This window comes from Protopterus annectens, chromosome 2.part0, assembly GCF_019279795.1.
Source record: "Protopterus annectens isolate FY-2018-M chromosome 2.part0, PAN1.0, whole genome shotgun sequence".
In the NCBI taxonomy this organism is placed as follows: domain Eukaryota; kingdom Metazoa; phylum Chordata; order Ceratodontiformes; family Protopteridae; genus Protopterus; species Protopterus annectens.
The window spans coordinates 1,372,800,625-1,372,872,713 of record NC_056728.1 but is presented as its reverse complement, the minus strand read 5'-3'; positions in this window follow the sequence as shown (position 1 = coordinate 1,372,872,713).

Sequence of the window (72,089 nt, the reverse complement as noted above, 5' to 3'; positions counted from 1 at the left end):
AAAGACAAAATTACCCCTTTCAGCACATTTCAATCAACACCGATGATTAAGTGAGCAGTCTGGTTGTTGATGTAGAGGAGTAAGACTGTTGCCATCTGTAGCCACGGTACAGGGTTTGAGCCTGCTAATTAAGTAACCTGCCATTCCTAACTAGGGCATTACACACAAGCACACACTCCTGAATACCTGATGAAGGAATGCTCATTTATCACACACACACACACACACACACACACACACACACACACACACACACACACACACACACACACACACACACACACACACACATGCACACACACACTTATGAGTACTTGCTGAAGGAATGCTCTTGCATGGCAATAGTTTGAGAAATATTCATGAAGGATGGAAGCAAGCAGTCAAGTTCTGTGCATATGTGTGTAGTTCTAAAGATCTACGATGCATGCACAGATGCAGAGTTCATCCCTAAAAAAATATAAAATGAAGTTATTTTGTGCTTAATTTAAAATTAAATGTTGTGGTAGCCCCAAGCACCCCCCCAACCAGTGGGACATAGGCAACTGCCTAGGTCACCTAGTGCTTGATCTGGCTCTAAGTGAGGCCTTGCTAAGTTTAATTCTGGGGGCTGCCAAAAAAGCAGTTACCAGAAAATGGAAATCAGATGCTTAACCAACTATATTTGAAATGGTGCATATTGTAACACAGATAAAAGAACTGGAAGTGAGAACTTTAGAAAAGGGTAGGAGCAAATTTATAAAAAAATTGAAATTGTGGGAACTGTATATGCAGAGTAATATTTTGGAAGAGGAGTGAAATTTAAGGGAAGCCAGGAATTCAAAAATATATATGATGTATAATGTTTGGAACTTGGAATATGTTAATATGGTTTGGTTTATTTTATATAAAGGTATGTGATAGTTCAGTAAAGGTATTAAAAGGGTGAAACATAAGTGAAAATATATGCAAAAGACAAATTTTTTTGTTAAATGATATTTACTATTAGTTTCTAATTGGGATTAAAAATCAAAAACTATTGAACAAAGGTAAACTAGTTCTATCATTAATACTGTCAAAATAATTGTTTAACTTAAACCCTGTTTTCATTTGTTAAAGTCATAAATGTATTCAGTTTTTTAGTGTGGATGTTCCGATGAGATTTTAATTAGCGTATGTTAATATTTTAAATAGCAATTTGCTTTAAGTTTGTCTTTTTAAAGTTCATATAACATAAAAAATCACTAACTTTATTAGTTGTACTATTGTTTGTTTGTGTCTTTCGGCTTTTCCCAGTTAGGGGTCGCCACAGCAGAACTCCGGTCCGCTAATGATTGGCAGTTGATTTTTACTTACCGGCTTGCCAGGCCTGATGCACAACCTTCAACGAAGGTACGCCCATTCACGCATGTCTCCATGCAGAAGACGCTTTAGCTGAGAATCGAACCGGACAGCGTCTTTATTAGTTGTACTATTTTTAAGTTAATTTAAGTTAATGTAAGCTTTGGATATGAAACTTTTACAGCCTGTAGTATAACATTTGTTCACTTGATAAGGTTCTTCAGCTTGTAAAACACTGTTTTCAAGCAGAATATATCTTCACGTCAAACTTCTGGCTTCGGTACAATCAGGATATCATAAACACGATTTTAAGTTTAAAAATTTGCACAAATCAGCTGTGTTTAAAATTAGTTGTTAAAGAAACAAATTGAAGAGATTGTACATGTGATAAAAATAATGCAAAAGTGGATAGTAGAGTGAAGGCATCATACTAGACTTGCAGTGAATCAGCTGTTATGGTAAGAAAGCTGATAAATTATTTTTACATCAGGGTTCCATTTCTAGTGTATTGTAGTTTTATGTTGAGAAATGTATGAAAATATGTTCTGTGTATACTTTAATATTTAAATAAGCAGTGAACTTTGTGCAATAAATATTTTCTATTCTGGCATGTTTGTTTATTATAGCGTTTTTCCAGTTCCATTCTTGCTGTGGAAAGTCAGAAAAAATAAGAAAGAAAACATTCATTTATAAACTGCAGTGACTGAACACAGCCTATTAGATGCCTCTAATTTTCATATAGACTAACACATGAACAACTTTGTTTCTTCTGCTTAGAGCCCTGCTGTACAATTTTGTAAGATGTAAGCAAGCTCTAATGTAGCATTTGGTGTCCAAAATTTGTATCTTATCGATTTATATAATTATTGGATGTATTCTGTTCAGGATGAAAAACATAGTGAATAGCCAGCATATATCTGAATTTATGTGAGCATAACATGATAGAATTTATATTTACATCTAATTCTAAAACTAGTGCTTTAAAAAATATTGACACTTTTCATATGAATTACTGAAAACATTTTAACGTATTTAACATGTCTATATGCTTACCCCCCTAAACAATTTCTTTCAAAAGTAATTCATATTTTGTTTGCACTTATATTTCAGTTTAGCAGTTGCTAGTCTCTGTGATAAGGGACTTTACTTGAATGTGGCAAGATTTTCAAATTTCTTTTAGTAATGACTTTTAAACACCCACCATAGCCTAGACCTAATTTCTGTAACTGTTCATGCCTTATGACTTAGTAACATTTTAGGCAGGGCATGAAAGAGTGTTCAGTCTGTACTGGTCTTTCAGACCAATAACAGTGATTCAGAAATCAGCTTATTGTTTTTGAGTCATCTTGCTACTGAATCAGTCTATTAGCAATGGTGGTGTAGTGGTAAACATAACACAGTATAATGACAAATAAAATAAAATAAAAATAAAATAAATATGGATTAGACTATGAAACTGGAACACTGTGCTGAAAGGAGAGCAATTAGAAGGTATGCTTTTATCAAGGAGGATTCTTCCTGATTCCTCACCGAAGGCAATGACCGGTTTGGGCAAGTTTGTTAGATTACTAGATGCTGCCAGTCTAACTGTAATGGACTTGCAGAATTTGTTTCTTGGATGATATTTAATTTTATTGTTATTTAATATGAAATACATAATCGGACAGATTCAATAACCCCTACACAGTCCGTTTACACCATGTGCACATCGTAGCGTGACACATGCACAGTAGCGCACTGTTTTGGATTCAGTAAGTGACTGTACATGGTGTGTAGAGCCACACAAACAAGGTAAACACAGCGACAGCAAAAGCTGCTGAATTGTATGATATCAACCAATCCAAGATGGAGAAGCTATTTATCAAGCTATAAAGCAACAGTGTAGACTCAGTGCTGGTTTTCCCTGAGAATTCCAAAACCTACTGGAATACAGCCAGAGAAAGAAGTCTAAACATAAAGAAATGTTAGGGGCTGCTGTTCCTTTAATTCATGTGTATGTGCAACAGGCTAAAGTGTATATTGCTGCTGCTAATAGACCAAGGCCAAGAAGGAGAACAGTTTTCAGACCCCGGGTAACTTATCACAATCTACATGATGTGGAAACTGTAGAGCACTACAGGGTAGATAGGGACACACTACAAAAACTCTGCAACCTCTGTCATCCTCAACGCAAACCCAGGGCAAACCAAGGGGAACCCATACTAGTGGAGACAAAGGTATGTGTAGCGATTAAAAGTTTAGCTAAAGAAACCTTTCTGAGACCAACAGGGGACATGCAGAGGGTGTCACAGGCATCAGCATCCAGGATCCTCCATCAGTTCCTGAATGCTATGCTCCAGCATGCCAGTGACCACATATATTTTCCACATACACCTGAGGACAGGGCCACAAATATGCAAGAGTTCTACCCTATAGCACACTACCTTGAAGTACTGGATGCCACAGATTGTACATATATAGAAATTAAGGCACTACCCAGGGAACAGGGAAGGCTCTACATAAATAGAAAGGGCTTCCACTCTAGTAACTGCCAAGTCATATATAATACCAAGGGACTTATCTTGAACATGTGTGCTGGTAACCCAGGCAATTGCCACTACTCATATATCTGACAGAACCATCCAAATGTATCAGAGGTTCACTAGGGGAGATATCTCACAGGGTCATTTTCTGGGGGATGCAGGTTATGCACTGGAATTGTGGATGATGACGCCCATCAGAAATGCAAACACACCCGCTGAAGAACATCATAATGAGGCACATGCTCAAAACAGAAATATCATAGAGCATGTGTTTGGGCTGCTGAAGTCGTGCTTCTGGTGCCTAGATACATCTGGGGGAGTCCTGCAGTACAATCCATGTGCATGTACTAAAATATTCACCGTATGTGCCATGCTACACAACATCATCCTAAGAAAGCAGCTCCAGCAGTATCAACAGGGAGAAGGGGCACACATTCAATCACCAATGGCAAGGTCACCACAGCCACACACAGGTGAGGAGTCAGAGGGGGAACCACCAGCTGCTATGGGTGTAGGTGGATGCAGATATGCTCAATATGCCCTTGCATTGCCTAAGAGACAATGCATAGCACACTCACTCACCACCTATGGGCCTAAAGCTTTCCTGCTATGCACATGCATATAGTAACATTCATGCCAAACAGCTGTCACAACCTTTACCTTCCCATGTATTGGCTGTGTACTGCTTGCATCAGACAGAGTCAGCCCTGAACTAAAACTGCTGCAACTGCTGGATTTACAAGGTAAGTGTTGAACCTGGAGTGTATTGTATAATAATTTGAATGAATTGCATATTCTTCCATGTTGTTACTTGATAATGTAAGCAAGTAAAAGGCGAGTGATTTGCACAGAAATGACTTTAACATGTGACAGCAGAGACTTATGTGACTATATGTGTCCTGTATCAAGTAGTAAGCTTCAGGCATCAAAGATTCACACAGTCATATCTCTCAAAAGTACTGATGGTCACCAAATGCCCTCAGTTTAGCAACATACGTTTGTACTGGAAAATCATTAACGAGAGAAGTTAGAAAGTAATGAGACACATTTCAGTTTTGCACTTCACAGCCCTCACAAGATTATTAACAATACTGATACAAAAATATTTGATTCTATCAACTGTCTAACTTTCTAAGATGAAAATATGCCAAAACTACCATTAGCAAAACAACAACACAAATGCAGATATACTAAGGTTAAGTCAGATATGCACCCTGACCATCAGACACAAATGTTATGTATCCCTGAATCTAAAATATAGAAAACAAGATATGGCACAGTTATCATCACTTGCACAGGGTGCTGTGTGGGGGGGGCAGGAAGCCTAGGCTGACACAAAAGATCAGTGAGTGTGTGTAACTAAGAAAGAGAAGCAGGCAGACATTTCTGATTAAAGTAACAAACAGCCAATGAGACAAAATGAGCTTTAAGCTTCACAGCTGTACCATGTAACTGTTGTGCGTGTGTCTGTATGGGTCCTCCAGGTGAAATTGGTGTGTGAGTGTCTACATGAACACAGCCAAGCTCTGTGCTAGCTTTACATCTTGGTATATCGGACAGGTGTGAGCCGTGCATGGTAGAGGTGGCAGTTCATCATTGTTCTACCTGACCACAAGAACTGGCTCTGCCATGAGTTGCACTGGCATGTCCATGCCCATGGTCAGATGCACTGCTGCTACCTGAACATGACTGATGTCTGCTAAACGAGCTTCCCTCATGAGGACACCCAGGACCATGACCCCATGGCCTGCCACATCAGATCTATATTAGATCATCGAAAATTCAGTTCAGCAAATGGCATTTTCGGTACACTTGCATCAAACATGCTGTTTGTTGAACTGTTCATACTGAGATTGTGGTACAGTGAAGATCAGAAAATTTGCCCTTTCCTCACTGTAGTGCGATCTCAGAGTTGGTATACATAATTAATGGGGGGGGGGGAGCGGAATTCGATGAATGGCATTTCCTATGAAATGGTGTTCACTGAAGGGGGTTTTCGCTGATTTAGTATAGACCAGCAACACCTGGGTGTGGACACTTCAACCACTGAAAGAGCAGTGGAAGTAGTGCCACTATGGGAGCATGATTGGGCACAGCCACATCAGCTAACAGCAGATGATGTGGCTGATCTGTGTCCACAAGGATGCTGTCCCCCTCCCAGCAGACATTTCATCACAGACACTGCTCATTCCAATGTGTCATTCATCACCTTGACTGAATTGGCAACATGATGGAGGCAGTCATGCATGTCAGCCTGTGTCACATCTACAACCGTAAGTATTTCTGTGGAGGACCTATGGGAACATGCCTGTGCCTCCGTGACAGCCCTAAACATACTTCAAGTGGCACAAGAAGACACACCTGAATCAGGTAGAGGATGGACAGCAGGTGTTCTCCGAGCATTCTGCATGGCACCTTGTCTACATTTTGACTATGGCTAAAGTCAACAGGTACTGAAGCCACAGTAACCACACTTCCCTGATTGAGTGCCTCACCGTCCACCTGTCCAATATCTCAGGGCCCACTGGAATGGGTTGGCATAGGTCTACTGGCTGTGTCCAATGGAATTACAGGGGATGGCTGAATGTCAACCTCAGTGTCAGATTCAACCTCTGCACCCTGACTGTACCTCTGTTTGGCTACCATCATCATCAGAGTCTGCCGATACTCTGACATCAGGTGGTAAGAATCCTGCACTTCCACTGTCAGAATCACCTGTAATAATAGGCAACAAACACTGGAAAAATGAATAGCTGCACTACTGTAGTCAAATGTATGCTAACAAAATAACAGTGGTGGCACTACTACAGACAGTACAGCAACAAACACAACAGTCCTGACACCCACATCACAAATATGGATAAAGTTATATATATGTTTTTAAATGCTCATCACCACTGACAAAGAAATTTGGCTTACCATGTGCAGTTGATGCTATGCTTCCCATGGACAATGGTCCTGGAAGAAGTTAAGCAAAAGTTAAGGATAACATCATCACAATTAACAGTAACACAGGGGGTTAAAACTTTTTGCCCTTTATATGTCCATTAACCATACTTTCAATGAGAACTTGGATAACAAGTCCTACCTAAGCCCATGTGTAATAAATCAGAATGGGTTACTTATTGTATTCTCGAAAGCCGACAATGTTGAATCCGACATTGTCGACACAAGAACAGCGAAAATGCAGAACATCGAACGGGTAAATGGAAATCTCCATAAGGGGAGATTTCCATTTACTTCAATGTAGTGCAGTCTCAGAGTTGGTATATTTAAGTAGTGTAGGTTGTAGGGGGTGCAGGGGGGCTTGCCCCCTCCCTACACCCTTTAGATTTTCTTTTTTTTATTTTATTTATTTTTTCTGAACATTCGAAATTTTAATGGTTCAATCATTAAAGGTCGACCTTTAGTGATTCGAACCATTAAACTTTCGATGTTCTAATATAGGCCCATCAGAATGTGTTAACTGTAGCAATCTACAAGTACCCCTCACAAACAAATTTATTGTTAAACAGAACTAACACATCGCTGTAAATATTTTACTATACAAGAGTATTTAACATCTGAGATACATAAGCCTATCTGGAAGTTCCTCCTGGGACATACTCGCTGTCCCTGAAACAGCATCAATGTCAAGGACATGCTGATCTGCACTTTCCTGGGAGCTGTCTGGATTCCTGACAGTGGACAGGAACTTTTCATTTGCTGTTAGTGGTGGCTCTGTAGCAGCTCCCCTGGTACCCATCTGATCACGGGCCACTGCAGCTTCTCTCCTCCATGCAGATGAGATCATGTCAGTGGCCCTATGGTGCACGTGATCATATGTCCGGCTTTGGCTGCCTACTGCATTGACATCAGCAACTATCTGCTGCCAAATTTGCATTCTGTCTGACATATCTCCAAGTCCCCTCTCCAGCAGAAAGGCACCATGTTGCCTGAAAACTTCCACAATTAACTGATTCTAAGGGTCACTGAAGGGGAGTTTTCATGGATTGAGACACCTGGGTGCTATAGTCCTAGGTGACTTAAAATACAACAGAAGGATAATACACATAAGTATCACATAACTAAAAAAGTCCTGTTTCCAGATAAAACATAAAAGGTAGAATTTCACTACTACCCACTGGAGAAACATAGATCTCCTCTCAAAAGCCTGTAGGAGACAGAATACAGGGATAGGGCCTTGAGGCGGTCTGCATAGGACATATTACTTATGCCCTGTATTCTTTTAGTGAGGAACCTCTGTGGACATTCCAGTTGTTGGGTATGCCTGGTTAGGTACATACCAAAGGGGGCATTGTACTCAATGATAGGTCTGATGAATGCCAAATTCAATGGAACAATGACTTCCTTGGACTTAGATGCCATACCTTTGTTTATAAGTTGCGCAACATAGAATAATTTCCTCACCACTGTAGACACATGATGATCAAAGGCTAGATTACTATATGTCCCTGACTACTGGGTTAACTCTAAGGGGTGTGTTGTCAATGCGATAGTTACCAAGGATGGATGACTTCCCAAAGGATACTATTATGCATTTCTTGGAATTTAGTTTTAGTTCATGACTCTAACACCAATTGTTTGTCTGTGTCAGCCCCTCCTGGAGAACATTTGTCTCAGTGTGAGATTCAATGACAGCTCCTAATTTGCAATCATCTGCAAATTTAGTCAGCCAGAGATGACTGACATTGGCCTTGACTTCTGAGAAGTAAATGCCAAAAAGGAGTGGTCCAAGGATTAATCCCTGAGGGACTCCACGTGTGACTGGCCTCTTTGTAGAGGTGGACTCCCCAAGTCTAACTTCCTGGGTCCTGTCTGTGAGCCAGTTGGCTATCCACTGGGTGACATATGGGTTTGTACCTAACCTCTTGAATTTGTCAACAATGCTCGAATGGGGTATTGTGTCAAATGCCTTGGCCAGGTCAAGGTATTTGGTGACCTTCTCAAAGAAGTCCACCAGGTTGTGTAGGCATGATCTGCCCTTGACAAAACCAAACTGGGTTGGGTCCAGTGTCTGGAGGTTTACTATATCTCTACTGATCATCTCCATGATAATTATTTCCATGGCTTTACATATAAGACTAGTGAGACTTATGGGTCTGTAGTTTCCAGGGTCTGTAGATGGCCCACCTTTGTGCAAAGGGATGACTGTTGCCTTTCTTCATTCATGAGGCATGAAGCCTGTTTGGAGGCTACAGGTAAATAGTAATTCCAGAGGCCCTATATCATGCTATTTAGAAGGCATCCTGGGATATTGTCTGGGCCCATTGATGCAATGTTCTTGGTCTTAGAGAGAGCATTAAGGACCTGTGGCCTAATTATAGTAGGGGGAGTTATATTTGATGATATTTCCTAAGGGAAGGTTGAATGGGAGAGAGGAGTAAAGTTGGAGCTGAATTTTTCAGCCAGGAGGTTTGCTATATCTTCTGGCTCAGTATAGGTGGCTCCATTTACAATGAGTTCTGCACATAATTGTGTATTGCCTTTGAGTTGCAAACATAGCTAAAGAATGCTTTGTGGGTGTCCTTGGCCTGTGAGGCCAAACATACCTCAAATTTGACTTTGGTAGACTTTATTTGTCCTCTGAGTTGTTTGTTTAGTTTAATGAGTCTGCTTTTATCCTGCTAGGTGCTGCACCTCCTTATTTTTGCCATAAGTTCCTTCCTCCTGTTATACATATGATTGATTTTGTGATTCCACCAGGGTGGCTTGTTTTCTGAGTTAGTTTTGTACTTCTTCCTGGTCGGTACAGCTGCCTCTGTGCAGCTATTACCATGCTTGTACAGGGTTTCTGTGAACAGTTTTACACAGGCAGAAGTGTTCTCAGGGTTTATATGAGCTTGACATTTTGCCAGGTTCTCACTTAATAGCAGGAGGTTAGCCTTAGAATAGTTCCCGAATATTCCCAGTTTTGCTGGGGGTCCAGGTCTTATTTTTACTTCAAAGGAGACCATTTTGTGGTTTGATCTTACCAGGGAAGGCATTACAGTAGGGAGTGTGGAGCACTCTCCCATATTAGTGAGGACCAGATTCAGTATGGTTGCACCCCTGGTTGGTGTATTGACTATCTAGTCTAGGGAGTTTGTGTTTACAAAATCTAGGAATCTCTGTGCATGTATGTTTGATGTCATGTAGGATTCCCAGTTAATAGTGGGGTAAATAAAGTCACCCATGAATATGGTATTGGGTTGGATGGTTAGTGTTTATAATAGGTTTAAATATATGGTATGGGCTTCCTGGGTCATAGAGGGGGACCTATAGCTTGCAAGGAAGTGGTATTGGATTTTACCTATGGTGATTTGAACATGGAGCAGCTCAAGTGCATTGTCATATTTGACCAGCCTTGAAGTATATTTATTTTTTATGTAAATAGAGACACCTCCACCTTTAGTCCCTGATAGTGAAGTAGCTGGTCTAAATGTGTGGAAGGCATTATAACCCTGCACTGTTGGTGTGCAGTCTGTGGCTTTAAACTATGTCTCAGAGACCTCACAGACATCACCATTCTCTAGGGTAAAGAGAGCTTCCAGGGAGTGTATTTTTTTGTTTAGCCTCCTAACACTGAGCAGTAATACCTTTAGATTTTCTTGGTTTTGATTTGCTATGTCGGTAGTACTTTCAGTTTGGCATTGCCTAAAAAGGCACTATGGGGGAAGACAATGTTTTAGGTAATATTTGAAAACCTAGAGGGGAGAGGGGCAGTCCATCCCTGGCAAAGCAGCACAGTCTGTTGACCATCTCCTTCCATGCTGACAAATATTGCACCCCCTTAGAATGACACCAGAAAGTAAGCCAATTATTAAAGTTAATCATCTTTTGTTCGTATTCTGGCATCATCCTTGGAGAAGGTAAAATGCTGCTCAATGCTAGGTTCATATCAGCCTGAGACAGGTATTCTGAGAGCTCTATGATGTCTCTCTTCATATAGTCTAGGGAGGTATGTATCAGGTCATTTACTCCCACATGGACTATGACCGAGTCATATTGGTAATTGTGATCCAATGACCTGAGTTCATGTGTAATGTGGTGGATCCAAGCCCCTGATAAGCAACTGACTGTAACTTTCTTCTTACTTAGCCTGGTAAGAGGGACATCAGTGTGTCTTACAATGGAGTCTCCAATGACTAGAATGTTGGATTGTTTGGAGACTTGCCTTATGGGCTTAGAGGTAAAGGTTCCATGAGATGTAGCTCTATGTGTTGATGTGCATGCTGTTTTGAAAGAGTGCATTTGGGGCTGATGAGGGTACCTCTTATGTGTACTTTGTCTAGGAGGGCTTTGTGGTTTAGGAAGGTTACATGTAAGTGCCTCAGTATATGTGGGTCTATATATCTGCTTTGAATTGTGCATGATGGGTGCAGCATATGTACTGCTGACAACCTTATTGACATTAGGAGTACTTTTATGTGAGAGCTTTGCCTCCAGTAATGTTGTGTAAATATATTTCTCACATACTGTATCAGTTTGTTTGAGAATTAACTAAACATGAGGCAATTTCTACATTGCCTCAGGATGCCCATATCCACCAAGCTGGTAACAGAGACAGTAGGAAAGTTCATATCCATGGCAACAGACCCTTTTTTATTGATTAGACTATTGGTGTGAGAATATCAATCACTGTCAGGAGTATCCGGTTTGCAACTATGTGGACAGTGCTTGTTACTGCAAACTAGTTGTCCTGTGTGCAACTAGATATTGGAGAAATTTCAATTGTGCTTTTACATGAAAAATGTCACTCAAGGTGTCTGAGTCTGTACAGAGCACTGCCAAACACTTGAGGGGGAAACTAATACGTAGACCCTGAAAATTTAAGGATGAAGTATTTAGGCAGATATTCTGAATTTAGAATTAAATCAAGCAGTACTCACTGAAAAACAAAAATTAGCTTGTCAAGAATGATAAAAGGAGGGGAGTCACATGAATGGCTACTGCCTGGCTACTACTAATGCTGGTCTCAGCACAGCTGCACTCTGTTGGGATAAAATACTCTTTTGCTTCTTCTCTCACCAAAAGCAAAATGTTAGCACCAATCCCGAGAAGAGAAGAACGCCACGGTCTGTTTGGTGACCCACAGTCTTGTCCCAGATGATGCAAGGGTCTATAGGCTTGTAGCCTTTTTCTGGTAGATGCCTCTAATAGCAACCAGACCAACCAGGCACATTAAGCACAGACACTCACTCTCCAACCAGAAAGAGTCAGGAATAAATGCACTCTGCTCCTACTCTCACCAGGATCAAAATATAAGCACAGATTCCAAGCTGTCACCTATAAGGCAGTTATTAAGCTTTCTGGTTATCAGCAGTCTCCAGGAAATAATGTAACTGTACTCCTCTCACCAGGAGAAAATAGAAGCACTAATCTCAAGATGACTACTGAGAGGCAGAATGTGGGCTGTCCAATAACTGGTGGTCTTGCAATAGATGATTAAAGGTAAGATGAAAAAAAATGTTATCCTAAACACTGCAGTGTGCACTAATCAGTTAGCTATGAAAGTGGGTAACATAAGTTTTACCTGTCTAAAAAGTTAAGTTTTAGTGGAGAGTCACTATTTTTAAAACAGCAAGGTAGATTGAAAGGGGTGATCACTTTTTCTATTCTGATACTATGGGATACAGTAGGGTGGCCAATAAATTTAAATAGTTGAAGGGGGGTGATTTCACAAAATGATAACTTTGTGCTTACTTACACCTGCCAGTAAAAGCAGAGAGGACTACTAGCTACACTGTTACCTTTTTATAGTGTAGATTCAGGACTATGAGCATGGTGAAGATGCAGATCGGGTGTGAACACATTAGAATTGCTGAATCCTAAATACTTGGCTCAGTGTAGCAAATGTAAACATAGTGCAGGCATTCCCTCAATGTTTGTTGCTAATGGACTGCAATTGTGAATGATTACTAGTAGGGAGAAGGAAAACACAAAATCAATGCAGACTGCCCTCCAGTGGCTGCTGTGTCAGCCAGGTTTGACTAACAAAGTGTAAAAGTAGTTTTATCAAGGTTTGAAATGTAAGTAAGCAGCACACAATTCACAGCTTCTGTTCATTAACATCTAACCTCCCCTTCATTTGTTGACAACTGTATATTATTGCCATTTAATAGCATCACACAGTTTAAGGACAATGATATAGAATGCCTTACAGACTGCATGCCTCAGATGACTGCTCAGATAAGACAAGACACAAACACAGAGAGATAAGACAGAGCTGGATTTTTGCAAGCAATAGTCATAAATGGTTGTGTGATCACTCAGTGCACTATATCTGAAATTAATACATGTACAAATAACTGTCATATGGCTTGTCAGTACTGTGGATGGTGTTGCATTTGGTTGTATGCAGAATTATTTCAGTTCCCTGCTGCAAAGCTGCTGGCATGGCAAAGAGGAATAAGACACCTTTACTATGTTCTGAAGGTTCACTAGAGTGAGAGTTCAAATTCAGACCTGTGTAAAAATATTTCATGTGTGCCAAAAAACATGTTGTAGTGCTTATTCATAGATTGCTTTTCTTCATTTCAGCTACTTTCCCTTTTTTCAATTTGCAGTATTGCATAGATTGCTTTTCTTCATTTCAACTGCTTTTCCCTTTTTTAATTTGCAGTGTTTGAGCTGTGCGCAACTTGCCACAAACAAGGGGAATAGAGAAACAATGAATGTCAGGTTTAGCTTTGCTTATCTCATTTGCGTGACACTTTGCAGTATGCAAACCTGGACTAATGCCCCACACAGCAGACAGAACACCTGCAGACAGGGCGTAGACAGTGTAAAGGTCAAAAAGGATACGTTGTTGCAATTTTTGCTTTCCATCACTCAATGTTTCTAAGAGACATTGGGCAGCAGTTAGCAAGATTTGCCAGCACCTGGAGACATTGAACACCTGCATACAAGATGCTGACAGTCAATAATTGAAAATGGATGCATTCAATAAATTCTGTTGGGCACTGTGCAAATATGCTAAGTAGCATTGCACAGTGGTTAACACATAGAACTTAAGAATGGCTAGGAAATTATGGAACTGCCATGTAACTACTCCTGTGGCAGCAGGTGTAATGTAAGTGTAGGGCTGCCATTCAGATGGTCATGGGTTCTAAAACAGGGAGAGAAACATATTTTTTGCAACAATCCAGTTTATAGCAATGAACAGAAAAAATGTGTTATTTCAGCATTCTTGTGGCAGCATATGTTAGACTAGAGCTGCCATACACATGGTCCGGGGTTCAAATACAGGACATTCCAGACATTTTTACTGTTGTCCCATTTCCCATTATATTCAATCTCACTTATAACACTTTAGATAGTGGAGCTGATATGAATTATATGTATGAGGAATAAGACACCCTTATTGTGTTTTCAGATGTATGACTGAGGGTATACTGTCCAGTATATTTCTGTAAGTATAATTCTGCTATCTGGACTTGGATGGCCTTCACAATTAAATAAGACACATGCACAACTGAATCTATATACAAGAACCTTGTCAGGTCACACATGTACATTCTTAACAGTTCAAACTGTCAGGTGTATTTAGGATTGATTCAGGACTATGTCTGAGCAGCACTTCTTCTGTGGAAAAGATGAAAAATCACCGCTGTGGAAGAAAATGTTTTGTCCCTTATGCCTAGGTTTGAAGCCCACACTTTAAAAATCAATTTTATCAGTGTAAAAAGCCAAAAAATGTGTTAGGTCATGAAATTTATGCCCCCAGTGCATGTATGCAAACTTAACTCACTTACCATTTACCTTCCAATTTTCAAGATATTTTCCAAGCTACAGCAACAGACACCCCTCAAACTAAGGTCAAGTATCAAATTAATCTTCCAGTTTAAAATATTTATTTTCTCCTTGCTGGGCACTGCTGATCTCTGCTTAACACTGTGAAAATGTGGTTGGCATTGTTGCTCAGATTTGCACACTACCAGTAAAAGTGACAACAGGAATTGGTGGGAAACCATAAGTTGCCCTTGCTCTACTTCTGGTATTAGAAATGTCTGTTGTTAAAGGGGAAGGTGCCCAGTTAGGGTGCAGAGATGGGGTGTTCAGGAGTCCAGCATATTTACTGGAATCCCAGTAAAGCACCATACCCAAATGCTTCTACAGGGGGGATTAGTCTGGCTGTGAGTACAAGTTTGAGGCTTAGAGTAATTTGACTGTATCCAGTGTGACTGGCATCCCACATACTGGAGAACAGTATAGGCACCATTTCAGTGACTTACAAAGGTACAGGAGGGATACACTCAACTAGTGGTTGACTGAGTTTCAAAATGGTGACATCCCACAGCTGTGTAAGCATGCTAATAAAATAGTATTTTTTAATAAATTGTTAGGACGTATACTTAAATGTAATACTTCAGCTAAAATAGTTGTATAATTGTGATAATGCATTATATGTCACATAAGATGGTATTAATTGTATCTCTTTTTTCTCACACCCCAACACTTATCTCTTTTTTTATTTTCTATTATGTGTTGTGAAAATGTCTTCATGTCATTAATCTGTAACAAATCACTAAATGCTTCACAGGACAGTGAGGTAGGCCAACCACACTGGGTCAGCCTACCCCAGCTCCACTGGCTCCTGCACTGATGCCCAGCACATCTGGGACCCAACCTGGCAGCACTGCCTCTGCTGCCCCTATACTACCTGCACTCTAAGGTAGTACTGCCCTGGCAGTTGGTGCTGTGGTAACCTCCAAGAGTAGTGGTGGATGTGGGGTTTTCATCACCCACCAGGAGATGCCAGGGTTGATGTGTAGGGATGTGCATTGCACTATTGGTGTATGCCTACACTGGATGGAGAAGCTGCTCTCCCTCATAGTCCGTAGGAGGAGAAGATGTCAAGCACTCCTGCTGCCGGCAGAATAAGGGGATGGTGATGACAGTCCAGTGGGTGAGGACTAGATTCTCACTGTCTCCATGTTTGATGGGCATGAGCATGGGTTGTCCCCTTCCTCACCCCAATCATGGTGTCCCCAAACCTTTTGTGTCCCTCACCACCTCTGTGTCTTGTCTTGTTTGTCTTGTTTGTATTTGCTTCCTCACCTAGCCAATTTACCTGACCCAGAAATACCAATGTCCCTTACCCAGTATTCCTCTCTCACTGAATTAAAGAAAAATGGGCACCTGTCCCACAAAAAAAATATCGTCCCATATATAACTCTCCATTTCACACAAATGTCTTCTTGACACACTTGATTTGGTCCAGTAGGCTATACAACATGATTACATTGTTGTCACCCCTCTTTCTGGATGTGATAGTCCAAATTTAGCTAATATTCTGCTCATATTGTCAGTTTACACTGTTGAAGAGATGGATAACTATGGTTCTTTCCTATCTCCCTCCTGCACATTCCTGTATTGGTTTCCCTTTGTTCTTCCCCCTGCTTGCTCCTCATTAAACTACTTTCCTGTCTACCCCATTTTAACACCTATAATTTGGTCAAAAATAGAATCACACACAACACACATAAGTACCAAAAAAGCAATGGATCCCGTCACTTTTTGGACTCCATGTTTGCATGGAGTTTGTCATTGCACATCAATGCCAAGTGATGGTGAGCAGCCCTACAATGCTGCAGTTACCTCTGGGCAATCCCACTTAACCTCACTGCACTAGTGCAACACACAGTAACACATGCTGAATGTACTATAAAGAATAATGTCATTGTATTATCACTGTTTATTTAAAAATATTAGATACACTTGGATTCAAACCCAGTATTGTCTAGGTTGAAAAAATAATGTGTCAATGTATTTACACCTGCTGCCACAGAGTCAGCTAAGCAGCAGGTGTGTTTCATACACTCAATACTAACTCTCAGAATTTTAATAATGAGCCCTGCGTTTTCACACTGCTTAACAATGTGCAAACAGGGAAGATAATGCAAATGCATATCTTGCATGCACAAACACTTTGCTTGCCATCGCTCAAACCCACTGCTCGCAGTTGTGCTATACAAAGGAAATATTATCATGTATTAGTGCTGTTTACAATTCATTTACTCTTCATGCTATGAAACCATATATGGAAACATAACAAAATGAAGGCCCTATCGAAGAATATGTCACATATTTACAATGCAGCCATGTGTTACCTCCCCCATGCACTGCAATCCTGGTTTCTCAGTACTTATTCACAAATATATCAACTACACTACATAAAATAATAACAAACGTGTGATATAAAATGCACATCAGTCTGGTAGCATGCAGAACTAGAACTATCTTCACAGTTGAACATGCCTACACATACAATTCATGCAGACATCCCAACATCCTCTTTCCAACATCCACTGCTGATGTCATCCACTATAATTGTCCTATAACCCTGTAAAGGTCGGACTTGTACCATGGTGCTTGCATAAAGTACTGAGCTCCGTAGTCTGTGTACTTAGATAGGTATGGGGTTCTGTTCTCACTGCAGTCAACTGGTGTGTGTGTGTGTGTGTGTGTGTGTGTGTGTGTGTGTGTGTGTGTGTGTGTGTGTGTGTGTTTGTCTATCTAGCCAGAAGAGCATAAGTGTGTATCCTTTAGTTACCACTCCAATTCTATGGATTGACAATATTTTGACACTTGCACATGCTGACACATCCATTTTATGCAGACCTCCCAGTGTATTCACTCCAACATCCACTGCTGATGTCATCCACTAAAAATTGTCCTGCAGCCTTGTAAAAGTCAGACTTGTGTCATGGTGCTTGCATAGGGTACTGAGCTCTGTAGTGTGTGTACTTAAATAGGTAGGTGGTTCTGTTCTCACTGCAGTCAACTGAGGTGTGTTTGTGCTTCTATCTAGCCAGAAGAGCATAAGTGTGTATCCTACAGTTATCACTCCAATTCCGTGGATTGACAATATTTTGACAGTTGCAGATGCCTACACATTCATTTCATGCAGGCCTCCCAATGCATTCTCTCCAACATCCACTGCTGATGTCATCCACTATCCTGCAGACATGTAAAAGTCAAACTTGTGCCATGGCACTTGCATAATGTACTGAGCTCTGCAGTCTGTGTACTTAGATAGGTATGGGGTTCTGTTCTCAATACAGTCAAGTGTGTTGTGTGTGTGTGTGTGTGTGTGTGTGTGTGTGTGTGTGTGTGTGTGTGTGTGTGTGTTTGTGCACTTGCTTGACATTAGAGAGAATCTTTTACACCAGAATGTGGGACACTGCTATTACCATATTCTCCACAGCAGACACTGCTGATGTCATCACCTTTAAAGTGTCTGAGACTCTCCAAGTCAGACTTGAGCTTTGGCACTTACATTAAAGACAGTGTTCTGTAGGTGGTGTACTTACATAGATAGAGGTTCTGTTCTCACTGCAGTCAACTGGGGTGTGCGTGTGTGCACGCGCACGTGTGTGTGTTTGTGTGTGTATGTGTGTGTATGTGTGTGTGTGTGTGTGTGTGTTTGTGCACTTGCTTGAAATTAGAGAACCTTTTACACCAGCATGTAGGACACTACCTTTACCATATTCTCCTCAGCAGACACTGCTGATGTCATCAGCTATGTCTGATTTGTGGATGTGCACTTTTCCCACCAGGATAGGGTCAGAGACCAGCCTGGAGGCCAGGCAGAAGTCAGCTCATCCTCTACGATACAGATTACAGTGATATGGCTTTCAGTCTATCCACATACATCATGGCATGGTTTGTAGCCCTGTGTTTTATTTATTTATTTATTTATTTATTTCACATTTGTTAACCGGGTTAGTCCAACTGGGCAAGAAATTACCCATTTTCAGTGGAGACCCGAGGGGAAAAGCCCCAAACAAAACATACAAATACATACACATAGAGACAAGTTAACAATATAAAGAGCAAAACAAACTATAAATGTAATCCAAGGAATAGTACATAGCTATATACAAGGTCAGAAGAAGGAAAGTGCAAAAGAAGATAGGAGTAGAGGAGGAATGAAGTGATCTAGAGGAAGGAGGAAAAAAAGAAGAGCAGTAGGATAAAGTAAATTATATAAAGAAGGAGGGTATAGAAAGAAGAGCAGATTGGATAAAGTAAGATAAGAAAGAAGAAAAAAAGGTCTTGGTGAGAAACCCTTGTGGTCTTGCCAACTGCTACAGGTGTCTAGTGAGGTACATGCAAAAGGGTGCATTATACTGTATTAGTGTTCTGATGAGGTTCAAGTACAGTGCTGTTATATAATCCTCAGATCTGAATATGATGACATGACTTATGATGTACACAACATAACCTTTCCATACCACTGTGGACACTTGGTGGTTGAAGTTCAGATTGCTATCTACGTGTGTTCCAGGTCTTGGACCACTGGGTTTCAGCATAGGGGGTGTATTGTCAATGCTGTAATTAGCAGGGAATTCTACTTTGCAGAAGGCCAAAATAAAGACACATTTTTGCATTTATTTGTAGATCATATGGCTTTGTTATCAATCATTTGTCTGTCTTAGCCCCACCTGTAGTATATTATCATCATTGGTGGACTCAATGATTGCACCCAATATGCAAGAATTAGCAAACTTGGTAAGCCAAAGGTCATATATTTTAGCCTGAACTGTTGAGAAATAGATTCCAAACAGTAAAGAGCCAAGCACAGATCCCTGTGGTACACCACTGGTGACAGCTCTGTTGGTACAAGTTGATTCAGCAACTTTCACAGTATGTGTTCTGTTGGTGAGCCAGTTGGTTACCCATCTAGTGACATAAGGATAAATCCCAGCTGGGAGAGTTTGTCAATGATACCTGAGTGGGGGATTGTGTTAAGGCCCTAGGCCAGATCAAAATAGGCAGTATGCACTGTCTTACCTTTATCTAGGTATATCACACAGAATCAATGGGCTGTGACAACACCACAGATCGCCTATAGCATGACACAGCACATATACCTTCCTGACACAGTTGAATACACACTTCAACATACCCTCCACATGGACTATTTTTTTGTAGAAGGGTGTACATCAGCATGCATTCATCTGAATTGGGGGGACAACACCTGATGCATGCACGTATACATCTTGACTCTCCTCAACTGTGAGGTAGACCAACATGTCCTCATGGACCTTTTCTAAATGGACACTAGTAATATCACAGCTGTGTGCAACAGACCTGTGTAAGTTTGTAATGCTACATCATGTCTGTTACATCTGATAGATGTCTTCAAAGAGATCATCGAGGGCATGCATGATGAAAACACTGTTATCCTGTTGAACTTGACCAGACCAATGCATTTGACACAAATTCACAGTGAGGTATTCAATCAGCACTGTCAGATGTGGCCATAAACAGCTATATCACCAAATGGGTAGACTAGTGAATCACATACATGATATCAAATATGTTGAAATGTGTGAAGTAACCTATATCTCAGGCCCCGTGATCAGGTCCACACATCAGGGCTATCTGCTAGTCTGGTAGACCTTTTCCTCTCCATTATTTAAGTCACAGATGTCACAAATGACATACACATCCTGTGTCTAAACAGCTGCCTGAAGTACTGCAGATTGTGGGCAATTATTGACTCCAACTGTGAGAGTAGTATAATACAGACAGTATCAACACACAAAGATTGCTGCCACAGCCATGACAGCACATGAGATGAATCAAAAACATGGCGGGATTTGTTATGTCATGAAAACAAATGCACAACCCAAGGATAATGTAGAGATTACACCCTATAAGCAGATCAAGTGGTATGTGACCTGTGTCCTTGGGTAGATGGCATGTGGAACATCCACCAGCATGTGGCTACAATATTGACTACTGCCTTGTATGCAACACAACTACTGAGTATGCGAAGGACATCCACATCAAAGATCATAATACCTGCATATTTCACACCCTTCATCACACCAATAAATGAGCACACCGCACTCTTCTTTATGTACTTCCCTACACATCTTCCAGTGATGTGTAACTGAAGTGTACCACCTTTGCCACAGTGAGCTGATAATCTTATTGCCCATATCTAGGTATTCTTTTTGTTGTATAAGCATTACTGTTTGATGGTGCAGAACCCCCATCAAGGTGTTACACCAGATGCATGTATGATAGCTGTTCCAGTGATGCACACAGTACATACATAGCTGTTTGACAACAGCTATATATTTTCTGTGTTCAGAGCTATCCAGACCTTGCTGTGGTAGTGAGAAGTCCTACTGCTTACCAGTGGGAGTGGTGAGCATTGTACTGCCTATCTACTACTAGAGGAGTGGTTTCCAGCTCTGAAATTGTAATTTTATTAGCTATTTTGGGCTGATTTCTATCCCTTTCAATTTTCTGGCTTAAAAATTCATGTGTTTGCACATTTTTCACATTGTGCAGCACTGCAGGGCTACGGTTAAACTATTCCAGGTACCAGAAAGTCTGCTCTTCAAAGTTTCCCTTAGAACTAGCTGGTTTCTCAGTAGTAGCACTACAATCTGAACCCCTGTGACTAGCATTTGCTCTAGAACCTGCTGGAAAGCACTAGGAAACCTTAAACTGATACAAGCACTCAACTCTCCTTGTTAATAAGGAGAAATTAATCGTAGGCACTAAACAGCCTATAATTGCAAAGTACCTTGCAAAGGTAAGGGAAAACAGCTCTTGTACTTTACAAATATGCACCTAAACAGGCATGTCCAAGGGTCAGCTTCCAGTGATTTCTCCTGTCCACCTGGTGAATCTGGGCATACTGGGGCAGTGCAGCAACTGCCTCATGTACACAGACAACCCTCTCCTCCTACCACCCAACACTACAACCTGTGAGAGATGCACTTACATAGCCAAACTAGAAGCAAAGCTCTCTCCAGCCAAGATTGTGCTAGACAATCAAGAGGAGAAGGTTAACACCTGCACTACACCTCAAGCAACACATAGCCCTTCAAAACCCACACCATCAACACCCACACATAGCAACACTAAACCCACATATATGGAGGCCCTTAACTGCCCAAGCAACAAGGACCTCTGAAGCTGAAAAGCAAACAAACACCAGTCACAACCAAAGTGACACATAGCTCACAACACCAGTGTGCCACCCAACAACAGCCCCTAATGCAAGACAACGTATCCAACACTTTAGTCATAGGTGACTCTATAGTCAGGCACACTGATGTCCCACTCACCAGGCTGAACAAGGAGAAAATTACTGTCAGCTGCCTGTCGGGGGCCAGGATCTACCACATAACACATGCACTCAAGTCACTCCACAATAAGTACAAATACAACTCTGTCATTGTCCATGTTGGAGTGAATGAATTGAGACGTACTTCCCTGGACTACATGAAAAGAGACATGGAAGAGCTCTCGGATCATGTGGCCCAGGCAGGTATGACCCTAGCCCTGAGTAGCATCCTGCCTTCTCCCAGAATGATACCACAGTATAAGGACAAAATGATTGACTTCAACAATTGGCTAAGTTTCTGGTGTCATTCAAAGGGGATCCAGTATCTGTCTGCCTGGGATGACATGATCGATAAACCATGATGCTTTGCCAGAGATAGTCTGCACCTGTCGCCCCTGGGATTCAGGTTATTGGCTAAAGCTCTTGCCACCAATATAGTGCCTTTTTTAGGCAAGGTTCAAAGGACAAAACCACCACCATATCAGATACAAGCATGCAAAATCTGAAGGTAATGCTACTCAATGCTAGAAGTCTAAACCTCAAAATGCAGTCTCTTGAGGCACTCCTAAAAATGAAGAACATCGATATCTGTGCAGTAACTGAGACCTGGTTCAAGGCTCCAGAGAGCACCCCTGTAATACCAGGCTACAACTCTTACCTAGGTAAGACTGTAATCCAAACTGTAGCTTGCTACAGATCCCTCACCATGCCCCAAGATTCTCACTACACCTTTCTAAACATACTGGAAAATGTTAAGATACAACGAAACACCCTAATACTTGATGACTTCAACTACCCTGCCATTAACTGGGAAAACTACTTGGGTACCAACACCTTTTCCCAACGGTTCTTGGAATTCATGAATTCCAATGCCCTGGACCAACTAATCCATTGTCCCACCAGGGCCTCCAATATCCTAGACCTAGTCATTACCAAAATGGGAGATAGATGCTCCACACCAGTGGTCACCCCCTCATTGGTCAGGTCTAACCATAAGCTAATCACCCTTGACATCCACATCCCACAACCACCTCCCAGTAAGGAAACCTTCATAAAAAACTTCTCCAAAGCCAACTTCATGCTACTCAAGTCAGAAGTGACAAACTTCATGACACCCATGCAGATGGGAGCTGAAAGTTTGACTGCTGTGTCCTACACTAAGGCACTGTACAAGCACATCCACTTATGCATGAATCGTGCCATCCCAAAAAGAACTAAGACTCTCGCCTCCAAAAAAAAAAGAAGCCAATCTGGTGGTTCTCTGCCATAAACAAACTATACAACAGAAGGAAGAAACTGTTGCAGAAAAGAGGAAAATCCTGGATGCAAAAAACTCCCTTACCAGCCTCAGTAAGAAGCTGAGATCCCTCATAAAATCCTCCAAAACTAGTTACGAAAATAAAATTGCCAAATATTCCAAAGATAACCACAAGGCATTCTATAGTTATGTCAAGAATCTAAATGGCAATGCTCAGATCTGCTCTGAGCTACAACCGAATGGCGTTAAATATACTGATTCCAAGGATATTGCCAATATCCTGGCAGATCAATTTAGTGCCAACTTCACCCCCCTCTCACCCCCTAAAGGGCCCATCTCAATGCCAAAAGATTGCCAAATTCTGGTAATCACGGCCACACAGGTAGAAACCGCACTCTCCAAAGCTACAAATACAGCATCCATGGGACCAGATGACATCCCGGGATGTATACTACATGAACTACAAAATGAACTGGCACCTCACCTAAGTGTCATGTTTAATCATAGCCTCACCTCAGGCTTCATGCCCACTGAGTGGCACACAGCTACAGTTATCCCACTCCACAAGGGGGGATCCACCTTGGATCCCAGGAACTACCGTCCCATCAGTCTAATGAGCCTGATCTGTAAGGTCATGGAAAGCATTATCATGGAACTTATAAACAAAGACATTGGCAACCTTCAAATACTGGACCCCCACCCAGTTTGGGTTTCTGAAGGGCCGATCTTGTCTCCTGAACCTGATTGACTTCTGCGAATCAGTCTCTAGAGCTGTGGACAAGGGTAAGGTGGTCTACACAGCCTATTTGGACCTCACCAAAGCCTTCAACACCATCCCCCACTCTGGAATCATAGATAAACTTACTAAGCTGGGCATAAATACCTGCGTCAGTTGATGGGTTGCCAACTGACTTACTGACAGAACCCAGACTGTAAAGGTAGCTGACTCCAAATCAAGCTCGAGACAAGTGACAAGTGGAGTACCTCAGGGTTCAGTCCTGGGATCGCACTTGTTTGGCATCTACTTCTCTGAAGTACAGGCCAACACTAAGGGACTCTGGCTAACAAAGTTCTCAGATGACTGCAAAATGGGAGCCATTATTGAATCCCCAAATTATGTGGATATTCTACAAAAGGGCCTTACAGAAACAGATGCTTGGTGCCAGAGCCATGGGTTTAAGCTTAATGCCAAGAAATGTATAGTTATACCCTTTGGGAAAAACCACATACCCATGAATTACTTCATAGGTGGCAGTACACTAAACACTGAAAGTGTGATGAGAGACTTAGGGACACAGGTTGACAATGGTCTCACCTTCGATAACCACATCACCACAACAGTCAAGAAATCCTTCTTTGTGGCACACCTCATCACTAAGGGCTTTTCATCCAGAAAAAAGGAGTTTGTCCCACTGTACTCATCCCTCATTAGACCCATTATAGAGTGCAATGCCCCGTTTGGTATGTACCTCACAAGACATCTGCAACAGCTGGAAAGGCTGCAGAAATACCTCACTAAAAGAATCTGACCATCTAAAAAAACTCCAGCTGTACTCTGTGGCATATCATTTACTCAGAGGTGATCTCTGCTTAACATACAAGGCCATGTCAAACCCTGAGCTGTTGGACATGCTCCACTTAAAGAAATCCCAATCCCTCAGAGCCACACGCTCCAGGGATCTAAACTTTGTCATCACAATGAACAAAACATGCTGGAGGGATAGGTTCCTGACCCAGAGACTCCCCATACTCTGGAATAGACTGCCCATACATGTCAAGCAGAGTGCCTCCTTGGCCTCTTCAAAAGGAACCTTGACGATTGGATGGGAGATAGGAAATTCACCCCGGGGACCACGTCAGTTGCCCTGCTAGACAGGGGTCCAGGGAAGTAAATATTGTGGAAAGAAATATCCAAGGAATTGTTATGGCTAGGCTTGTATAGGCTCTAGAGCCGATAACCTAGTACCAACCTATGAACCTATGAACATTGATTGTGCCATGTATATATGTATATATATATATACATATATATATATATATATATATATATATATATATATATATATATATATGTATAGATAGATATAGATATATAGATACATCGGTTTACTATCATAATTTTGAATCCAACTTCATCTACTGCACTATGTTCGAACCCGGAAAGTTGAACACGGCATTGCCAAACTTCAAAAGCAAGCCTAGAAACGGTTTTAACATGGGTCGAGATAGGTATTCACTGCTATTGCTGAACTACAAACCTCACCCCTATCTCGACCCATGTTAAAACCCATTCCTAGGCTTGCTTTTGAAGTTCAACATTGCCGTGTTCGACTTTCCGTGTTTGAACATAGTGCTGTCAATGGAGTTGGATTCTAAATTATGATAGTAAACCAATATATCGATATATATATATATATATATATATATATATATATATATATATATATATATATATATATATATATATATATATATATATATATATATATATATATATATATATATATATATATGCCATGCACACCAGTTAGCTAGCCTGCATTAATCATAATGTCACATAAAGGTATACCAGTGTCCCTCCTAACACATCCAGCAGATGTTACAGTGTCAGAACTGTGTGCTTGATTTACCTCATAGATTGCTGACATGTCATAATAGTTGTCAACTGTTTGTGCAGAATCATCTCTGATCACTATGTTATGTCAGAGGCATGGGATTACTGTTGGTATTATTCTGATATTGTCCATGATTGTGCATGCTACTTTTATGGTTGTCCATGAGCCTTTAACTGTGTCCCACTTGTTGGAGACCTCTGCTGAGATTACACTCAAATTCAGGCAAATCAGTTTAGACAGTTTCACAATATGCACCCTAGTCAGATTGTATATAACATCCCTGATAGATGTCCTCTGCATTGTATAGGTAAGGATGCTTATCTCACAAAGACATCTTCTTCATTGTTATGTCACCTTGTGTGACAGTCACATGATTTACATTTTCACTCTGTAGTCTGTACTGTACCATACTGATATGTGATTGGTGTTCCTGCTACAACTGTCTTCCATTGACATGCCCTCATCTGCTGTACATTAGGATGTTTCACCTGTCCTCTTTCCCAGCATTCATTCCTACAATTCATCTCTGTGTCCCTATTCAGTACACACACTTCCTCTGTTTATTTTACATGGAAGTCCATATACCCTTACAGATCATTTATACAACTTTTTGTACAGAATACCTGGAATGGGGTTTCACAATACTCTGCATTGTATACACTGTCTTGTACTGTGTTTGGACCATGTATATAACTATATGTTAAGCCCTGGCAACCATTCTGGCGTTTTGTGCTAACCTACTTTGCTTTGAGGTAACCAGGTTTACTATCTGTGTTGCTTTACATGGTTTCCTGGCCAGCAACACTGCTGCCAGCCATGAAACCAAGCTTGTTTACGTTTAAACACGGTGCGCAGCATGAATATGTAATTAGCACTCCTGCTTGCCACGCATCATCATGCAAACATGTAAACTCTGTGTAGGCTTTGTGTGCAAAGCTTACATAGAGTTTATTGAATCCCAGGGAATATTTATTGCTTTGCAGAAACATAAGTAGACCAAATCTTCATACCCACACAAATAAGAGGCAGAAAATCCACCATCAGGACATAAATTCTTTATTATAACCGTTCTGGTACCTCAGCTTCTCGCCTTCTGCTGGACCATTTACTACTTCACAATATGTCCCTTTATATACCATTTTTTAAAACTAACAATGAATCAATTAAGTTTTTCTAATTATATTAATTACATCATTATATAATTAACTACATTTACCATACACCCAGTTCTCTTAACAGACTACAACCACTAGAAAGGAAATATTTAGCCTATAAACAATGTCCCCATAAAATACAAAATCATTCACAATAACATTTAAATACAGCTGTAATAGCCATATTGTGCAGATAAATACACATGAATATATAGATAAAAAATATATAGCTACGCAAAAATATATGAATCCATTTCAAATATTTCCACATTTAAATACTTTCAATATTAATACATAATTTAATGTTGTTGTGTCTTTCGGCTTTTCCCGGTTAGGGGTCGCCACAGCGGAACTCTGGTCCGCTAATGATTGGCAGTAGATTTTTACATGCCAACTTGCCGGGCCTGATGCACAACCTTCAACGAAGGAACGCCCATTCATGTATGCTGCCACACAGAAGATGCTCTAACTGTGATAATACACACTTTAAATATAAATTCATAACACATTAATAAACATGCTTATAAACTTGATTTTTGAACTTGATTTGATAAACTTTATTTTATAACCTTTAATAACAACATATCAAATGTATTACTGAACTATATTAAATATTGAGATTATTTTCTAAATTCATCCCTTGGGGACATAATGTATGATAATTGACAATCATTCGGCTTTCCAGTTTATTCAACTGATGTTTAAAATTACCACTTGAAGACATGGGGAGTGCAAGAATACTAAAAAATAATCTTCCAACCCTTTGTGTTTCAACAAAAAGTGCATGGTCACTGGACTTTCAATTTTTTTCCTTCTCACATCACTTAAATGTTCCATAATACGCACCTTAACCTTCCTCGTGGTTTGACCAATATACCAAAAAATAGGGTCACAGTTACACCCTATGATATAAATCACACCACAACTATCATAATTGTAGTCAGTTGAATAATGTAGTTAATTATATAATGATGTAATTAATATAATTAAGAAAACTTAATCGATTCATTGTTGGTTTTAAAAAATGGTATATAAAGGGACATATTGTGAAGTAGTAAAGGTTCCAGCCGAAGGCGAGACGCTGAAGTACCAGAACGGTTGTAATAAAGAATTTATGTCCTGATGGTAGATTTCCTGTCTCTTATTTGTATGGTATGAAAAATATTTATTGCTTTGGACAGTTATCTTCCAACAGTTATCATAGTCATGTAGGCATGAGCATTTCATAAATTGAGATAACACTAATTATTTAACTCTGTGAAATGAGAGATTGTACAAATAGCTGGAGATGATGCCATATGAGAGACTGAATATTACAAATAGATGCTGCAAGTCTTATAATTAGGTATAGTAGGTACTAATATAATTCATACCATGGCTGTTTTATAGTTTATAATTGAGTGTTAATGACATGGAATGGGAATATGGAACTATGCTCATTTCTGTATGTGTGTTTTTTTATAGAAAGCACAGTATTTCATCTTATCTTCCTTTAACATCTTTAGTGAAACAGAAAAATGGCACATCTAAGACACTGTATGCAGTGATGCATAAGCCTGTTTGATGCAGCCTCCTCTATTGAAGAAAGGTTTTTCATGGGTATATACACCCCATGTGCACAGATGCACATATATGGTTTATATATTTATTGATAAAATGTGTATGTGCACACATGTGTGTTTGTGTCTGTATGTGTATGTATGTATGTGTTGTGCTCTGTAGTGTAACATATGAAGGTAGATTCATTAGGTTTACTGTTAGAATGTGGGTGATAGGGTATGCAGTGGGTCAGTAAAAAATTACATTAAAGATGTTACAGTATATAATGTTTGTATGTAATAAATGGCTCTCAGCTTCTTTAACTGATCATCTTATGTAATGTTTTAGCATATGATCTGTATGCCAATGAGAATAAACAATTTCCAGATTCACTTCTTTTTTGACATGAATAATTGCTGTTAGGTTGAAGCCTTGCTTGACTGTACTCACCAGCTTCGTGTGCTTGTTCCCCTCCCCCCTATTTTTTTTTTCATTTACTTGTTTCTATATGTGATGGCTAGAACAAAAACAGTACTAAACAGAAAATGCAGAGTACTAGGAGGAAATGGATGATATCAGTTGGTATATCTCGCACTTATTGTTTTCCATTGTTATAAACTAAAGTAATAATGCAGAGATAAGAAGTATAGGTTAATGGTGTTTTGCTGAATCTTTACAGTTTGGAGATGTCACATGAAATGCATGTATGAAAAGCAGATGATTATAATTACACTAATGGATATTTCCTTGCCAAAATAACTAACTTTCTTTCTTTCTTTATTTATTTATTGACATTTGTTTAACGGGAAAGTCCAGTTGGGTAGGAGCCCATTTTCAGCAGAGGCCTGGGAAGAAAAGCTTCAAAGTATTATAAAACATTTTAAGAATAATAAGCTTACATTCTTTACAAATAATACAACAAAACAAATACAGTTTAAATAATTATACCAAATTAGACATATTATGAAACCATTGGTTAAGAATAGATACAAGTTATATGACAATAATTTAATAGTTAAGAGAAAATGTAGCCAGTTTGTAGAGAAACAAAAGGTAAGTTAGTATAATGTAAACAGGAATTGCAATGCGAAGTGAGAGGCTTATGGTATATTTAGAGAGAAAGCCATGGAAAAGAAATTGATAGAAGTAAGGAAGTGAGTGAAGAAGGGATTGTGAGAAGGTATAAGGTATGATGGGTATTTGTCCACATTTAGGGATATATTGTTTATCCTGGTTGTTGTTGTATCTTTCGGCTTTTCCCGGTTAGGGGTCGCCACAGCGGAATTCCGGTCCGCTAATGATTGGCAGTAGATTTTTATGTATTGAGTTGCCAGCCCTGACATACAACCTTCAACGAAGGTACGCCCATTCACGCATGTCTCCACACAGAAGATGCTTTAGCTGAGAATCGAACAGGACAATGTCTTACTGTGAGGCGACAACGCTACCGCATCACCACCACCACAGCCGTGCTGAGCAAAAATAGAGCCAACTTTTGACTAGGAAGTTTTTCATAATGGTTATGAAGGATGGGAGGGAGGGTATTGATCTGATGGACAGAGATAAGGAGTTCCAGGCCTTAGTAACATGGTGCAGACAATATGCAGCAGATTTGATAGATTTGTGTCAACAGGAGTTTTTGGTCATCGGATTGTAATGACCAACTAGGAACATAGTTGTGTAGAATGTTATTTAGTGCTAAACAAGCAGATGGATTCTGGATAATTTTATAGGTGGTAAGAAGGCATGTACAGGTCTGAGCCACTTAATGTCCTTCAACACAATGTCTGACTGCATTTCCATCCATATTGTACTAAGTGGATGTAAATTCCATCAGCCATTATGCAAGCAGACGTTAAGCAATGCACGATACAAAATATAGGGTGTTCGCTTCATGTCTGCACTGCTTAACTTTCTATTGGATAAAACCTATCCTGGACATTAAGCAATACATAACCTGTATCTGTTATTTAATGGGGTAGTTCTAACCAATTTAGGCTTTTTGGTGCTATACAGTGATGATGGGTTCTGAAGGGGTATTTGCTGCAAATTTAGCAGCTTTGCTATAGCATTGTTCATGTTTTGATTTTTGTGAGACTTGGTGGTTAGTAAGGATGGGAGTGCCATATAGAAGTGTGGGGAGGAGATAAGTAGTGGCAAGTGTAGTTTTATTTGCTTCAGTGTCAAAGATTTTGGCTCTATAATGCATTGTTTGGTTTTGATGAGTTTTTCTTATGCAATCTTGTATATGCTGGTCAAATTTAAGATTATCATCCACTATCATCCCTAATAGTTTGCTATGAGAAGTAATGTAAATTGTTATATTATCAAGACAGATGACTTTAAATTTTGTTTTTTCATGGGAGAGGGATTTGGGGAAAAAATATTAGTTTTTTTAGGGTTGAACATGAGTTGTGAGTTACAAAGCCATGTTTCAGTTTCTGTTAAAGCTTCTTAAGTAATTTTTTGGAGGTGTACCATGTTGTCAGATGTGCAAATGTGTGTGGAATCATCTGTGTACTGTGTTAGGAAAGCCTGTTGGGTGGATGTGGGGAGGGCTTTTGTGAGAATGTTAAAGAGGAGGGGACCAATTTTGGTACACCAGTGGGAACTGAGAGGTATGGAGAGAGGGCAGAGTGACATTTTACTAACTCTTACCTATTGAATAGGTAGCTTTTGAACCATAGAAGGGTGGGCTGAGAGAGAAAGCTAATGAGGACATTTGAAATAGGAGTTTGCAGTGGCAAACTGTGATGAAAGCTTTAGACAAGTCTGGAAATAAGGAGCAGACTAGTTTACAGTTATTTCTAGCTTTATTGACAATATCTATATAGGTTAGAAGTGCAGTGTTAGCATTGTGGGAAGGACGGAAGCCATGTTGTGTGGGGGAATAGGAGTTCTTCCTGAAGGAGGTAGTTTAGCAATTGTTTTTGAATCAATTTTTCAAGTAATTTTTCAAGTAATTTGGAGAGGAGGGATAAGATTGCTATAGGTCTAAAGTTGGTAAAGTCTGTTGAATGTCCTCCTTTGAGAAGAGGGATGATGTGTGACTTTGTCCAGAGAGAGGGGACATGGGATTCCCGGATTGAGACAGGGTAGGCAATGCTAATGGCTGCTGTTTTAAGGTATTCACTTGGAAGATCAATAGCTGAAGTAGAACATGGTTTGAGTTTGTTTAAGAGTAGTTTTATATAGGATGTAGGCACAGGTTTGAAAGTGAAAGTGGATGCGGTGATACGTGGCTGCTTGGCAAGGTTAGGATTAGATGCTGAAGAAACTATAGTTAGAGATGTTATACTATCTATAAAATATGAATTGAATTGTATTGCAATTTTGACTAATCAGTTATTGGGAGAGAGGCTAAGAATGAATTTATGGCCGGGATGCAAGATTTCTTTAATGGTTGTCCAGAATTTATAGGGTTGTGTTTACTGTTATTTTGAAAGTTATTATAGTATAGTTTTTTGTCTTTGTTGATTTGCTTTTCAGTATGATTGTGAAGAATTATGACGTTTTCAAGATACTGTGTTGTTTTATATTTTTGCCATTCTTGCCATGCATTTTCTCTATCCTGCATTTAGCATTCTACTCTTTTTGGATAGCCAAATTGCATTCTTTGTTTTTTAGTCTCTTCCTTCTAGGAGGTGCAAGGCTATTTAGGATACTCAGGAAGGTTGTATTGAATTCAGTTACAACATCATCTAAGGGGAGGATTTTAGGGTGCTCCAGTTAATAGATGACAGGTTAGTAATGAACATTTTTTGGTTAAACTTGGAAAGATTGCATGTTATTTTATCTTCTCTTCTTCTCTTTCAGCTATTCCCATTAGGGGGTCGCCACAGCGGATCATCTGTTTCCATTTCTTCCTGTCCTCTGCATATTGCTCTGTCACACCAACCACCTGCATGTCCTCTCTCACCACATCCATAAACCTTATCATAGGCCTTCCTCTTTTCCTCTTACCTGGCAGCTCCATCCTTAGCATCCTTTTCCCAATATACCCAGCATCCCTCCTCAGCACATGTCCAAACCAATGCAATCTCACCTCTCTTGCTTTGCCTCCAAACTGTCCAACCTGAGCTGATCCTCTAATATACTGATTCCTAATCCTGTCCATCCTTGCCACACCCAGTGCAAATCTTAACATCTTTAACTCTGCCACTCCCAGCTCTGACTCCTGCCTTTTGTCAGTGCCACAGTCTCCAACCCATACAACATAGCTGGTCTCACTACCCTCTTGTAGACCTTCCCTTTCACTCTTACTGGTACCCGTCTGTCACAAATCACTCCTGACACTCTTCTCTACCCATTCCACCCTGCCTGTACTCTCTTCTTCACCTCCTTTCACACTCACCATTACAGTTGATCCCAAGTACTTAAACTTATCCACCTTCACCAACTCTACTCCCTGCATCCTCACCATTCCTCTATCCTCCCTCTCATTCACACACACATATTCTGTCTTAGTCCTGCTGACCTTTATTCCTCTCCTCTCTAGAGCATATCTCCACCTCGCCATGGTCTTCTCAACTTGGTCCCTACTATCACGACAGATCACAATGTCATCTGCAAACATCATAGTCCATGGGGTCTCCTGTCTGATCTCATCTGTCAACCTGTCCATCACCATTGCATATTTGTTATTGCATGTTATTTTATAAATGTCCTTAAGTGGATATGTGAACTGTCTGGTTGTATAGATTGGGAGATAATTATGAGACAGTGTATGTAAGGTGATGTATTTGCTAGGGTCTGATACTAAGATCCAGTCTAATAGGAAATTTAAGGTCTTGGTAAAATGTGTGGGTCTATTAACTAGTTTTTTGAAATCAAAGAAGTACATGCTAGATGAAGGAGAGTTAAAATTTCTGTCCAACGAATTGACATTCACATCACCTAGTAGTAGCATTTCTTGTGGAATTGTTTATGAATATCTAATACAGAATATCTTTCAGTGCAGCTGTGTTTTCACCAGGAGGGATGTAAAGAAAAGTAATGCATATTTGTTTATAATTGTTTAATTTCAAGAAAGTTATAAGCCAAATGCAACCTGGATCCAAGAGCATAAAGAGAATATGCACTGCTATCCTGGACAAATTATTAGACAAATTGTCTAGGTATGACCTTTCAACATCCAGACCCATACCAGACTACACATAGTCCAACTACAGTGCTGAGTCCCAGGCCCCTTTCTCGACACACACACACACACACACACACACACACACACACACACACACACACACACACGCATACACACGCATACACACACACACACACACACACACACACACGTACACACACACACACACACACACACACACACACACACACACACACACACACACCATACATACCAGTGGCGGCTGGTGACTTCAAATCAAAGGGGGGCTGCAGGAGACGGCTGAATGGGTGGGGCCAATGGAAAGGGTTGTGGTCAACTAGAAAGGGGCAAAGCTATGCTCAAAACTACAAAAACTGGAACTTTAATTAAATATGCTGTCCTGGGTGCCAAACCATTATTATGAGAGTCCAAGCAAGACAAAATGAAGTGTAGAAGAAAAAAAAATATTTCAATGCATTGGCTACATGATAGCTTACTTAATATCTAGACGGAAACAAAAAGGTTGTGAGGCATGAAAAAATAAATTGCTTTTTAAATACATTACTGGAATGCCAGTCAAAATCAAGTATAAGAAAAACAAGCAGCACTCAACTCAAACCGCTTCTCCTTGCACTGCAGTTCTAATTATAATTTATATTCAGCTTTATAAAAGTACAAAGTAACATGCTGAAAGTAGCAATCTCTGTGATACCCCCACTTGTAAAAAATGTTTCTTATCCAAAAAAGACCTGCTGCCTGACAATTATCTACTTGTTTCATGGGGAAAACATGATCAAAGTAAAAAATGAACAGCAAACAAGAAACAAGCTCAAGATAAATTGCTTAAAGGATTACTGCACAGGTTATGGACCACACATGATAGATTGGCATTCTGTTTAGTTTATGGGTAAAGCCTTCCAAGGTGTCTGAAAGTCTCCAACAAATGTAATGAGCTGCTGAAAATTCTGCAATCCTGTCCTTTATTACAAATACTGTCATATGCATTTCGGTACCTAAGATTTATACGTTATCTAGTTATGTAAATATTATCTGCATGGTAACAACAAAAAGGCTTTCAATGTTGGTAATTCTTTAACTTGCTTGCATCTTACAATCTCAGACTAGCTTACCTGGTGGTCATTAAATCATTGCTACTTAAACACAGAGCAATAGGCACTGAAACAGCATGCATTTTCTGAATAATAATAAGCATAAATCAACAGTATAAAAATATGACAGAAAAGCAGAACATTCTGCAAAATCAAGGAGAGATGAAAAGCCACTGTAGTACTTGTGTCTACCTTGGATGGGGGGATACTCTGCACACTTGGACTGCATAACTGCTCCTTGCCTTGCTTGGACACATCTAGAGTCACTACATGGGGGAGTGGGGTGCAACAAGGATGTCACAATTTGAAATGTCTCTGGCTGACAGTGATGGCCCTGACACATTTGTCATACCTTTCAACTGCAGAAGAAGAAGAAATCTGGACAAAGCCATACATAGAAGTGGGACAAAGGCCCCAAAATAAGGACAATTTTTAAATATTGCTCTTATAAACTTGGAAAGATAATAGAATAGTAGGTCTTGCATTAGTATGAGTTTTCTGAAGGGTATGAAATCTGAAACTCAAATGTCTGTCATTATTTTCTAACTTCAATCTTTAATGATTTGCCACTAATTTGACAGAAAAACACAATTCTATGAAAAATGGCCCAAAAATGTGATGCAAAAATATAAAATAGCCACACAATACAGCTGAGAACCTGTCAAAGAAGGGACACTTTTTAATATTAGTACTGTTAACTTGAGCAGCTGACAAAATAAGAGAATCTTATTTCTGAAATAAAAGTAAGCTATAACTCTGATTATTACAGTTATTTATTAATTGCAAACCCTCCATGTTTTCTTCCAAAATTGCCATTTTGCAGAGGGATTATTAGGGGGAGAGCAACATTTTGAGCCAAAATCAGGGACACTTGAGAGGTTTGGATATGCCTAATTCTATAAAGCAATTTATTTGCATGCATCTTTCAACCTCTTAATGCAGGAAATCTGGACAAGGCCAAATATATTGGGGAACATACAGACAGTACTAAAAATTGCACTTGTATAAACTTAGACAGTTGATAGAATAACAGGTTTTGCTTTAGCATGCATTTTTCTGAAGGTTGTGAAGTATGAAACTCAATGTCTGTCATTATTTAGTGACTTCATTCCTAAATTATTTGCCAGAAAACCACACATTTTATGAGGGACAAACCAAAAATAAGAAGCAAAAATCTATTCATTCTTCAAAAATCTGGACAGTTGAGAGGTATATTTCATCCAGGGCTATCTTTGCCACCCTTCCGCCATCACAAAATCATGGTCGAATGGAGCCTCCCCCCTGCAGCCTTTCCAATGTCCCATTACTTGGTTATTTCACCCCATTTACCATAAACACTGTAATGTGCATACTGCTTTACTTCTGTGATGATTTGGATTTCATTTGAAAGTTTTATTTTGCATTTTACAGCACAAACACTAATAGACATGTGCTAAACAAAGCAATGCAGTCTCACAATGAAAATAGACTTAGCATTAAAACTTCAATGCCCTTGAAACTCACATTCATTGAAACAGCATTGAAACCCACATTCAAAGAAAATACATTTGGCCAGTGGCAGATAAAGATTAACTTTGGGCTGTTTTCAAATCATAGGCCCCTTGCACATGAAACATACATGTGTTCTTTGATACACCTTCCTGATTGTATTAAATTATATTCCTTGTATAATATAGTACAGTTGTTAGAGGGCAGTTTAAATTTATTGTTTTGAACATTTTTCCGGTAAACAATGAAACAAAATGCATTCACCAGTAATGACAAAACTGCCCAATTGAGAACATTTCTTTCATAAAAGTTTACTCAAACTTCTACAGTTCACCAGTATCAGTAAATATGCACAATTTCTGCAGAAGTAAAAGTAATCTAAATAAATCCACATTAAAGTAATCTGTAACTAATGAAGAGGATGCAACTAGCAAACAACTTTATATTTCATTGTTTCATCTACAAATAAAGTGCCTGCTGCCCTTGAGGAATAAATTGCCTATGTTACATTAAAAATGATAAGCTAGTAATATTGCAATAGGGAACGGATGGCAAACTGATAACAGGTTCAGAGTTACTAGGAATCTTCACCAAAGAGGACATTTTCAGGACTGCAGCATCTACTCCCTTTACAACACAGTACAATATCAGCAGTGCATCTACATACTGTGGGAGTAGAACCCACAGCCTTCTGCATCAAAAGCCAGTATACTACTTGTTGTGCTATTAAGAATGCAAGCAGATTCAGCATAAGCAACACTAAACTTCTCTTCCCCTGAAGTTCTCAGCTCCTTGTAAAATCCACTTGACACTCAACTGTATCTCTCAACTTTGTAGCACAAGAAATCTGGAAAAAGCCAAAATTTATTGGGGGTGGGACAAAAGCCCAAAAACCAGGGACACGTTTTAAACATTGCTTGTATAATCTTGGAAAGTTGCTAGAATAAAATTCTATATTACCACCATACATTTCACTGCTAAGGCTTGAACCTAGGACCCTGTGCAAAACAGTCAAAGCAACATACCACTATGCCAAATCAGCTGTTTCTTGAAAGAGAGGAAGACTGAAACTTAAATGGTTACCATTTAGTGAATTCAGTTCTCAGCCATAGCTCTTAACCTCTTAGCACAAAACACCTGGACAAAGCCAATAATGGGGGAATACAGCCCCCAGACATATTCACTGAATTCAGTTCTCACCATAGCTGTCAAACTCTTAGCACAAACAAACTAGACAAAGCCAATAATGGTGAAATACAACCCCCAAAATAAGGACAAATTTCAAATAGTCATCTTAGAAACTTAGAAAACTGCTAGAATAAAAGGTTTTGTGTTACCATGTACTTTCTGAAGAATATGAAGTCTGAAATTCAAATGCCTATCATTTTTATTTAACATTTGTTAACTGGGAAAGTCTGACTTGGAACAAAGCTAATTTTCAGCACAGGCCAAGGGAGAAACACTCCAGACACATGTCTTTGTAACATGGGAGAAAAACAGAGGACCCAGAGGAAACCCACACAAACACAGGGATGACATGCAGACTCCACACAAAAGGCACCCCAGACAAGAATCAAACCAGAGAACTTCTAGCTGTGAGGCAACAATGCTACCACTGCACCATCAATTATTCAATGAATTATTCCAGAAAACCACAGATTTAATGAGGAACAGTACAGAACAAACATATGAGGCATAAATCTCAATATTTGTACAAATGGTGGTGGGTAGGGAATTCAGGCTCTTGCTACCTGTACCCAAGGTACAGGGTTTGAGCCTAAGTTATTCTTTAACCACCACCAGATATACTGGCTGAGGTTTCTCTAGCCACCAGTATAAGGAGTACTCTAAGGCAAACACAATCTATAATTATTTATCTGAGTCCCTTTGTTATCCAAATCAAGTCATTAGCTTCTCTTTCAAGATCATTCCCGTGAGCTTCCCTATAAATGTTATAAAGTTCACTAGCCTTTAATGCATTGGTGTATCCGACTCCTCTGGAAATGTTTTGTGAAGAAATACTGTATGACCTTTACTCAGTGTAGATCCAGAGTCCAGGGACATACTAGGAGATAGATACTCATACTACAAGGCCCTCAGAAAACCTCTGGAGTTCTTGATGGTAAATGCTACCTGCTGCAGCATTTGCATTCATTCTCAGCACTTTTCATTCCACAGTGTACCCTTTCTTTGCAACTCTTTGAATCTTTCAGCCCTCCTTCCCTTATCCACACTTTACACATATACATTTTTCCTTTCTCTTTTGCATTTTTCACCTATTATTCCTTTATCCATGCTGTACTTTTCTATATTTACCTTTCTTTATTGCATCTTTCACCTCTCCTTCCCTTATCAATACTGTGCTTTTCTATATCTTCCCTTTCCCTTGCTTGAACACTTGAGTATTTGCTTCAAGTCACTGTCTCATTTCTTCAACATTGTTATTGACTCTGTATCCACCCATCCATTTATAAGCATGATTAATTTTTAGTTTTTCATTAAAACACACTAGTTTCATATGAATGTTTTCAGTCTGATGTAAACAATATAAATAACTTAGTCAGAGCTTCACAATATATACTTTATTATTAATTGGGAACATGTATGAACTTCAGGATGGTAGACCTACCTCAGTTTAAACTTGTTAGAAAAAGAGTGACTGTGTCCGTATCTGTCACAAACCGAAGTTTGGAAGGAACTTTTTGTTTTCTTCTCTGTCTGATTCCTCTCTTCTCTCTCTGTTCATAAGCAAGGCAAGCCAATAAGCCAAAAAAAAACAAAGTTGATTCACCAACAGTAGCACTAGCACGTAATCAAAGTACTGTTCTACATCTACTACTTCTACTGATTGTTTCTCACTCTCTTTTTCGAGAAGAGAGTGAGAACCAATTAGTAGCCATCCAGACATCCGTGTCACGTACGTGACTGCGGATGTGGCAGTCTGACCCCCCTTCCATTTTAGTGTGTGACTAAACCGCATAGACTTCTGGACATCACACTGATTCCATCTCTCCTCAATCTGGACTGCTTATACAGCAGTCTAGATGGAGATTTACAGAAACAGCTAATTAAAACCAAAAAAAAAAAACCAGAACTCGACAAGCATGCGCAGTTCGAGTTCTGGGACTTAGCGAGTCAGTCTGACTCACTTAGAGCACTGTCTGCAGCCAGCTACTAAATATTAAATAAATATTTATAAATGTTTTATTTTTAAAAAAGTCCAAACTTGAAACTTTTCTTTCTTGGGGGGGGGGGGCTGCAGTCCTGGAGTCCGATGCCACGAGCTGTCACTGATTCATACAAACATTAATTTCTAGGGAAGACTGGTAATATTCTGTAACACTACAGTTTTAATTCTTGGCCCAAAATAATAAATTACCAGCAGCCTAGATTACCTGACTGGGAAACTTCTAGTTACTGTTTTACTCTTGATAATAAGGGTAATAATTATAAGCACAACTGCTAGTGTATAGCAGAATAGCCTGGACAATTAGAGATGACTGCCAGCAGCTTTTCACTATTTATATATAAATACCTTCTTAGTTAAGAAATAAGTATACAGAAAATCAGCAGCAAGCTTTTTAAAAGTGAGTAAATAAAAATGCTTTATATAAGAAAGAATGAGTTAACCAATATAGTTAATAGTTAAATATGTACAGAAATATAAGATTGCACAGAAATACAGAAAGCAACCAGTTTTAAGGAATAACTTATGTTAGATTAGGGACCTCCATTTAAAGTAGTAAGGCATTATGCAAACTAAAAGGTAAAATATTTAGTGTCAGACATGTATGCATTCAGTTTCAGAGAAAGATAGTTTATTAGAAAGGAAAGATAAGCATGAAATGTACAGAAAATACAGAAATACAGAATGTTCTTTTCTCAAGGGAAAGATACAATCTTGCCAGATACAGAATATTCCTTAGTGGAATGTTAAATAAAGCACATACGAGACAACCAAAGTTAGAGGTAGTGAATGCGGTTTACAAAGGAAAATCACTGGACTGAAGCAGCATAATATTTTGTGTTCAGGACAACAGTTCAGTTAAGGTTAATTAGTTCATTAGATCTGTCATTACAGAGAAGATTAAGCTACAATGCAGACACTCAAGCCTGAGTACAAAAGACATGCCAAATAAAGACTATTTTAGTTTACATTGTTCAGGGAAATCAGAATACACATGCAGAAACTTTAGATATGTTTAGCAGCACTGTTATTACTAATCAGCATCCCAGCATTTCTATGGATTGTTATTGTTTATCAGCACTGTTAATGAAGATAGTATTCAGATATTGTGAACATTTAATAAAGCCTTATTAAATGAACTACAGTGTTAGGAGAATTCATTCTGAAAAGTACATAAGGCTTGGCTCATAAAGGAGAGACTGGCACCTGTTCAGAACAAGTTTGGGTAATTAACAGATGAAGACTTTTGTTTCAGTCTCATTTCAGTTGTTTCCAGTTAATTCCAGTACAGTACAGTCCAGTCTTATCAATTCTTATAACTTACAAAATAGAAACAACATAGCTACAACTAAATCTTATCCTAGCTATACCTTAACTAAAAGGATTACTGGGCTATAAGCTCCACTAACACGAGTTTTTTAGAAGACAGCACAAAGAGAGACATAAGTACAAAGAACAAACTCACAGGTCTGTGTACCACAGGATCCAGGCTAGCCATTTTTCTCTTCTGACTGTGATGTACTTGCAGCTATATGGCTTATATATTTTCAATATAGTAACCACGTATACAATTAAGCAGAGTTTGACACCTTCCAATATATTTATTTTTATGACTTTGGCTAGCTATCTCATTACATAATTTTCTAATTGCACTTTTATTGCTCTTAGCATTCTGGCTAGGAATAGTCACTAATCCTGTAGTCATTGAGGACAGTTATACTTTCTGTTTAACATATCTCCTATGTATTTCACATCTTAAGTATAATTGCTTTTTTTCCCAGAAGAAGGTAGCAACAAGTGTTAGTTACAACCTTTAGTTACAAACCACATACTTCTTAGGCATATGTAGAAACAGATCACAATTTCTCACATATTTTCATGATACTGAAAATAATAGTTTTTGAATCAGTCAAGTATTTTAGTTTACATGTTGTGGGTTTTATAAGGATGAAGTGCAGCTCACAGTTTAGTTACAGGCAGATTTACAAAACAGTAACAGATTTATTCCCAAACATTCTGCTCCCATCTACTTGTTCAGCACTCATATAATGATTTTCAAAGAATGAAAATGGGTAATATTTGGTAATTTATTCCATAACCTTAATCTTTTCAGTAAATTAAACCATTCTCATTTTGTAGTACAGGTCTGTGACAATCCAAATTTCAAACCTGCATCTGCAGTTAATAAGTGAAAATGGTAAATGGTAGCATTCCTTAATCTTCTGTAAAAATCATCAAAAAAGTTTTCTCCAAACTTGAAGAGAATCAAAATATTGCTACGATTGTTTTAGACTTTTGGTACATCCATAATTTTTTGTCAGAACTTGCTCAATATATCTGTGAATTGACTCAAGATGATTAATATCCTTCTTAGAATATGAAATGAAATGTGGCATGTACTCAGTGATAGGTCTAGTATGATATTTATAAAGTTCAGTCCTTAAAACCACATTTCTATTGCTAAACGTTCATAGGTTCATAGGCTGCTAGGTTGTTATTAGGTTAACAATCACAAGGGCCTTACAAGCCTAGCCGCTCATCCTAAAGCTCTTGGGTCCCAAGTACCATACAGGGTTGGGGGGCATATTTGTAGGCAGGTAGCTAAAGATTTGTAGGGGGGTATTAGGTTAATACTTTTTTTATTGACAGCATCTGTCCATAAGGGACAGGGTGCCAGACCATGGGTAAATTTACAATTTCCCATCCGATTGTCAAGGTTTTGTTTGAATAGGGTCAGGGATGAACTCTGTTTAACATGGTTGGGGAGCCTATTCCATAGTGCAGGGTTCCCTTGGGACACATATCTCATCTATCCAGCACATTCTGTTTATGTCACAAGTGAAGTTCAGATCTCTGGATATAGTGTTTTTGGTGCAGTTTGTTTTGCACATGTGCAACAGATCCATCAGGGCTGGGTATGAGTAAGCCCTGTAAGCCATAAGCCAGGCAATCTTATATATGAACCCAGAGATTTTTATGGCCTTTGAATGCCATTAGCATTACTTTTAAAATTCAGTTTGCTCCTGACAAGTGTACTTAGGTCTTTAAATTCCTTTAACTTTTCAAGTCTTGTTACATAAATCCCATAACAAAAATTAATATTAGTATTCCTAGATTACATAACTGAATTTGTAGGGTTCGTGGCAAGATTTAAATGGAAACAATACAAAATACTGGCCTACTGGATAATTTAACTAAGTCATGTGAAGATGCGGTACTACATTCTGCTTTGCAATCAACAGCATGCTTCCTGATCCAAACAAAGTTATTATGAGTATGTTTTAAAAATACCAACTTAGTTAAGACAGGCAATGGTATGGAATTGTTCAGAACATCACTAATCACATGTCCACAATAATATAGTTCCTGCAATATGCATTCTCTTAATATCTGTTAAAAAGCCATTTTATTACACACACACACACACACACACACACACACACACACACACACACACACACACACACACACACACACACACACACACACACACACACACACACACACACAGATAAAGGCTGATGTTATTAATGGTTAAACGTTCTATTATTCCAGAGTGATTAACAGTATCAAAAGCTTTGGCTGGATTAACATACAAAACATATACATGTATACAGCACCCCACTTACATGGTACTAAAATTCTACCAGGCTGGACAGGCATGACTTCTCTGCTATAAACCTATGTTACATCTACTAATATCCAGTAAGTGAAGCTATAAAGTGATATAAGATAAAGCAGATAAGATGCCACATTCAGAATCCTGCTAGTAAAACTGACAGACTGCTACTTACAAATGCCGTATTTGTGACCAGCTATCGTAAATGGAACAACTTCAGCTTCTTTCCAGCTTGGTGGAACGTGGGTTTTTTTTTTTAAAGAATGACTGAATAATGACAGTAGCAGACAAGTTAGTGTGATCCTGATTTTAACAATTTTAACAATGATCACACCTGGCACTTTTTAAATACTTACTCTGCCGCTCTTTTACTTAGCATAAATACATTAGTGACTGGTGAAACTACCCAGCTATTTAACTCAGAACTGTGTACAAAATGCCAAAATATGCAGTATTTTGCACATAAAAGTGTTAAATGCTTCTGCTGTTGTAAATCAATCAGCAATCTAACTATAATGTAGACACATAAGTGGAGCTTTGTTGTCACTATTAACATAACTAAAAAGTATTTTCTTAAGATAAATTATTGCCAACAGTACATTTTCTGACTTGCATGTATCTCTCTTACTATTTAGTATATTAGAAGCCTATTTTAGAAAATGATTTTTGTGGTTAGCCACATCGCTGGTGCAGGGGAGATATGCTCTCTTTGATACTGAGGTTCTTGATTTGTAGACCCATATAAGAGGGTCAGTAGTGGAGCAGAACAAAGCAGTAATCATTGCTTTGTTCTGCTATACTACTGACTGCTATACTACTGACCCATGTAAGAGGGCCAGTAGTGGAGCAGAACAAAGCAGTGATTACTGATCCTTCTCTTTGGATAAGAGTGAGATTTGTTTTTTGCTGAGTTACCGCCCCAAATGGAAGATGGGAATTCTAGCCCAGGCAATGCAACAGTATGAGGAATGGAGTGCTATCATTTACAATGAAGAGTATACGTGTGGGTATATATTTGCGCTGACCATAATGACATCTGTGAGCATCATGCGTAATGGCAGGGAATAGGTAGGTTAGGGAAGCCGTAAAATAACCACAGGAAAACACAAGAAACACCAGACTCAAGATGCAGGCAGCAGTTTAACCAGGATAGTAAACCAAATAACGAAGGAAGATGATTGAATAACACTTAATAGCACACAACTCCAAGGATTTTTCGAAAGCGCTTAATCCTTGGAGCTGTGTGCTATTAAATTTTATTCAGTATTCTTCCTTCGCTGCTTGATTTACTATCCTGGTTGAACTGCTGCCTCCATGTTGAGTGAGCTGTAAAATAAGCCTGGATCTTTCAGGAGAAATGTGGCATGCAAGGATGACCTGATCTCCTCTTCACCTACATTAATCTGTGATGCAAAGCTATGGAATGCATCATCATGGACCTACTAAACAAGGATATAGAGAATCTCCAAACTCTGGATTTGTGAAGGGTAGATCATGCCTGCTCAACTTGGTCAACTTCTTTGAGTCAGTCACCAGAGCTGTGAATGAAGGCAAGGTGGTTCATACAGCCTACCTTGATCTGGCCAAGGCTTTTGATACCATTTCACACTCAAGAATCATAGAAAAACTCCGTAAGCTAGGCATCAACCCCTATATCACTAGGTGGGTTGCAAATTGGCTCACAGATAGAACTCACAGTGTGAAAGTAGCTGACTCCGAGTCAGACTGCCAACCAGTCATGAGTGGAGTCCCTCAGGGATCAGTCCTGGGTCATCTCCTGTTTGGTATCTACTTCTCAGAAGTCCAGTCCAACACGAAGGGACTCTGGCTGACAAAGTTTGCAGACGATTGCAAGTTAGGAGCCATTATTAACTCCCCAAGTGATGTTGACATCCTGCAGAAAGGCCTCACTGAGACCAATGACTGGTGTCAGAACCATGGCCTTAAGCTCAATGCCAAAAAAATTGCCGTCATTCCCTTTGGGAAAAACCCAGTTTCCATGAACTACCACATCGATGGTAGTCCACTGAACACAGAAGGTGTTGTAAGAGATCTGGGAACACAGGTTGACAGCAACCTCTCTTTTGACCACCACACTGCCACTGTGGTCAGAAAGTCCTTCTATGTGGCACATCTCATTACTAAGGGTTTTGCACCCAGGTAGAAAGAGGTCATTGTCTCCCTCTGCTCTTCCCTCATTAGACTAATCATCGAGTACAATGCCCCATTTGTCATGTACTTCACTAAACACCTGCAACAACTGGAGAGGCTGCACAAGTACCTCACAAGGAGGATTCATAGGTTCATAGGTTGGTACTAGGCTATCGGCCCTAGGGCCTATCAAGCCTAGCCATAACAGTTCCCTGGCTATTTCTTTCCACACTATTTACTTCCCTGGACCACTGTCTAGCAGGACAACTGATGTGATCCCCCGGGGTGAATTTCCTTTCTCCCATCCAATCGTCAAGGTTCCTTTTGAAGAGGGCCAAAGAGGCGCTCTGCTTGACATGTATGGGCAGTCTATTCCAGAGTCTGGGGATTCTCTGGGTCAGGAACCTATACCTCCAGCATGTTTTGTTTATTGTAATGACAAGGTTTAGATCCCTGGAGTGTGTGGCTCTGAGGGATTAAGATTTCTTTAAGGCCTTAAACACTTGTCCTATATGGACAGACTCAAAAAACTCCAACTATTCTCTGTCTCATATCACCTACTTAGAAGTGATCTTTGCTTGATTTACAAAGCCAGTCTGACCCAGCTCTGTTAGAAATGCTACAGCTAAAGAAATCCCAATCCCTCCACACCACACGCTCCAGAGACCTCAACCTCATTATCACAATCAGCAGAACATGCTGGAAGGACAGGTTCATAACCCAGAGACTGCCTATGCTATGGAATAGACTTCCCATACATGTCAAACAGAGCACCTCACTGGGCCTCTTCAAGAGAAATCTTGATGAGTGGATAGGAAATAGAAAATTCACCCTGGGGATCACTCCAGGGGGTCTACTTGACAGAGGCATTGGAAACTAAGGTCGGGTGGCACGATGCCAGGCTAATCTTATGGACTAGGCTTGTAAAGGCTCCTGGTCCATTAGCCTAATACACACCTATGAACCTATGAACCTATGATGTTTTCTCCTGCACAACAGGGTTCCAGCTAAAGAGGAAAGCCAATCAGAATGGGAAGGTCATGGTTGCAGACATCAAAGAAGATGCCAGGATAACAAATGACAAGAAGGAAAAGAAAAACAAATCTCATTATGTTTAGATAGAAACAGATGCAGAGAAATGGTGCCTCTTTGTGTTGAGTAATTTCCCCACTATGAACTCTTTGATTGTATATGTCTTAACAAGATCTGCTTATTTACTGATCTGAGTATTATAGGCTTCATAAAATATATTCTATCTAGTTGCAGCTGAACAGATAGCCACCACAAATGCTTCTCAGTTTATTATGTTTAGCTTAGTTTTTATGCTGATCTAACATGCTTTCCCATAACCTATAAAGCCTAAGGTAGGACAATGTTTAATAGACCTAGAAAGTGAAACTATAATGTCAATGGGATCAGAAGCATTAAAGTGCAAGTTACCTTTCTGTTACTCAGCAAACAGCCATCATTAATAGCTACAGGATCCAGCATATTAGTACAACTTGTTGGATCCTCAGCCAGTGGGGAAAATTACTCACTAACAATGACAAACAGTAAAATATTTTTTCATAGTTTTTAGAAGTATAGTATTTTCCTTAGGTTATCCATGGCTATCTAAGATTATCCATAAGTATAGCTGAAGTGATTAAATGGATGTTCTTAATACAAGTGGAATTTACAAAAAAACAAAAAAAACCCATAACTACATCTTCCGGTGGTAAATATCAAGGTGAATTTCACGTGAACCTTCTCCTCCATCTCCTGAGAGGTGGCCAGAGAGCCCACCAGTAAGCTCACCAGGCCACCTTCCACAGGAGGATCTTTGTCACTCTTCAGGGAGGTGGGTCTGGGACTTTGAGAGATCCCACAGAAGATACAGTGGCTGTTGCTGTGTGCAGTATCTACTCTCACCACACTCTGCATCATGGCTGATCCTGTAAAAAAAAAAATAAATAAAATAAAGGAAAAAAAACATCAAACAAAGGAAAAAGAGACTAAAAAAGAAACAACTGTAACAGATTAGTACAAATTTATTACATGTCATTAAAACAGGACAATACAGGCTGCAAAACACTATAGTTACCCTGCCTTTTGGACAGCTTATCATCCCTCCTTAGACAGGACATCTTATTTAGGAACCACACACAAAATCTTATTCTAGTACCACACCATTAGGCCAGTGAAACAGAGTCAAAAATCAAGCATAAAGCATGAACACTTTTATTAAAATAAGAAAAAATGAAGCTCCTCTAGCGCCTCGGCTACCAAAAGCCTTTACAGAATATACCATTTACTTCACTTCATCATCTTTATATATACATATATCACAACCATTGAGCAATCAATTCATTAAAATATTCAATTAAAAGCTTGCTTCCTTTAAAGACGCCTCACATATAATATTTCCAAGTGAACTCTCTACTGACCCCCTTGGGATACAATGTACCATATTTCATAATGAAAATAGATTCCTTCTTTCTTAAAGTGTTTTTAATGCCCTCTGGTGTACTAAACGCACTACAAATCTACTCTAAAACTGTTGCTTCTAATCCATTAGGATCGTCTCTGTGATACATATTAAAATGTTCTGCTACTAGGCTGAAATGCTTATTTTTCTTTATATCTCTAACATGTTCCTTTACTTTGGTGGCAAAATTCCTTTTACTCAACCCAGTGTAATAAAACCCACATGGACACAAGTCCATACACTACATTTTCACTATTACAACTAAAAGTACCCTCTGTGTCAAACTTCTTACCATTTATACTAGAAAAATTATTCACCACATATTGACATATAGTACAAGTCCAACAAGGAAAGGAACCACTATGGATCAATTCCTTCTCTCTTTCAACATGTGGTCTTTTGAACCCCCCATGAACCAAGAAGTCTTTCAGACTTCTTCCTCTAATATAAGAAACAATTAAACATCTTTAAAAAGGACTAATTCTTTTTTAATAAAAGTCCAATAATATTTTACTATATTCTCTAGTCTACTTGAAAAAGCAGTATACTTTGACACAAAGTATGTTATTTTCATTGTTTCCTTCTACCTTCCCTTTATAATAACTTTTTCTATTACTAGCTGAGCATTGACTTCTACCAGATACTCTTGAATATCCCTAAAATACATTTATTTTCCATAACCCCTCTGTACAAGCATTTGCATAGTTTTATTCATTTCTTTAGTTCTGTTTTGAACTTCACTACACAACCGCCTAATTCTTAACATTTCTCTACATGGCATAGAAGCTATAGTGTGAGGGGGTGACAATTAGTGCCATGAAACATAAAATGTTGGTGTCCCAATTTTCTAAAGATCTTAGTTGTTATTCTACCTTCTTGGCCTTTTATTATTATATCAAGAAAATTGACCTTATTTCCTTTCTGAAGCCCATCAAAATGAATTCCAAACTTATTAATTTGTAGACTCTGAATAAACTTCTCTACTTCACTATAGCCCCCTTTGCATATGAAATTCAAATCATCTATAAATCTGAAGTACTTTGTTACATACTTCCTAACAAAATCATTCCTACAGATGTAGAGATTTTTGAAAAGATCCATAAACAGATTGGCATATGCAGGGGCAAATGCTGCCCCCATTGCCGTTCCACATTTTTGCTGATAAAGACTCCCATCGAACTCATAAATATTATTTTCAAGGCATAATAAAGTCAATTCTATAATACATTGTGTACTTGGGTTATTTCCCAAGAAAAATTCCATGGCCTCAATGCCATCTTTATGCTGGATACTAGTATATAAACTGACTACATCAATGACTATAACATACATCTCCTGCTCCCATTCTATTGTTATATCCTTGTCCAGGAAATCAAAAGTGCCCTTAATATATGAAGATAACTGCACTACTTGTTTTATTAAATAATGCTGTAGAAAGCAGACAATATTATGGGTAAAATACTCACAAGCAGAGACAATGGGATGGCCAAGGGGATTTGTTAAACTTTTATGAATCTTTGGTACACAAAAAATTTGGCCATAGTACTATTTTTGCTCTGAAACTTATGTGTTACATCTTCGTGAGTGAAATAGTTCAACTTCACTCCCTTGTGTCTTATTAAAGTAAGAGTTTCAGAGACCACATCTCCAGTGTGGAGTCACATGATGGTGGTATCACCTTTCATCAGCTGGTAACACCTCGTGCCACTTACCATATTGCTTGTCAATTCTTTCTCACTACTCAGCTGTACTGCAGATATAAAGGCAGTGGCTTTTTCTGTTTGAAGTGTGTCAGTACCCTGCCCCCACTCTATCAGTACACTGTCCCCACTCTGTGTCAGTACCCTGCCCCCACTGTTTGTCAGTATGCTTCCCCCCACTCTCTGTCAGTACTCTGTCCCCACTCTCACCCATTAGTCAGCTCCCAAAATTCTGTGTCTTAGGTGCACACTTCTGTACTTTTTGCTGTTGAAATCAGTAGCCATATTTTTGAACAGTGTTTAAATTTTGGGGCACCTTCCCTCTATTCTGTTCATCGGTTTTCATTTCCAGTCCCATTACAAATATTGATATTGTTTACAAACAGATATACATTCCTTTCATCCCCGCTGAAGGGACCTATCCTAGTACTGTGAGAGGTATAACAGAACATTAATCTCAATGTCTTTGTTAGAAAGATTCACCTTATTAACCAGTTCTTCCTTTGTTTATCCACTAGTAGTTATCTAGATAAATAACTCACTTTAGATTTTTAAACTTGTGTTAATTCATTCTTTCTTCTGAGCCTTTCCAATATGATAAAGACTTAAGTGGAAGTGAATATTATCCAGTCTCCATCTTAGTTATGCTCTTCTGGTCACCAAGTCAAAAAATGGCAATTATGTTTATATAACATGCTACATCCTGTCCCCCCAACAATCCTGTCCCCCCAACACACACACACACACACACACACTGAAACCTGAGTCTGTGTTACTTTGTTCTTGTAATCCAGTGATCTAATTTCACTTCAGCAGCCTTTTCTATGCATCTCTTCTTTCTTATTATATATTTCCTCATTACTGAACTGAATATCACAGCCCTGTAGTTATCAGCACTCTCCCTGTTGCAGCCCTTTCTTTAAAAAAACCTTCATTAAATTATCACTTAAGACATAGGCACACATACATTAACAGAAAAGAAAACTAACTTATTAACATGTTTATTTACATACATTATATATTACATATATGTCTTCTTTCTTTACAACATGTATAGTCCAAACATTACATAAATTATTCACTTCCTGACCTACCTTAAAACTCACTCCTTCTGAACATTATTCTGCAAATAGGTAGCATTGTCGTCTCACAGTAAGATGTTGTCCTGTTCAATTCTCGGCTAGAGCGTCTTCTGTGTGGAAACATGCGTGTATGGGCGTACCTTCGTTGAAGGTTGTGCGTCAGGGCTGGCAACTCGGCAAGTAAAAATCTACTGCCAATCATTAGCGGACCGGAGTTCTGCTGTGGCGACCCCTAACTGGGAAAAGCCGAAAGACACAACAACAACAACATTGTCCCCACAAATTGCATTTATTTCTATGTACTTTGCTCCTTCCCTTTTCTAAAAACTCACTACTATTTTTTTATCTCCCTTACAATATTCAATACTTCAAATACAGTTGGTCTAGATTTTCATTTTCATTTTCAAGTACTTCCTTTTTTTTGGCAGCCAGTAGAATTAAACTTGGTAAGATAGGGGCAATTCAGATCCTGTGTCCCAGGTCAAAAGAATTATTTCTTTAGTGACAGCCATTTTCTCCCCCATACTTCTGACAGGATACTCTGCAGGGGATTTTTTTTAAATCTGCCAACTCATTACAGTAATGTCTTTCAGCTTTTCCCAGTTAGAGGTTGCCACAGCGGAACTCCGGTCTGCTCATGATTGGAAGTGGATTTTTATGGTGCCGAGTTGCCAGCCCGATGCCCAATCTTCAAGGAAGGCACACCCATTCACGCACTCACCTACCTGCTTGTCTTTTGCATCACTCAACCGCAGGGAGGACATGCAGATTCCACACAGAAGGCGCTCCAGCCGATAATCAAATGGGAGAACCTCTTGCTGTGAGGCGACAACGCAAACCGCTGTAAATCTGCCAACTCATTACATTCCTCAAAAACATGTTCCTATTTATCTCTTTCTTCTCCATAAAGAAGCATATATGCTCATCATCATCTTTCAGCTTTTCCCATTAGGGGTCGCCACAGCGGATCATCTCTTTCCATTTCTTCCTATCCTCTGCATCTTGCTCTGTCACACCAACTGCCTGCATGTCCTCTCTCACCACGTCCATAAACCTTATCTTAGGCCTTCCTCTTTTCCTCTGACCTGGCAGCTCCATCCTTAGCATCCTTTTCCCAATATACCCATCATCCCTCCTCAGCACATGTTCAAACCAATGCAATCTCGTCTCTCTTGCTTTGTCTCCAAACTGTCCAACATGAGCTGACCCTCTAATATACTGATTCCTAATCCTATCCATCCTAGTCACACCGAGTGCAAATCTTAGCATCTTTAACTCTGCCACATCCAGCTCTGACTCCTGCCTTTTTGTCAATGTCACTGTCTCCAATCCATATAACATAGCTGGTCTCACTACCCTCTTGTAGACCTTCCTTTTCACTCTTACTGGTACCCGTCTATCACAAATCACTCCTGACACTCTTCTCCACCCATTCCACCTTGCCTGTACTCTCTTCTTCACCTCTCTTCCACATTCACCATTACTCTGAACTGTTGATCCCAAGTACTTAAACTCGTCCACCTTTACCAACTCTACTCCCTGCATCCTCACCATTCCTCTACCCTCCCTCTCATTTACACACATATATTCTGTCTTAGCCCTGCTGACCTTCATTCCTCTGCTCTCTAGAGCATATCTCCACCTCTCCAGAGTCTCCTCAACCTGATTCCTACTCTCACTACAGATCACAATGTCATTTGCAAACATCACAGTCCACGGGACCTCCTGTCTGATCTCATCTGTCAACCTGTCCATCACCACTGCAAATAAGAAAGGACTCAAAGCTGATCCATGATGTAATCCCACCTCCACCTTAAACGGATCTGTCACTCCCACTGCAGTCCTCACCACTGTCACACTACCCTCGTACATATCCTGTGCCACTCTTACATACTTCTCTGCCACTCCCGACTTCCTCATACATTACCACAACTCTTCTCTAGGCACCCTGTCATATACTTTCTCCAAGTCTACAAAGACACAATGCAACTCCTTCTGACCTTCTCTGTATTTCTCCAATAACACTCTCAGAGCAAACATTGTATCTGTAGTGCTCTTCCTGGCATGAAACCATACTGCTGATCACTAATCATCACCTCCCTTCTTAACCTAGCTTCCACTACTCTTTCCCATAACTTCAAGCTGTGACTGATCAATTTTATCATATATGCTATTTTCCACTTATTCATAACCATGTCTGTTTCAAAAGTTGCTAAGAGAGGCTATCTGTGGGTCACTTTATAGTTCCCAAATTCCTTTCCTTCTCTTTGTTTGATTGTATATTATCCTTTCCAATAGCTTTGCCAGCTTCACAGGTACAAATCAGTTAGTAGTGGGGGCCTGGGTGGGGGGAGGGGTGCTGACTGATTTGGGTATGGCAGCACAAGGTGTAGAAATATCCACTCACTTCCTGTACTTCATGAGAAAATGGTGTGGTAATTACACTCTTAATGATGCAAACAAAGGCTCCACAGAAATCTGTGGCAATATAATTCAAAAAGACAAGTCATTTACTTGCCTTCTGCAAAGTCAAATAAGTTTGGAGCAGTGCTTTTGGTGGGCAATTAGAAGACTTGCTAACATCACCAGGAAGTGGTAGTACTGTGGTCTTAGGGGCACTTATTCACATTAGTAAACAGTCATACTGTGGCTGTGAGTAAGAAAAAAACAGTAGCACTGACAGCAGCCACACACATACACACACACACACACACACACACACACACACACACACACACACACACGCGCGCGCGCGCACGCGCGCACACGTGCACACGCACGCAAATGCACACACGCACACACACACACCAGCTCAAGTCTGCCCACCCCCATTCTGAACCATGTAAATGGGAGCATAAGGCTGTATAAAATATACTGAATAGGCCTCCATGAAGTGTCAATATCCTAATCCATGGAGCATGTTTTGTTTGGGAGATACTTCTGTCCATCTATTGTCCTGAGATAGCTTACAGAGTTCAGTTTTAGTTGAGGGCAGTGGTCAGTGCACTTCCACTGACCTTTCTAGCCATGAAATAACCATTGAAGGCCTTTTGCTTTAATTTAGCACTCTTTTGACGTATATGTTAACTTTACCAACTATATTCTACATTTGAGCTTTAGACTCCTGTGGATCTCTGTATCTTTAGATCCTTTCAGTACTAATATTTATGGTGCAGCCAGCAGATTTAAAAAGGGATATTTCAAACATTTTGAATGAAGACGGTGAAAAAGGATTGTTATCCATATTTAAGCAACTTCTTTTTCAACTTCTTTGTTGGAATGCTGCATGGCATAGGGATAAATAGAAGCTTAGCAGGAAAGTTATTTAACATTTCTGAGCCATGGAGAGAAAAGAAGACACTTTTGTCATTTAGTAATGTGTTCTCAGACTCTTCGATTCCTCAAATAAAGCTGGGTGTCATGATGCTTAGAAGAAGAAAAAAATGATTTCTGAATTATTTTATCCTGTGTACTGGCTGTATGAGTGCGTGCTAACATTTCAGTAGTGAAAAATGTGATTCCATTTATTGCCTGCTTTAAGTATGTTTTATTAATGGCTACACTTTTATCTGGCTGTGGTTTACTTTCTGACTTTTTCTTTCTCGGGCAGATCACTGTTCCACCTGTACACAAATTACTACTCTTTTGCTCACTAGAAAGGTTCCACTGGTCCCAGAATGTTGGTATTGTGGCTTCTTACAGAAAATTAAAGAAAAGGCCTTTTTGGAGTAGCATGTACAGAATTCAAGTCTTCGTCTTAATGCTGTTTAAATATTTGTGCAACTGCCTTATAGTAGTACAGAGAAAATAAATCTTTGAAACAAAAACTGTCAACTAAACTGTTTATTTAGCCAATCTACTAATGCTAGCAGCTCAGTTCAATGTATTTTAAGCTACAAGCAACTATGACAAATTCAATGGGGTATAAAGAAACAGCAGTAAAATGAAAGCAACTAAGTATTGTATTACCACAGCCTACACTAAAATGGCAAAGAAGCCTCTGTTGTATAGGTGCAGCCAGTCATTTTTGTTTTGAACTTCATACTGTTGACCTCATCAAACATTAAAAAGTATACTCATATAAAAAGACTGCCACCACTCATATGCATACGCTTCAGAAATATGCACATTATTTTTTTCTTCCTCCCTTCTCTGCAGGATTCTGACCAGTGGCTGCAGTATCTAACTGGCCCATTTGTTCTGCAGAGGTAGCAACAAGTCATCCCTCATTTAGGTAAGGGCTCTAAGAGCCATTTGCTCCTACCTGGGAGGCCCACTTGGTCCACTCCTTCCTCCAGCAGTGAGAATCAGATGTTAGGGTGTGGGGCTAACTCTGGAGCTGTCCTCCCTCAATGGCTTCCTTCATTATCATAATGCTGTCCAGTTCCAGGAGTGTGGGTGCATCTCCACACATGCCCAGTACATCTTGGGCTGCTAAGAGCAGTGCTCCTCTTGACAACATCTGTTCTGCAGGCACATGTTCCCCTCACCAGGATGGACAAATTGACAACAGCTGATCACTCCCATCCTATCTGGCCCATCCCTTCTCTAGCTCTCTTACCACGAATAGTATATGGGTTGCAGACAGGACGTCATTGCTCTCTCTCTCTCTGCACCCCAGGGGTGGGTAAGAAATGTCAATATCATTTTTGATGTATGGCCTCTGTACTTTTAAAACAAGTTGTTTTTCAGACAAGTTATTATATCTTTAAGGATATATATATATATAATTTTTTTTAATATTTTATGGCCAACATGGGGCTGATCATCTGCTGTTGCTACTCCTACTATAATTCCTTGATCACCAGTCACCAAGATCCACTTAACCATCCAAAACAAATCAGACATTCGTCTTGGACAGAAAGATGATTGAAGTGTCCCATCACCATGCCATCCTTGCTGCCATAGTTTTTTTTTGTATTGATTGAGCCATGCCATGCTCCAACCCTGAGGATATGCAATGATGTAACATCATCAAGATCATGAAATGAAATCAGGACTGATGCCCCCAGTCCCACCATGAGTATTGCCTTCCTGTACTGAAAACCTGACTCCTTCTCCAGGATAGGCAAGCTAAAAAATTACTCCTTCCCTTTCCTCCTTAAAGTCTCCTCCAGTGCTAGGTTTAAGAATGAAACCCATATCACCTGCGTTACAGTCATGGCTCCATCCCTCTGTGGTGAAGCCAGCTTAATTACAGGCATAGTCTTTCCTCTATAAACTTTAATGTTTTTTAGAGACACTTAAAAAGAATGTGCTCATGAGTACATAGAGAAAATATGACTACACCACTGTGACAATAATCACGCTGATAACAGAAATCTAGAAAAAATGTTCACATTACTTGGCAAAACTCTCACATTTCTGTACTAACATGTGACATGGCAAACTGAATTAAATGCATGACATCATCAAACTTGAGGGTAGAAATAAAAAAAACATAAGGGATTAAGTGTGTTAACGTCTGTTTCTGTGGATTAGATAGCATTCTTAACTTTTATGAATTTACTATTAAAATGTCATTATGTCCTGTGAAATAGTACATTTTCCTGCAATACAGAGAGATTTTCAGAGTTAAAATCATAACTGCACTTCATAAAGTATAACATTTAAGATGTGTACATTTTAATAAGTGGCATTATTGAAAAGAAGGATTTGGGATTTTACTTGTTTATATGTATGAAATCATATGGGGTTATTTGTGGCAACATTATTTTAAGCGGGTGATTTATTGATTTATGGAGGTTCTATTGCATATGCATTTACCCAAAGTTTTTTCAAAGATATTTTTGACTTTATCAACTGTATGAGAGACTCTAAATGTTTTACAACTGTATGTGTGAATAATTATTATACCATGATCCCCCCAAAACGTGCACGCTGATTGGCCAGCGTGCCCGTTGTAAATCGAGTCATACTAATGGAAAAAGGTCCGGTCGCCCGGACTTTTTTCCATTAGTATAACTCGGTTTTTTAAAACACTGTCTCGCTATGTTAAATGGGTTTAACATAGCGAGACAGCTTTAAAATAAGCAACGGAGATCTCCGTTGCTTATTTTAAAGCTGTCTCGCTATGTTAAACCCATTTAACATAGCGAAGTGTTAAAGCAACGGAGAAAGCAAGATCTCCGTTGCTTTTAGTGTTCGCTATGTTAAATGAGTTTAACATAGCGAGACAGTTTTAAAATAAGCAACGGAGATGTCCGTTGCTTATTTTAAAACTGTCTCGCTATGTTAAACTCATTTAACATAGCTACTAAAAGCAACGGAGATCTTGCTTTCTCCGTTTGCCCACAACTCTGATGTACTGCGCAGCGCGCAGTACATCAGAACTGCCGAATGCCAGACATCTGCGAAGGGCAGTAAACAGGCATTATACTATGCCATTATTTAAGAAAAGTAATAGTTTCTTTTCTTAAATAATGTCATGGTATAATAGCAATAACCCACTTCTGGGTGTGGGTAATGCTAAATTTACCCACGGTTGGCTTTGTTTGGTCCTCGGGCTTCGCCCTCGGGACCAAACCACGCCAACCGTGGGTAAATTTAGCATTACCCACACCCAGGCGTGGGTTATTGCTATAATATTTTGAAGCTCATTTGGTTGAAACTTAGCATGCTATCTTAGAAGACCTCATTTCTAGTATTGCTTGAATTCTAGGTCACTGACCTCTGCAGAATGATCACATACGTGTCTGCATTTCTGCATTCAGGTGGTATCAGTATTTTTATTATTCATTTGTATTTTCTTTACCAGGTTGTTCAATAGGGTAGGGCCCATATTTAGTGGAGATCTAGGAAGGAAAGCACCTCAAACAGCACATCTTACATACAAAAAGTTCACAGCTGTGTACAGTGTATGTGTTGAGGGACAAGTACATTGTAGGTCACAATATAATGACAAATTCCAACATATCACAAATCCTGGATCCAATATATTATGAACACAAGTACAAAGAGAAAGCAATATACAGGGCACTAAGTGTAGAAGCATCACTATACAATGACCCTCCCCATTAACATTCCAAAATGTGCACGCTGATTGGTCAGCGTGCCCGTTGTAAATCAGACTTATACTAATGGAAAAAGGTCCGGTTGCCCGGACTTTTTCCAGTAGTATAAGTCTTGTTTTTTTTTTTTTTGTGTTTTTGGTAGCACGGAGAATGGAAGAGCTCCGTTGCTTTAATCTTGCTATGTTAAACGAGTTTAACATAGCAAAATATCTTAAAAAAAAGCAACGGAGATCTTCCTTTCTCCGTTGCTTTTTTAAAAGATATCTCGCTATGTTAAACATAGCGAGACAGCTTTAAAAAAGGGAACAGAGATCTTCCTTTCTCCGTTGCTTTTTTTAAAGGTATCTCGCTATGTTAAACTCTTTTAACATAGCGAGACACATTTATAAAAGCAACATAAATCTTCCTTTCTCTGTTGCTTACACCCACAGCTCTGATGTACTGCATAAGCATGTGCATGCGCAGTACATCAGAACTGCCGCAGAATACCAGACAGCTGCGGAAGGGCAGCACGGAGGCATTATACAATGCCATTATTTAAGAAAAGTAAGTATTTTTTTTCTTAAATAATGTCATTGAATAATAGCAATAACCCACTTCTGGGTGTGGGTAATGCTGGATTTACCCACGGTTGCCTTTGTTTGGCCACTCGGGCTTCACCCTCGTGACCAAACCACACCAACCATGGGTAAATCCAGCATTACCCACACCCAGAAGTGGGTCATTGCTTAAATATAGCATACATACAATATTTACAAACTCAGTCACTGTTACTGTCAAGAGTTCTACAGGGTTCCATGGTCTCACTGTTTTCTCAATTTTATTCCTTTAAACAATAATACTTTGTTTTTAATTACACTTTTATGTTTGCTTTTTTCTACCTAAACTCTGACAATTTGAATCAAGAAGGCATAGGAAGGTAATTACGGTAAGTACAGAAACAACTGCAAAGGGGGTGGTAACATCTGTTTGCATACATCCATTACTTGCTTTTATTTGGGGCCTAGGTGCATCCCAACACACCTGTTGAAATATCAAGGAGTTAGGTGATTAGGGCCGAATAGCTGACAACTTGGGATGAGTCAGTGCCCTTAGTTAAGCAGTCACTTTCATGCAAAATGGACTGTATGTGAAAAGCATTAGCTTCTTAGGTTAGATAAAAGGTACTCAAGCCATCAGGGTCCAGGAGTTCCAACCCCCATCAATCACAGGCTTTTAACACTAGAATTTAGGGAAGGGTTTTGCCATGTAGGAAAAAAAATAAATTTTATTCTGAAATGTGAACCACTACATCAGCAAACTATAAAACACATGCTTCAATAATGCAGCAAATGAAACATCAGTTCAAAATTGTTAAAGTATCTTAACTGCAGCTGTCTGAAAGATGTCTTTGGGTTCCAGTTTAAAAGCACAGCTTTTACATTTTGATAAAAAAGGATACAAGTTACTCTTGGCAAAATTTACTACTGCATCCTATAAACTAGGATTAGAAAAATTACATTCTATGCTGTAACAACTCAGAATGAAAATTAATTTTGGCTTTGGCCCCGTTTTATAGAGAGATGAAGCCCTGACAACAACCCATATGACCTGAGTTCAGCTAGTATCTTATGCTCTTGAAGGACTATGGCAGACGGGGGGGGGGGGGTGTAAGCAGCTGATACCAGCTTACCCATTCTAGGGGAGGGAGGAGGTGATGTGAGTCATTGCATCTCTAACCCCAGCAGGTGTGTTAGGGGATTGTTGGGAACAGTTATTGGGTCAGTGTAGCTTTTGTCACACATAGCTGAGGAAGGCTTTCAAAGGTATATACAGATGCACACAATAGACCAAGTAGGCAGTGGCTTAGTGGGAGTCATATGTCACTACAGGAAGGAAGTTGGGGGTGAGAAACCCTCAAACAACTGAAGGCCTGCTGAATATTCCCAACTGTAACCACAGATGGGGAATGTATGGGCTGATTTGCTCTCATCCCCAGTCAAGAACAAGTAAGCCACAAAGCCTTGGCCTTTGGCAGAGAATTAATGGGCTGCTATCACTCTGCAGGGGTAATGAATATGTTGATAAGGGATTGAGAGTTTGGCACTGGAGGCATGGTAGTGAGGGTAAAAAAAGGTAAAGATTATCCCTTGTTCAGACAACCATTTCATAGGAAGTTACAAGGCATGCAGTCCAGGAGACCATTAAGGAGCCCAGCCCAAACTTCCAAAGCACTGTCTAGTTAAGTGACATACTCAAGTTCACTCAGTAGGCAAATGAATGTGAAAAAAATTCAGATCTTGTACCTTTGGCACATGAAGTAGCTCATTAACAAGTCATTCTTTTATCAGACCTGTAGTCTTCTGTGCTAACTGCCATTCATCAGGAATGGCTTTTTGTTACGCCTCTAGTCTGGCTTTCCTGTGTGCAGATTTTTTGAGTGGGGACTGTGGTTGTTTTTCATAACATTTTTCTGGAATCATCAAGAACTATTTTAAGCATTTAGACTACAGTTTTTGAAAATACTATTACAATATATTTTTTCTACTCAGCCCTTCTTTTCTAATATTATTCAGTAATAACTTATTTATTTACTCAAATTTTCATACTGGGGTAGGAAACCAAGCTCAATGGACTTTTTTTTGTTTTATATTTTTTCCTGGCCCATGCCTGCCAACATTTAAGCTAACACCACTGCCTATTTATTCCCCTTCACCAGGGTGAGAGCAATTCATAGTGCAGCTGTCATGCAGGCAGCCATGAGGGGTACTTTTTTATTTAGCTCTAATACTGCCACTGCTGGCTGATATGGGCAATGCTGAAATCATGAGGGTGTCCTGTGTCTTAACCCCTGATGTCTGTATACCCCATACACATGGCACATGAGAGTTAACATTGTCACCTTGGGATTGCCAAACCCACATTTCCTGGTCCTCCAAGCACCGGTTGTGTGCTAATCTCCATTTCCACAGGAGCAGGTTGGCTGACCAAGATCAGCATTCACCTCTCCCAGAGTGGGTGAATTGGTATAGGGTGCTCACCCACATCTTCCCCTGCCTAAATCTTCTGGTGCCTGAGCCACCATTCAAACTCATGCCATCTCTCTGTTCTCCAAAGCTGGACTCAATGGGCCATTTTCAGACACATTCTAAAATCAAACAGAAAAATATGATGTACTTTGTAAAAAACATTCACCGCTGACAATGCAGAGAATATCACCAGCATCATTATCAACCCCAGACACACTTTTTTTTCTATTTTTTTGAAGGGAGTGGAACTGCAACCCCATATTTGCTGTCTCCCTGGCTGTCCACTTAACAAGAACTATTCTTGTCTACGTATGTGAAAGATGATCTATGTATGTGAAATGTGAGTGTATGTGTCCTGGTGACATAGATGGATAAAGTTATTACTATGATCCATGTGATCTGAGTTTGATTAGAGGCTCAAGTGACTGATGGGAAGGCAGGGGAGGAAGGGGGGGGTGACTATTCTGGGAGAGAGAATTGTGGATCTCAGGCGGCCATTTCTACCATTCTGGTGTAGTGTGTTGAGTCACATGTAGCACCAAAAATCAGTGGTCAGTCAGGAGGGATCTACTAAGTGGCTGCCCAAGTATATGTAGGAGAATGCATACTTATGTATGGTAGGAGCATAGGCATCTCCTACTGTGACTCAGGTGGGCAAGACACCACTGAGGTGGGGTCAGAAACCATACCTCTCAACTGTACAGATTTTTTGCCTCGTATTTTTGTTCCATTTTTCATAAAATTGGGGTTTTCTGGAAAATTAGTGGAAAATCATTAAAGATTGAAGTTAGAAAATAATGACAGCCATTCAGACTTCGTACCCTTCAGAAAATTCATGCTAATGCAAAACCTGTTATTCTATCAACTTTCTAAGTTTGTAATAGCAGTATTTAAAAATTGCCCCTATTTTTGGGCCTTTGTCCCACTTTTATTTATGGCTTTGTCCAGATTTCTTGCTCTAAGAGGGGGTTTCCTACACCACCCCTCCAGGTGAGTCTGACAGTTGACTTAGAGGATTAAGGAGCTGTTAATGAGTTGTTTCCTATGGTGCAGTGGTGCAAGGTTTGATTCCCTCAGCCTCCATTGCCTGTGTGACTCTGAGCAGGTCACTTAACCAGACAGCACTCCTAGGCTGCGTCTAACAAAGGTCCATGAAGATCACTGCTCTACCCCAGAAAACAAATACAAAATAAAAATAAAATAAAATAAAATAAACCTGAAAGGATAATAAGTCTCCACCTCCAGAGAACTAGGGCCAATGTGCTATTGGAGAAGCCTGATGGTTGACAGGTTAGGAGACAAAAGATAAAGAAAGATAAAGAAAAAAAGTGAGTCCATATGTGTGTGTGTGTGTGTGTGTGTGTGTGTGTGTGTGTGTGTGTGTGTGTGTGTGTGTGTGTGCGCATGCATGTGTATGTGAGAGATATATATATATATATATATATATATATATATATATATAGTTACACTTCAAAACATCTAAAACTCTTAACATCTAAATTCAAAACATCGAGACCACAACATCTAAAACTCATAACATCGAATTTCATAACATTGAAAATATATAATATGGAATAGTGTATCATGAAACTTGCAAATGTTATAGTTTAATCTGTTATTCTTGTGGTATCAGTATAAGATGTTGCAATTTTTATTTATATAGTTATTATTTATATAGTGTAGGAATTTATACTATTTATAAAGTGTTTATTTTGCCACTGTATGTGTTTTTTAGGCCATACAGGTAAGTAATATAGACATCATGTGTACATTCTTTATGGTGATCGCAATAGAGTGGGATCAGGAAATTAACATCTTTCCTATTGTAGTGTGATCTCGGAGTTGGTATATTTAATTTACGGGGGTGTGGGGGGGTGCAGGGGGGCTTGCCCCCATAGAAACATAGTAAAAAGTGTGTTTGTTAGTTTGATGTTGTTATAGGTGGATGGGATGTTATTTTCATGTGATTTATAGTGTTCGAGGTTGTGATGCAAAGTTTCGATGTTATGAAATTCAATGTTATGAGTTTTAGATGTTTTGGGTTTTAGATGTTGTGGTCTTGATATTTTGAATTTAGATGTTATGAGTTTTAGGTGTTTTGATGTGTAACTATATATATATATATATATATATATATATATATATATATATATATATATAGTAGATAAATCACAAAATGTTGTCTGAAGTTTAGTTATGGAGGTTATGGACTGTAGAGTGTAAGTATAATATTCTGAGGTTGAATAAGTTTGCAAGTTGAAGTCAAGTTGCCATGATGTTGAATATTTGCCACCCTAAGGAACTAAAAAGGTGTTGAAACTGAATGTGAATATAGTGGCCAACAACTCAGTGACAGGACAAATCAAACTATGGAATTTGATGGGAATTTTTGATGTCTATGGGACAAGATACTGAGTTGCTACTATTGAGGATGCCAGATACCTGCAAGGCCAACAGTGATGCCAGTTAGGCAACCAACAACAGGGATTACGGAGACGGTTTCTAGGACAGTTTAGAGACTTGATCAAATTATGTCACATCTTATTGAATTGGGTGACAAAAACAGAAATTAATCTAAAGTTATACAACATATGAGACTGAGTGGAAAAAGTGACTTGGTGGACTATGTCAGAAGTAAAATGGTGGAAAAGACTGCTTTTACTAAAGACGCATTTGATGTTGCAACATTTGCTGTAGCTCAGATAGGAGGTCAGATATGGAAAGCCCAGGCCAGTATTGACAACTTTCATCTTATCAGCGAGAGCAAGAATTCTGGGAACTATTGCTACTGGTCAGGAAATCATCAATGGCAGGGAGAATGATGTTTGTGGAACAATATTATTTGAAGATGCATTTTAGGATCTGTTCTTGATTTGTTGATATGGTGAGTCAAAACACTAACATTTCAGTTGTTGTTTTCTGCAACATTGATGGTATTTTGGAATGGAAAATTGTTGGTGTTTGACAACCCTAACAATGAAATTGCAAAAATACAAGAAATTAACACTGAGACTCATGTAGTTAAAATGGAACAAATGAGAATGCACTTGGTTCATCTGAGAGACATAAGTTGAAGAAGAGTGGAAGAAAAATCTAATTTTGTTGGAAAGACTATTGTGTTTGCAACAGTGACACTTGGTACAGGATGGATAGATTGCCTGGGGAAGTCAACATGAAGTGGTAGCATGTGGGATATTAATGTTTGTGAATCAGGACATATTAAATAAGATTGAGTAATGAAAGGCAGAATTTCACATTATCCCAGTTGGGGAAGAAAATATTTGTTTAAACTGTGTCACTTATTTAATGTGCCATAAATGCATTTTTTCTTCCTGTATGCATTTTATTTTTATCACTGACTCTTAATTTTATTTTTATCACTGACTCTTAATTTAGCATGAATAACGTAACAGTTTTCCATGTATTGGAACTTAACCACAATATAATAGTGCCACATTTTAAATACTAGTTAAATGGGGGAGGGGTTGAAAGGGTTACAGTTTCAATGTGCACCCAAAGAAAATGACGAGTGTTTTCTGTTGCCTGAAAGTATGCTATACCAGATTTTGAGATGCTTATTCATGTGTGACTAATAATATAATAAAATATGTCAGCTCAATATATTCTGTCATGTTCCTGAAAATTATGAACTATAACTGATATTTGCTGTGACACCCCACCACTGGCCCAGTAATCAAGGAGCCTCAATCCTCACCACTGGCATCAGTGGGGGACGTACATTAGGAGGATTACAAGTACCCATACAGTAAAGTGCAATTTCCCTTAAGAGCACACAGAGAACACAGTCAGTCTGGAGCTGGTTTCTCCCTCTTTCTCCAGATCCCCAATAAGACTCCCCACTGGAACAGCTATAGAGTTGAGATCTCAGCTGAGGGGCCAAGCCAAGACCTCCAACACTCTCTCTGTCCAACCAGTGCTTTGTGTCCCTGCCCAAGTAGCTAACACACACACACACACACACACACACACACACACACACACACACACACACACACACACACATACACACACACACACACTTGGAGATTTGTTTTACACACACACACACACACACACACACACACACACACATATTGGAAAGGCTGGCACAGCTTTACTAACTATGCCCCCTTCTGCCCAGATTATAATGTAGTTATTACTGCCACCAGTCACCTCTTTATCAGCTATTTTAAGGCCCTTAACAAAGGGTGTCCAATCTTACTGTGTAATGTTACTATTAATATAAATGGTAGTTTTACCAAGGGCAAGGCTATTAGGAGTGGCCCACCGTAACAATCAAATAAATATGCAAGTAGTCTCAGAACTTAAATATTTCTAGACAGACCAGCCACAATGAAAGGTTTAAATATATTTAATAATAAAGCAATTTTACGTGTATTTTTTACTGTTTGTAGTCATTTAAAGCTGTTTTAAGTATATTTTTTACTGTTTTTGCCTTATCTTTTAAAAAAAAACATTTCCTTGTTTCCCACCTTTCCAAGCTAGTGTAATCCAGTTTTCAGGCTAGTGCTGAATTCAGGGCTGTGTTACAATTTTCTGAGTTGCCCATACCTTACTTGGATAGAGGGAGGTTTCTCTGTTCACCTGTGAGAGAGGGAGCTTTGAGCAGCCATCTGTCCCTGGAGGAGTGGTTCCAGCCCAGACGTTAGTAGTTTATAGGCCATTTTGGGCTAATTTCTATCTCTTTCAGTTCCCTGCTGTAAAAAACGCGTTTGCATGGTTTTGCACATCCAGGCAGCGCCGGTTAGCTAGGGCTAAATTTATCCCAGCTCCACCAAGTCTCCTCTTCAGTTTTTCCCTTGAAAGTAATCTAACTCTCAACCTAAGCACTTAAAAAGCATCCTACAGTCCAGCACTTGCTCAGACTTAATAGCAAGCACTAATATACCCTGACACTTGATTGACCAGCAGGGCAAGGCTCATTATTCACCCCTTACCAACCAAGCGACTAAGCAACTCACCCTACTATTCATGCATGACCAAAGGGCAATTTCAGGTATACTCTCCAGTCCAGCTGGTGAACCTGAGGCAATGTTACAACAGCCTCATGTACACAGGCATCCCTCTCCTCCTACCACAAAACATTAACATATGCGAGAGATGCAATTATATAGCTAAATTGGAGGCTAAGCTCTCTCCACCCAAGATTGGAACAGGCAGTCATGAGGAGAAGGTTAACACTTGCACCACACCTCCAGCCTCACATAGACATACTAAACCAGCACTGGCAAAAAATACACATAAATACACTAAATCATACTCGGAGGTTCTAAATATAAACCTGCAAAAGCATCACAGACCTCCAAAGCAGACACCCAAAAAACCTACACCTCCCATCACAAACCAGACAACACATAAAACACAAAATTAGTGTGCCGCACAATCACAGCCCTTAAGGCAAAATAACATACCTAACACAATAGTAATAGGTGACTCTATAGTCAGGCACACTGATGTCCCACTCTCTAGGCTGGACAAGGAGAAGGTTACTGTTAGCTGCCTGTCGGGAGCCAGAATCTGCCACATAACACAAATACTCAGGTCACTCCAGAACAAGTACAAATTTGACTCTGTCATTGATCATATTGGTGTGAATGACCTGAGACGTACCTCCCTGGACTACATGAAAAGAGACATGGAAGAGCTCTCTGATCATGTAGCCCAGGCGGGTATGACCATGACCCTGAGTAGCATCCTGCCCTCACAAAGAATTATACTGCAGTATAAAGAAAAAATGATCAATTTCAACAATTGGTTAAGCTTCTGGTGTCATTCAAAGGGGATCGAGTGTCTGTCAGCCTGGGACGACATGCTTGACAGGCCTCATTGCTTCACAAGAGACGGCTTGCACCTGTCACTCCTAGGCTTTCGAATACTGGCCAAGGCTCTTGCTGCCCCCATAGTGCCTTTTTTAGGCAAGGCTCAAAAGTCAAACCCACCTCCGTAAACAGCACAAATAAAAAATGAGGGTTATGCTACTCAACGCCAGGAGTTTAAATCTCAAAATGCACGTGCTCAAAGCACTCCTCAGTATGGAGAATGTTGACATCTGTGCAGTAACTGAAACCTGGTCCAAGGCTCCACAGAGCACCCCAGTACTACCAGGCTACAACTCATACCACACATTTCGGCCACAGAACATGGACTGAAACACAAAAGGAGGGGGTGTATCCATATTCATCAAGGATACCTACACCTCCAGGTTAGTGGAGCAGCATGATACCGCCGAGATCATCCATGTGCAACTAACATCAGGCAAATCTGCAATGCAAATTGTGGCCTGCTACAGATCACCCTCCATGACCCAGGACCACCACTCCGTCTTTCTGGAGACACTGGAAAACAAGAAGGTCCTATTGAACACCCTGATACTGGGCAGTTTCAATTACCCTACAGTTAACTGGGAAAACTACTCAAGTACAAACTCCCAGGTCCAGAGTTTCCTGGAATTTATCAACTCAAATGCCCTGGATCAGCTGGTAAACTACCCTACCAGAAGTGAAAACATATTGGACCTGGTCATCACTAACATGGGCGACAGGTGTTCAAAACCAGAGGTCAACCCGTCACTGGTTAGATCAGACCATAAACTAATCACTCTGGATGTCCACACCACACCACCACCTCCAACCAAGGAAACCACAGTGAAAAACTTTTCTATAGCAAACTTCACCTTACTTAAGACAGAGGTGGTAAGTTTCACAGCCCCCACGCTAAAGGATAAGTGTCCAAGATGCAGGAACCTTTACAAATGCACTCTACGAGCACCTACAAGGATGCATGGATCGTGCCATCCCTAGCAAAACCAAGACTCACTCCCCTAAGAGAAGGAAGACAGTCTGGTGGACCCCTGCCATAAACAGGCCATACAACAGAAGGAGGAAACTAGTTCAGAAAAAAAGCAAATCCCAAGAAGGAAGACATCCCTGGTCAGTATCAGTAAGTATCAGTAAAATCCTCCAAGGCTAACTTCAAAAGAAAAATAGCCAAGGATTTGAAAGATAACCTCAAAGCCTTCTTTAGCTATGTCAAGAATCTAAGTGGCAACTTGCAGATATGCTCTGAGCTAGTGCAAAATAGCACAAAATACACTGAACCCACTGATATTGCCAACATCCTGGCAGATAGATTCAGTGCAAACCTCACCCCCCTCTTACCCCCAAAAGGGCCCACAACAATACCAGAAAAGTGTAGTGTCCCAGAAATCACAGATGCACAGGTGAAAACAGCCCTTTCAAAAGCCAAAAGCACAGCATCAATGGGGCCAGAGGGTGTCCCAGGCTGCATCTTGCATGAACTACAGAACAAACTAACCCCCCACCTAAACACACTGTTCAACCTCAGCCTCTCCACAGGCTATGTGCCCATAGAATGGTGCACAGCAACAGTTATTCTGCTCCACAAAGGAGAGGCCACAAGTGACCCTGGTAACTATCGCCCCATAAGCCTGACTAGCCTTGTCTGCAAGCCTATGAAGTGCATCATCATGAAACCCATTAACAAAGACATTGGGAACCTCCAAACACTTGACCCAACCCAGTTCGGCTTTGTTAAGGGCAGATCATGCCTACTAAACCTGGTTGACTTCTTCGAGACAGTCACCAAGGCCATAGATGAGGGGAAGGTAGTTCACACAGCCTACCTTGACCTCGCCAAGGCTTTTGACACCATTCCCCCCTTGGGAATTATAGAAAAACTCACCAGCCTGAACATAAACCCCTACGTCACGAGATGGGTTGCCAACTGGCTTACAGACAGAACTCACACGGTAAGAATAGTGGGCTCCAGGTCCAACTCTAAACCAGTCACATGTGGTGGCCCACAAGGCTCGGTCCTTGGACCCCTACTTTTTTGCATATACTTCTCAGAAGTACAGGCAAACACAGGAGGACTACGGCTAACCAAGTTCGCCAATGACTGCAAACTGGGAGCCATAATTGACTCTCCGGCTGACACAGACATTCTCCAAAAGGGCCTTACTGAGATGGACACCTGGTGTCAAAGTCATGGTCTTGAGCTAAATGCCAGAAAATGCATAGTCATCCTGTTTGAGAAAAACAAAACACCCATGAATTACCACATAGGTGGCATTCCCCTTAAGACAGAATAGGTAATAAGAGATCTGGGGACCCAGGTAGATAGTAATCTCTCCTTTGACAATCATATTGCCAAAGTAGTTAGGAAATCCTTCTATGTAGCCCATCTAATTACTAAAGGGTTCACATCTAGAAATAAAGAGGTTATAGTGCCCCTATACTCGTCACTCATCAGACCCATCATAGAGTACAATGCCCCATTTGGGATGCACCTCACAAGACACTTCCAACAGCTGGAAAGACTACAAAAGTACCTCACCAAGTGGATTACTGGTCTCAAACATATGTCCTATGCAGCCTGACTGGAAAAACTCCAGCTGTACTCAGTGGCATATTGCTTACTCAGAGGTGATCTCTGTCTGACTTACAAAGCCATGGACATGCTCCACCTAAAGAAATCCAAGTCACTGCAAGCCACTCGCTCTAGTGAGCTAAACCTCGCCACAACAATAAATAGAACATGCTGGAGGGATAGATTCCTGTCACACAGATTACCCATGCTTTGGAACAAAATTCCTAACTACATTAGGCAGAGCCCCTCACTATCACTCTTCAAGAGAAACCTTGACGAGTGGATGGGTAACTGAAAATACACCCCTGGGATCACTTCATTGGCTCTTCTTGAAAGAGGCTCAGTTAATTAATCAATGGGACAGCGAAAGCTGACACACTCTGGCTAGGCTTATAAATGCACTCGGGCAGATAGCCTAGTACCTACCTATGAACTTATGAACCTATAAACGTATAATAACTAATAAAAGAACAAAAAAAATACTCAGCATATATTTATAGTTATAGCAGAGTTCAAAATCACAGAAAATATTTAAAACAACATTGCAGGCCAGTCTCATATAAAGAAAGACATCTAAGCTAAGGTTTATATTCCTGGCTGTATCTAAAAGAATTACTAAAACCTAGTACACTTAATTAGAGCAGCAAGGCAGATGCGGTGTATAGATCCTCTAGCTGATGTTGTCAGGTCAAAGACAGAATACAGAATGCTCAGTCTCTCTGAGAGTTTTTAAATTAATATCTCAAATATTACTGCTGGCTTAGCTTGCAGAATGACATAATTTCTTGTCATCTTACTCTATCCCAGGTGCTCCCACTGCTGAAAGCTAGCAGTATTTAGCAACTACCTGTGAAAATACATACACAAGGACTTTTCCCTCAGATCTTGGTACTTGCTGGAAGTCATAAAACAATAAAACACTTCCAAGACAATACCAACTGTTGCCTAGTTCTAGACATTCCCCCAGATTCTGCATGCCTTGCATGGTGTGCAGGATTAGTGCAGGAGCTCTAGCAGGCAATATGTCTGCAGTGCGATCCAGGAACAGCCTGCAGGGGCGTGCATGAGCGCTCCTGCACTAGATCTGCAAGGACTAAGCCCCCTGTATGCAAATCACCCCATTTGCAGGAGAATTCCATGCAAATTAGGTGAATGTGCGATCCAGGAAGCTTGAAACCAGCCGTTAAGGACTAGTGCAATCTACAGAAATGTACTCGGTTAGTAACCGAGTACATTTCTGCAAAATCCAAAACAGAGCTGTGGCAGCTCCAAATAAAGGCTGCATATCAGTCAGGAAGCCTGCCAATGGCCATGTATAAGGCCATTGGCATTGCAGACAGAGTAAAAAAAATAAATAAAACAACTTTCATTTTTTTTAGCCGATCTCGGCTGCTTAAGGGTAGGGCAGCAGAGTGCAAGCGGGATCGGGGGGGGGGGGGATAATACAATAAACCTAAAATAAGCATTCTAACTAAAATCACTATTCTGCCATGAAAGTCAATGGCAGGCAGAAGACAACATGGCCAATGAGTAGTGGTTGCTAAGGGGGGAGGCTCAGTGTGAGACATGTAACTATGCATAAGCAGGCAATCCTATGCAAATGAAGGGAATGATAGTGAATCCCAGTTTTCCCCAGCATGATAGTCAGGTCCCAACAGTGTAAGAGTAGGAATAGCTTGGTGCAAGCCTAAGAGCTAGCTGACATCATGGGTGTGTGTATCAGACATAGCGTAAGCAGATCGGAGCCCTGTGGCTCAGGTTTGCTCCTAGCTAAGCACAGCTAAGCAAGGGGTGTGTGTCTAACTCTGCCTAGCACTCTTTACATTGCCTAAGTGGGTGTACGCACTGCACACCAGGTTTTAAAGGTTTAAAACAAATGTTAAACTAGGAAATAGCAGCTTTGTGCACATTTGAGCACTGTGTTTGTGCAGCACACCCATGGGCTTAAACAGGAAGGCAATGGGAAGGGAAAACAACAGTAGGAAGGTAATCTAGGAGAACTAGCATAGCTGGCAGGTGAAATGTATCAGAATCAGTCAATTACACAGGCAACAGACCAGCTCAGCCCAAAACACCACTATAAACTACGAAAACACCTTCCCCTCTGGTTTTTCCCACACTGTACACAACCGGTGTAAACAAGCGGGGAACATTTAACAATCAAAACAACAATATGATGGGGGCTGCAATAGCTATCATACAACAACTTGTGGAAGATGCTGAGGGTGGTGAGGATGTGAATGCTGTTGACCAACCCACAGTGAAGAGACGGAGAAGAGTGTACAGACCCAGGGTAACCTACCAGGGGCTACATGAGCTGGAGATAGTGGAGTGCTATAGGGTGAACAGGGTGAACAGGGACCTCCTACAGCAAATTGTTGAGCGGTGCTGGCTACTCCTGACACACAGAACAACAGAGAGGAACCCATCCCAATGGATACCAAGGTATGTGTAGGCCTAAGAATACTAGCTACAAGTACCTGCCAAAGGCCAACTGAGGATATGATGGGGATCTCACAGGCATCAGCATCCAGGGTACTCCACCAGTTCCTGGATGCCATGTCAACACATGTCGGTGAGCATGTATATTTCCCCAACACCCATGGGGCGTTGGCCAGCCCTATTCAACAGTTCCACCAAATAGCAGAATACCCTGTGGTAGTGGGTGCTATAGACTGCACGCACATATGCATCAAAGCACCACCCAGTAAGTGGGGTAGGGTCTACATCAACCGCAAGGGCTTCCCCTCCATCAACTGCCAGGTCGTGTGCGATGCCCAGGGCATAATATTGAATGTGTGTGCTGGCTGCCCTGGAAGTTATCACAATTTCCACATCTGGCATCTGACACAGCTGTACCAGAGATTTGCCAATGGGGACATCTCTCATGGTCACCTAGTAGGGGATGCTGGATACGCACTGGAGCAGTGGCTGATGACACCCATCAGAAATGCACACACACCATGTACTATGTGCATCCAACATAGGCAGCCCTGCAGCACTACCCTCAATACTGGGTCACCCACAAGGTAAGTGACTCACACATGCCAGTCATGGGGTTCACATACCTAACAACAGTCACAGCCAGCAAGACAGGTGTAGACAAACACAAACAAAGGCTGTGCTATGGGCTATGAATGATGCCTATGGGTAACCTCACCCCCCCAGGCCTACACAGACAGACCATAGCAGGTCAGGCAGTGGGATGTTAGTTATGAAGCGTAGGAAGTCAGAAACTAATATGTAGGAGAATCAAAGCTATGATCTG